This window comes from Erpetoichthys calabaricus, chromosome 4, assembly GCF_900747795.2.
Source record: "Erpetoichthys calabaricus chromosome 4, fErpCal1.3, whole genome shotgun sequence".
Classification (NCBI taxonomy): Eukaryota; Metazoa; Chordata; class Cladistia; order Polypteriformes; family Polypteridae; genus Erpetoichthys; species Erpetoichthys calabaricus.
In genome coordinates, this window is record NC_041397.2 from 101,160,322 (window position 1) to 101,232,410 (window position 72,089).

The 72,089-nt window shown below is 37.2% G+C and overlaps 1 pseudogene; it reads right to left on the reverse strand.

Annotated features, from left to right (window-relative positions):
- Positions 1 to 19,170: 19,170 nt before the first annotated feature.
- Positions 19,171 to 22,319, reverse strand: LOC114651114 (uncharacterized; annotated as a pseudogene).
- Between the last annotated feature and the right edge of the window lie 49,770 nt (positions 22,320 to 72,089).

A 72,089-nucleotide genomic window follows, 5' to 3' on the forward strand; every position in this document is an offset into this window, starting at 1 on the left:
AGTAGTAAACACATTCTCTTTGTAATGTGAGTTTCATCTAATAATGCAGAAATACACTAACATTTGTTAAAAATGATACAAACCTGATTGATTTTTTAATAAATATTAAGAAAAATTGATTGGTACATGTCTCAAATTCAGTAAAATATTCAGCACTGAAATTCCAGAATTTTGGGAAGAATCAGTACCATATTAGTATCCCATATACACACTTCTTGCAGGAAGGAGCACTACAATAAAATACATAAGAGAATAAATGGTGGCAAATTTTCAGATCTTCTAAAACAGTGAAAAAACAGTCTGGAAGAATAACATTCATAAAGAAAAACCACATTCATAAAAAATGTAATTTTTAATTAATCCAAAATGGGAAATGTCCACATAATTAAATCTTTTTCTAAAAATTAAGAGAAAAGGAACATAGGCATAATTGATCAGACCATACTGTATGTAGCAGTAATTACAGTATGGAAACATACTCAAATATGCATCTAACTAAAAATTGTCAGAATATCTACATTATTAGGCAAAACTGTTCATTACATACAGTATATTTGACTGGACAGCTTGAGAGGTAGAGACACAGCTAAAATAACTAGATTGGCAGGTCTTAAAAATGTGAAGGAATGTGAAATTGCAGTAAAGATTACACATATTTAAACATCACTAACTCTAAAACTGGATGAAGAAGCTCATAAAACAAATAGATATATGGTAACGATTATGATAATAATAATAATTAATGACAGTAGCTTACGTAAATAACATGAATAAGCTGACAGTGGATGGAGTTGTTGTTCTTGTTTTTAATATATATAGTCACATTGTTAGAAAGCTCTTTGATGAAAATATTTGTGCCATCAATTGTGCTGCTGCTGCTTGGTATACCGTTCCTTCATTCACTTCATAAACCGCACTTATCCTAATGTGGAAGTATAGGTTGTGTGCCACTTAAAAATGTTTAACAGTAAAGATACTTTAACGTTAACTATAATTGATACTGTGCATTATTGAAATTTGACTTGATCACAAAATGTTTTCTAAAAATAATGTTAGAACGGATACTATGATACAGCAGAACAAACTCTGCATTCCTATTTCCGTTTCTGTGTATGAGATATATGTGATCTGGGGCATTCATAAAAATCTGTATCTGATTTGAAACAAATTCAAATACAAAAAAGGTAATAAATTCTGACATATTATCGAAATAATCTTAAATCAAATTCACGTACAAATCCATTAGGCACATTAATGACAGAGAGATTATTATTGGCCATAATTCATCAGTTAATTAATGGACAGATATTGTTCATTTTGATTTATGTTTAAATCATGTCTACCTTGTTCATTGTATGTTTTAACAAATCTGCATTTGTATGTGTACATAGATAGATAGATAGATAGATAGATAGATAGATAGATAGATAGATAGATAGATAGATAGATAGATAGATAGATAGATAGATAGATAGATAGATAGATAGATAGATAGATAGATAGATAGATAGAACTTTGTTTGTTCCATAGGGGAAACTTGACTTTTAAGAGCTCTTTAAATAAATAATACATAAATATGTAGATAAGTAAATAAATTAATAAATAAATAAATACACACACACACACTTTGGTCTGAACACACACCAGAATGACTATAAATCAAGATAATTACAAAGAAAGAAAATTTCTGACTTGAGAGTCATAGTCCCAGTGAGGCATTATGTAGACATAGTGTATTGCTGTTGGTATAAAGCAGCCCCAGTAGTGTTTCTTGACACACTTTTGCTGAATAATTGGCATACCCTTTTAATTAGTCTGTTGATTTGGTGGACCTCTCTTGAAGTGATGTCACCAGTCCAGCACACCACATGGTAGAAAATCTCGCTGGCCATCACAGAGTTAGAGAAGATGTGAAGGATGTCACAACCAACATTAAAGGAACGCAGTCTCCTAATGAAAACGTAAAGTTCCTCTGTGTTCCGAGACCAGTCCAACCAGTTGTTAATGTGGACCCCAAAGAACTTATAGTAGTGGACCACCTCTACATCATATTTTCTAAACAGAATTAAAAACACAAATATCACAAATAGAAAGTAACAAAATTAAGATTAAGTAATAAAATTTCAAAAACCCATCACATTATTCAAATAAAACATAGCAAATTACGCCAAACTGCAAAGGCAATATAATTAACAAAAATAAAAGAATAAAAAAAGAAAGTTTTTACTCCATCCATTTTTTTGCTCTCCTTTATAAGTTTCACTTTCACTACTTTCAAATTACAGTAATTATTTATTTCAGAGGTTTGATGATAAAAGGGCAGTGTTGCCAATTGAGCTTCTTTTTTCCATTTCAGTTTCCTTCAGGTGGCTCTCATTTTCTCTAACTAATGCCTAAAGGCATTTTTTCAGGTTAACTGTGAGTATGTTACTTGAAGTATACAGTGCCACCACTAGTGGAATCTTAAATAGTATTTAATACCAATGATATAGCAATTGATTTGTTTCATTTATAAATGAAGGCTTAATTATTATTATTAATAATAATAATAATGCACCAGGGTTTCATTGTGCTATTATTGTTACTTGATTTTGCCTGAAGTATTACTTGTCATGTGATGCAACAAAAACAACAACAAATGCAACAATTTTCATACTACCACTACTGCCATCACAAATACTAATAATAATCTTTATACATAAAATAAGCTACCGTGGCTGTTCGTTTGTCTGTCCAGGATTTTAAATCACCTGTATTGGTATTGTAACATCAGATAATAACTGTTAAATACTCAATATCAAATCTATTACATATAATGCTACTCCATTACTCCATAAAACCACTTGGTTTAGTGTAGTGGCAATTAATGTAATGTTATCTATCTTACTGGAAGTTGGACAAATTTAGTTTTATAAACATACCTGCAAGTGCAGCATGAGCTGCTTCTTCATGCTCTTCTCTGCTCAATAATGAATAATTATCATGACCAGATGACTGTCATCAAATTTTAATTTGACAGATTATAAAACAGGTATAACCCCAACAAAGTCAAGTGATGTTATGTGATACACTCGATTTTAGGGTTGTGAAAGGAATTATCTGACTCAAGTCAATTAAACCAAACGACAAAAACATGTAATCCAATTGGCTGATCAGCCAGCCTCCTGAATCGTGGAGGTTTGTGAACCCATAATGCACCCCCCACAACCACCCAGATTGGTCTTCTGATCCTGGGCACCACACACAGTGTGTGATCTGCGAATAGGAAGTGCCAACACTGGATGTACAGTATTATGTGTGTTTGTGCTTTACATTCATTCAATTCTACTAGGAAATGCTGTGCTTCCTTAAAACCACTTGAAAGCTTATCAGGTTTACGGGAAAAATAGTTGAAAAACTAAGCCAGATTACCTAAAGGTATATGCATTGTTGTATGATTATGTCAATTTATTAAACTTATTTCATTTAATGCAAAAAATGTGTGGGCTAAGAGTTGTAAAATAATCTGAAATGCCCAAGCCCCACAGGCTACCCTTTAATTTTGGCCTCTTTGATTTTTTTTTCTTTCTGTTATTTTCTAATATTCTTTCTTGTAAACCTGTGCAGCAATATTTAGACATGCAAGACTGGAAAATGTTCAGTTGAGGCCTATAAATCCTGTCCTTAGAGGGTGGTGTTTTATGTTTATACACTTCTCATCCTACGTTCATCAAAACATACATATGAAGACTTTTAAATTTCATCTTGAGTTAAGTAAATCCAATGAGAGTTGTTTGTATAGGAAGAAACATAAACATCTATAAACTTTTGATAAATGTGGTCCAACCTTTCAATTCTGCTAGAGTATTCCTTGGACACCATTTGCATTTAAGCACAAGCTGGCTGTAAATTTAAATATGCACTGTTACGGCTATTAATTTGTACATTCTTACCTTTCTGATTTTATTTTTCATTATCAAAATTCAGACTCTGAAAAGAAGGAAACCAAAATGTACTGTGAGATGCAATTCCACTACCCGGGATGGTATTTCATTGCAGAGGACAGAGGTCATGGCTGAAGACATCTGTCCTGCAATTAATGCCAAAAATGAAAGCTTTTATGCAGTCAGTTAAGCAGACAAACTGTGACTGGATCAAAATACAAAGTATAGTGCCAGCTTAAGTGGCCACAGATGATCTAATTGGAAAATATCAGATTTCAAGCAAATAAAATTATAATAATCTAATACTGCACGTCAAGAAGAAATGAAAAACAACACATGATGTGAAATGAAACTTTACAATTTTATGAAGTAAAACTAACCTATCTCTAATTTAAACTTTCACTGAGATTGCCATATATTAAAAAAGACATATTACTCGTAAAGCAGAAAACCATGGATTTGTTTATTTTTCTTCGTACAATGTGCACTGAATGCATAACAGAGTGTGCACTTACATATATTGGAGATCCATCCATGTGTCCAATACGTGAAACCACATATTCAATATCCCAAGGAAACAAACCCTATCGCAGCAGTTCTGAGCACACGACTGGAACCAACCCTGCACCAGAATCTTGTTCATGAGCACTGTTATTACTGATTAAAACATTGATGATAAACCTTCTGCTGGAATGTTTTGGGAACTTTCCTATAGGACTGTAATATCATTCAAAGAAGTGACAGCAGTCTTTCCAGATGAATCTAGTGGTTCAGAAGTCCTTTTGTTTTCATTCCTATCAATTTCTTAAACAGTCAAAAATTAGCTTTCTATGCAATTTCATATACAAATGGGTTTATTTTGTAGTAAATCATATGCTGTAGTAAGCATTACCCAAAAGTTGACTGTTGTCATACAAGTGCGAGTAGGAGGAGGCAGCTTAAGGGCTTGAGTAGTGGAAATACCATATCAAACCAGGGGGCGGCAGGGTGTACTGACTATCTTTCTCAGTTCCTTGCAGACCATTCCCAGGAAATCCCACCAGGTTCCAGTGCCACTGATGACATCACTTCCGGATCTGGCCCCTTTGATGACATCACTTCAGGTTCCGGCCCTTTTGATAACGTCACTTCTGGTCATGACGATGCCACTTCCGGTCCCGGCCCCGATGACTTCACTTCTTCTCTGGGCCTTTAAAGCAGCCATCTTACCTCCACATCATCAGTTCGGTTTTGGACTCAGTCTTGTGAACATCTCTGTTCAATAATTTTCAAAATTTTGCAGCCAGGATATAATATACGGGTGGCTGCCCCAAACCAGTAATTCTCACACTGTTTTAGTTTGTGTTCAGAGTCGATCAGCATTGTTAAGGATTTTCCAGAGGGACTTCATTAGATCAAATGGTCCATACTGAGAACAAAAGGATATCAATGAAAAGATACAGACGGTTCACAAGCTGGTGGACTAAGTCAGCAGTTATGGTAGTGGAATCTACTGTGCATCCCAATCTCTGGCTCTGTGTGTCTGGCTCTCTGACTTAGTGTGGGTGTTTTTTCTAGGGGGTACCAAGAATCAGAGAGTTTATACACCCATCCTCTTTCTTCTGTATGGAACACTGCAGGAATGCAGTGTGGAAATGTACACCAAGGAAACAATGTTGCAGGCACTTGCAATTATGGGTGACCTCTCACTTGGTAAGCAAGTTTAAGCTACATCCTGCCCAGAATACTTAAGGTCAGAGATAGGAGGATTGTGTGACAGCTCCTTTAGCACAGAAGGGTGGCTGAAGAAAAATAAATAAAAAGTAGAGTTAATGTGAATATGGGAAAGAGCTGTCCCCATGGCTAGAGGGGAATCCAATGTACAGTATGTGTTTTGTCACACAGTGGATAATATGAGTTAGGAGTTACCTTTTTGGTTTACTTAATTTTTCCCCAACCATATTAGTCTAGGCATGTGAAAGTATGGTTATCATATGCATATCTAAAAAAGATGTCTACCTTAAGAGTATCACAATGTACTCAGAAATTTCAAATCATTTAAGATATTGAAACAGTACTACCTAAAGAATAAAGTATAGTTAAATGTAAGTAAGCCCTTTCCAAGCCTAAAACAGACTTTAATTTTAAAGTAAAAAATGAATATAAAATAATAAAAAACATAAATTAGAACAGAGGACTAAGCTAATGTTATGCCAGTTCCTACATCCAAAGGTGATCTGCTGGACTGCAACTTAGACACCTCCAAATAGCTTTTTAAGTATCAAGCAGACCTTCTTAATTTACCTGCTGGCAACAGGGAATGCAGCTCACTGCTAGGATGGGTTAAACCAAACCTGAAGCTATGCATATGTTCAGGAGTGTCAATATAAAAAATCAGAGAAACTGTTGCCAAAACTGAACTGCTAAACCATCCACACTGTAAAAAGGAAAATAGCCAAAAGTCGATGACCAAAAAAAAAAAAGACATGCTATCACTAAAATCTACACGCAAAACAGTTCACAATGTTAGAAGGAGAATTCCTCACAGTCATTAAGCAAATAATTTTCATTGATGACAGCAATTAAATTGTTCAAGGTTAGAACTCTTAATCTGAGACGCTGCTGTAAATGTGGTGCGGGGTTAAAAGTGAAGCTTCGGTGACATGTTACTGGGAGTCAAGTCCCAATGTTGCTCTGCATCCTGATAACAAAAGTACATCTGGTCAGATCCCACAGGAAGCCCACCTGAACAGCTACTGTAGCACAAATTGTGCATTGCAGCTTGTTGTGTATGGGGCTGTGTAGCCACAGACTGGTGAGAGTGCCCTTGCTGACCCCTGTCCATTACCGAAACTGCCTGCAATCTACATGTGAGCTTCGGAAATGGACAATGGAGCAATGGAAGAACTCAGCCTGGTTTGATGAATCATGATTTCTTTAAGATCATGTGGATGTCCGGCTGTGTGTGTGTCATTACCAAGAGAAGAGATGGCAGCAGGTTGTACTATGGGAAGAAGGCAAGCTGGCTAAGGCAATGTGATGCTCTGGAAAATGTTGTGCTGGGAAACCTTGGGTCTGGGCATTCATTTGGATATTACTTTAACACATACCACCTACATAAAGATTGTTGCTGACCACGTTTACCCCTTCATTACAATAGTATTTCCTGATTTCAGTGGCCTCTTTCAAGCAGGATAATGTGCCTTAGTGCACTGCAAAAATTTTTCAGGAATGATTTGAGGAGCATGAACAGGAGTTCAACGACTTGATTTGACCTCCAAATTCTCCAGTCTCCAATCGAGCATATGTGGGATGTGCTGGATAAATAAATCCAATCCATGGAGGCCCGACCTTGTAACTTATAGGACTTACAGGATCTGCTACTAATGCATTGGTAACATATTTTTAATATGCAAGCAAACGCTGAAAATAACAACGTACGTGTAGGCAAAATGATCATATTACCGTCCACATTTCCAGGAAGTCCAAGATACATGCAACAAAACTATTAGGATGCCATGGCCATAGTACGTAAATTTGGAAAGCCTGATTTATTTTTCAGATGTAATCCTGCTTGGCCAGTAATTCTACATGCGCACTGCGTCTTTCAAGAAGTAATTAATTCTTCTTGATTTCTGAATTCCTTTCTCACCGTTTTCCGTTTCTATTCTTACACAGCCGTATGCTACGGCAGGCGTCGGCTAGTATAAAATAAAATGAACGCTTGGTGGCACTATTGCCTACATTTTCCCCAACAGCCAGACACACTGACACAGGATAAAAGCACTAAGAAGAAATTTAATCTCTTTCTTCTTTAAATCGTGCTCCCCGAAAGCACCACAGCCACAATAAACACAACAGTAAAGTAATATTAATTCCTAATTTCTCCTCCACACCTCCCAGCAAGCTCTGTCCTACTACCTCCCAACTCCGGCTTACTTGCTGGGTTTCCACCAGTCCTTTATATAGGCTTTGACCTGAAAGTGCTTCTATTCTTCCTGTTACGTGACTTGCCAGCACTTCCGGGTCAGCTGGAGAATTTAGGTTTTAATCAGCCCAGAAGTACTTTGGGGCTTCTGTTGTCATAGTCTATTAGTACTTCCGGGCTAGGTGAGAATTTGTTCTCCCACCAACTTCTCACAGTGTCCCCTGGCGGCACCCACAGAACCCAGCAGAACTGTGCTGCCGAACTCCAAGTCCCATAGTGCCCTGGCAGCATCCGGGGCACTGCTGCAGTCCAGGAAAGCTGCCATTTATCGTCTTGGGGGAGGCAGTGTCTTTGATAAGCTGCCTTTCCCCATCCTTCCATTACTGGGGTGTCCCGGCTGGGATAAACTGCAGGGTGTCCCTTACAATAGATATATATATATATATATATATATATATATATATATATATATATATATATATATATATATATATATATATATATATATATATATATATACATTGTGGAAAGACAGCCCCCGGACACAGACAGACAGACAGACAGACAGACATCAGGATGTCCAAAACACACACGTTTATTGTATATAAGCACCACAATGCCTTAGTCTTCAACAACTGTCTCTTTCTTTTTCTCTCTTTCTCTTTCTCTGACCTCCACTCCCCTCCTCACAAGCTCTGTCTCCTTCCTCCCGACTCCGGCTCGTCTACTGGAGGGAGGCGGCCCCTTATATAATAACCTGGACGGGCTATAGGTGCTCCGTCCAATGACACTTAATGGTGTGGCGGAAGTGTCAGATGAACACCTGGAAGCACTCCTGGTGCCCCTGGGGTTTCTTCCGGCAGCACTTCCTGGTGTGGCAGTAGTGCTGCCATCCAGGGTTCCATAACCATCTGGGCGCACCCAGCTTCCCAGCTCTGTTCCAGTGGCCCCCAAGCAGACCAGGGTGGCTGGGTAGGCTGGACTGTCCAGGCATCCCGGCTGGGTAGGGTCCCCAGCCATCTGTCACACTGCCCCATCACCAACTGAAGCCTGTAGGGCAAAGTGGCCAGTCCCACGAGGGCTAGGTGTCTCCCACAGTGGGGTGCTGACATACTTTCGTCCATGATCCGGTCCTGTAAAATAACAAGAATAAGGTGCGGAGACATCGTCCTGACGACGCCTACTGGCGTCTTCTGCCATGGCGTACAGACAACATCTCCACAGATGACTGGAAAACAGGATGGGAATGCCTGTGCCTGTGTCTCCCCAGCCAGGTTTGGGGATTCTCTCCATCCCTGTGGAGAACGCTCTCTCACCGTATGTGAGTTCTCTGGCTCATGTTTCTTTCTGTCAGGAGACCCTCCCTTCTTACTCCGGGGCCTCACTTTACTCCGGGGTGCTACAACAACCTGGATCCCCTTATGGGACAAAGAGGGACCCCATGCTGTTTGCACTCCTCTCGATCGGGTTACAAGCGCTGCGGCTTGTTGGAGCGGGGCGGTCTGTGTGCCGACACACACAATCCGGCACTTCCCCCATGCCCCATCTCCCACTGCTTGCTTGGTACTCTTCCCCCGATCTACTGTAGGATGCCCTGCTACTTGAGTCCGGTCACCCATGTCTTGGCTCCCTGCGCTAGGGCTTCCTCTTTCCTTTACGGTACCTGTAGTACTCACCTGTACCGCATCAACGCTTTGGCTGGAGAATCCCCCACCCCCCAACTCCTTTATGGTCATCAGGGAAGTCTCTGTTTTCTTCTCCAACCCTTCGATCACTTCTTGCATTAACCACAGGACCTTAAAAAGCAACTGTACGGGCTGAAAGGCTTCCTCCAGCTCCCGTACAGCCACCAGCAAAACCAAAACATCAGCCAGTGGTGGACTTACAGTTCGTTCAGTCCTCTCATCTGGCTTTGAGATGTGGAGCTCCTGTGCATGCTCAGTTGGGTCATTGTCCGTCTCAGGATTGACGTTCATTGGTCCTGCCCTCGACCAATCACCGGCAGGCACACAACACACCCTGTCCAATCCTGTGCCTGTCTCTGGGAGGGACTTCCGGTCCTCCAGCGCTCTCTCCACCCTATGAGTGGACTCGATCGGGGAAGAATCTTTCAGGTGCTTTCCGCCCTGCGACCCTTCTACGGTCTGTAGCGACTCCTCCTTTTTTCCCGCTGTCATCTCGTCATCACTCCATGGGTCGGCATGCTTTGGCCACAGACGTGGAATCGGGCAGTCCCCATCTAAAAAGAAAGACCAGGAGACAGCAGGGTAAGCCCTGCCAGGTATATCGCCATCATGCGCGAGACTTACCTCCCAGATCCCATCTTCCCAAGCGTGCTGCGGCCGGGTGGGCTCTTCCACTGCTCCGCCGACCCATGCGTCCACGAAGACGACGCTTGGTACAGGCGCTGCTACCTTCAGAGTGTGTCTGCCCTTCTTCTTCCCCACCGAACTAACCGTCCGTTACATGTGGACCTTGGCAAGCATCTTAGATCGAGCTGCTGGCCTAGGTATGCGTGCTGCTGTGGGTGTGTGCCTTCGTCTGCTGTGCGGGCTGCTTCCACAAAATTATCTTTAACGTGGGGTCCCCACCTTTTAGCAGGTGCAGAGAGCCATCTGGAATACCATTTTGGAAAGACAGCCCCCGAACACAGACAGACAGACACCAGGATGTCCAAAACACACACATTTATTGTATATAAGCACCACAATGCCTTAGTCCTCAACAACTGTCTCTTTTCTCTTTCTCTTTCTCTTTCTCTGACCTCCACTAAACGAGTGAGGTTGTCCCTTTTGTAATAACTTGGATGGGCTCCAGGTGCTCCGTCCGACGACACTTCCTTGTGTAGCGGAAGTGCCAGATGAGCACCCAGAAGCACTCTGGATGCCCCTGAGATTTCTTCCGGCAGCACTTCCTGGTGTGGCAGAAGTGCTGCCATCCAGGGTTCCATAACCATCCGGGTACCCCCTGGTGCTGGCCACGTCCTCCCATAGGGTTGAGCTTCCCAGCTCTGTTCCAGTGGCCCCCAAGCAGACCAGGGTGGCTGCCCTCTCGTGGCCCAGGGAAGGTATCCTCTCTCTCGTGGACCTTCCAGGCGTCTCAGCTGGGTAGGGTCCCCAGTCATCTGCCACAACATATATACTATATGTTTTGTTTGTATGTACATTTCAAAAAATTTTTAAATTACAAATAAAATCCAATTCAAATAATAATCTTAAGGAATTAGTAGACACTCTTAAAAAGTGAACACAGAATTAGGTGGAATCCTCAAAGAGGAGCAGCCTTTTGAGTTTCCTCATATGCACCCATTTGAATTCTCTGGCTTAATAAAATCCCTACCATTATCTGTCACCTCATCAAACCCATCCTCCTCCAGCACACACACACACACACACATGCACACATACTTTCCCTTATGTCTAAATGTTGCTTTGCCTGAAACCTGAGACAGGGCAATTTTGTTAAATCCCAAAGGTCAGGAAAAAGAAATGGATAGTCCAACTACTGAAATACATATTGGTTCCAGAAAATCTTTTAAAAGCATTAAAATGCAAATGAATAGAAAATAGGTATGGATTAGTTACACCTTTTTTGCTACATTGTGAAACATCTTCAAAGAAAGCTGAAATGATCCCAGTTACACTCTGGCATTTACCCTTGTCTGGCATGCAAGGAAAAGGGACAAAGAGCAAGATTAATGAATGCAGAATAAAAACAAATTAATGGAAAAGAATTTACAGATTTCTCTTACCTTTGTCTTTACTGAAGTACTTGCCATTATCAAAGAAAAGAAACCTTTAAACCTATGGATTTACAAGCTTAACCTTTTGTAATAAGTATTTGGCTCTTTGTATAAACTTTGCCATTCAATACCTTAATTTTTTTTATGTTGGTTCATTTAAATAAAAAATTTATATTTTTACAATCCACAGATGAAAAGAATCGTTTTTAAAAAAATTAAGGTAAATCTTAAATTTGTCAAAATTTCAGTTATCATAGTCTAATTTATTGAAAGGCACAGTGGCTCAGTGATTTGTGCTGCTTCTTTATCATCTCATCTCTTTCTATGTCGAGTCTCTGCCTTCTCCCTTTACATATGTTGATTTTCTTCTGACTTTCTACCCATTCTCCTAAAGCCTTATAGAGTAGCTTAATTGCTGACAAAAGAATTGCCACATTGTGAGTGATCTGAGGGAGAACACATTTCTGTCGTTTGGCTGTTACTGTCAGATTTTGTATCTGAAATGCAGATTCTGTTCAGGAGAACAGAAATCAGTAGTGATGGGCAATTCTCTTTCAAAATTCTCTTTAGTACTAGGGTGTTGTACCGTGTTAGTCATTATGAATGTAGAGAAAAGCCAAGCAAAATGACACCTTTTATTGGCTAACTAAAAAGATTACAATATGCCAGCTTTCGAGGCAACTCAGGCCTCTTCTTCAGGCAAGATGGAAAGATGGATTACATAAAACGTAATACATAAAACATTTTTTTCCACCCAGTGTCAACCTTACCAGCCTTGAATGTGAACTGTCTTTTTAAGAATATTAAAAAGTATTCTTCATAATAACTCATGCAAGTCCTGTAGAACTGTTTGCTGCCCAAAATTACTTTGTGCATCAGCAAGTTTACATGACACTATAGAACTACAGCAGATTTGCGAAATGAGCCCATTTAATGATGATTCATATGCTCTATGACCCTCACCTTGATGTTTTCTGCCTTATCAGTACTTTCTTTCCTGCATGTTAACCACTTATCGATGAGTCTGCATAAGGATATTCAAAAAAATTATATTATATGGATTTTGTGAAAAAATTCTTTGCTTCTTTCATAGTGAAGGAGGATTTTTAGAACAAAGAAGCTCCCTATATGACTTTTAGATGTAAGATAACATTTGCGTTAAAATAATTATAATAAGAATTTTAAAAAGACAAATGTCTTGCCACAATTTTTTTTATTTACCTCCCATTTGGAAAAACCCATAACTAAGAAAGGGAAAAACAAAAATTGAAAATATTTTTAATTAGCATTTAGATATTTGGGGAAACACTAACTTTTAATTGCCATAACGGCATCTTATTTGGGTAAAACAGTTGTGATGGTCAGTGAAATACTAAGCAAAAACAGGAATAGCAAAACGTTGTTTCAAAATCTTGAGTATGTACAGATGCAGTCTAATTGTTTGACATATACATTTTCATAGTTTATAATGGTGCCAATGCTGCTTTGAAGTCTTCAGAACTTAATTTTCTCCACTAGGTTCAGTCAACATCTATCAATCCATCCATCTTGTCGTCATTCCATTTTCTTGCTCTCTTTTCTTTCACTACTTGTTAATCCACATATTTAATTTATTGTGAGACTTTGTGAGTCTCTGTCTAATGCACAGTGTTTGTTGTTATCCTCCAAGCCAACAAGGAACAAGTTGTTGTAGGTTAATTGCTTGGCTCTCCTGATCTTTTGTGGAACTGCTTTGACCTTTGCAACATTCTTTGCTGAAGATATTTTTGTGCTTGTTTGGCAGCAAGCTGCCAGTTTACTACAACAGCAGACTAACCACTGCCTCCTCCTCATGTTCAGAGACCCTGAGCTCAAAGTGCTAGATCAGTTGGTATCTCCCACAAATGTTGCCCTCCTGGAAGACAACCTGGTCAAAGCCAGCTTTCAATAAGTCGAACATCATATTGAACTTAAATTGTATTGGCTTCATAATTAAAATGAGTATGAGAGACAGTTAAACTCTTTTAAAATTAAATGTAGATGTGTTTTATATCTTACTAGAGTTTTCCTTACACTAGTCTGTTTCCCTTCTCTTTGCCACTTCTGTTCTCTCTAACCCAATGCAACTATCAATATCATAACTGCTTAAATGCCTTCATTTTTTAAATATGAACTTTACCTTCGCCTTACTCCTAGTGCCAATGTTTAGAAGCCCGAACACATCTTATTTTCTATTAATACAATGGTTAATTATTTACTTACCGTCCTTGTGGAAAAGTGAGGTCCATGGCTGTTTGATATTTCTAAATAAATAATCGGCACATTCGCGGCTTAAGAAGGGAGCGTGGTAGTGTGGCCGGAGCTGTTCACGATACGGGCATGGGCGTTGCCACACTGAAGTGCACAGGTGCAGGATCACCCATCTCCGTAATTGATGCCGGAAGCTGCTAATCGCCACACCTGTGCCACATCCCCATTATAAATAGGAGGAGCGCGAGTGCGGAGGGAAAAAAGAAGAAAAGAGAGGATGGAGGTTAAGGGAGAAGCAGGGTGGAGAATAAGAGAGCCGATGTAGGAGCGTGTGAGAGCAGGCCTGTAGTAGTAATGGCAGGCAGCTGGGAAGAAAGCCCTAGCAGGGTGTTTGACTGGCACTTTTGGGTCACTCCTGCTGAGTTTTTCAGAGGAGCAGGAGTGAACAGGATCGAGGAAGGCAGCGGGAGTCGTGGAGGCTTTTGGGAGGGAGAGTTCCAACGTGAGAGCCCTGGTCGTTAGGGACCCTGAGTCTTGGTCTGCCGTGACGGCTGTACGTAGCCAGGGGACAGAAGGCTACTGGACCAGTTTTAAGGCAGCTGCACCTGCGAGTATGGCGACTTCCCTGTTGCAGGGCCCATATGGGAGAAGCAGGGGAGCCACCAGCTAAAGAAAGAAGGCACTGGATTTTTAAAGGGGACTCGCTTCCAGGCCTGCTGTTTTTGTAACCTCATTTTAATGGTTTTATTTATTTTATTTTTTTAACCTCCACTTGTCGATTTATGGATTATTTATTTATTGAACTTTGAATCACTGCACTTTCACTTTGGACACTGTTTTGAATTTTGTTTTAATAAAAGCACTGTTACACCTCTTTGCACCATCCCATTGCTCAGTCTGATTTGTCCCCATCTGTCAGTTCATTCAGTTGCATTACTGACGATGTTAGGTTCAAGGGCTTCCAAATTTGGAAAACGAAGCATGGAGCAAGACCCTCACCGTCACAGTCCTACTGCTAGGTTGCACTACTCCTACCACTTGCATCACTATCCTACTGCCGAGCTCTGTTGTGCTATGCCTGCCTCCACCTCTTCAGTCAAATGTGCTGTCAGTGATGTATATGCTTCCATCACTCACAACATACTGTTACTCCTGTGCAGTTGACAAAAACAGCAAAAAAAAACCTTACTAAAGGGAAAAAAAACTGTAAACATTACTGCCCTTTCTCTTAGTGGCAATCAAAAGTGAAATTTTAGCAGTAAATGCTGTGTTTTAATTAAGTTTCATGCAGAACCAACATGCAGCATCCAATTCTCAGTTAATTCCACCAATATTTATATGCTTAAAACCTGCACATAACACCCTATCACACAAAGCATATAAAGCAATAACACTGCATTTTAGAAGATTTTAATACCACTTAACATGATTAAATTATACAATATCATTCTTAGATGACTATCCCAAATTTTGTGTGATTGAAATGCTCAAATTAAATTAATTTCAGAGCATAAAATTTCTTGAAGGTCAATAAACTGATTGCAAGTATAAAAAAGGGTTTCCTATGAATAAAATGGCACTGACTAAAAGGAGTAATTGCAAAACACTCATTTACCCTATCCAGGAGATGAGAGAATTATGATGGATCACATTATACTATAGAGTATCACTTTAGACAAATTAGTTTATGTATTTGTCAAAAAATACATGCTAATTTCCTTAAATACAGAGGTGCTAAAATTGAACCTAGAAAACTGAAAAAAATGTGCAGCATTTAAAGTTTCAGTTCTGCCTATTTGCTGTGCTTGATGAAGTACTGATGGAAGTCATGCAGTGATCTACAAGAAAATTGCATGCGTACAGAAAAAAAGTCAACTCATACCAAATGCAGCTACAAAGACAGCCCACAACAAAAAGTATACTAACTTAAAGTTACACAGATTGTTACTAAGCTGAGTACTACAGGATGAAAAATAACAGTGCTTCCTTCAGTGTTCGTGAAAATAAAGACAGTAACACCTACAATGAAACATGTTATTGATTATAAACAAGTTTTTTTTTATTTAATTCTTACACAGTGTTTCAAGTTGTAAATCCAATATATACAACTTACAACATTACAAATGAATATTAAATTAAAATTTTTCAAAGTAGAGTTTACCATAAAAAGAAGTTTGAATTAAATGTAGAAAAATAAGTGATCCTTCACTTAGGTCTGTACATAGGCAGTTTACCAGTATTAGAAAATGTCATCACCTGCACCAAGGAAAAATCAAAGTTTAATGGCCATCTAATTTGAGTCACATTTTAGGTCTCTTCTAATACAACAATTATATTGTTAAAATTATTTTCTTTATCTAAATAATGAATCTATATGCCTATTTTTAAAGATAGAAAAAGAGATATATTTAGAAATATATGCATTTCAAGACAAGATAAATTGTGTTTATAATTGTGTAAAGCCTCAGCCTGGCATATTTCAAACAGAATTAACATTTAGAGATAACTTGAAATAAATGACTGCTGCTTTGCAGTAGTATGCATGTTCTCCACGTGTCCATGTGGGATTCCTCCAGATTCTCCGGTTTCTTCCCACAGTCCAAAGATATGCAGGTTAGGTGAAGTGACTATCTTGCATTGGCCTTAGTGTGTGACATGTGTTCATGCATGTGTGAGTGTGTTCATCCTGATATGGATTGACACCCCATCCATGGATTGTTCCTGTCTTCCACCCAATGCTTGCTAGGATATGCTCCAGCTTTCCCATGATCCTGCTCAAGGTAAGTTGGTTTGGACAATGGCTGGCTGGATGGATCAAATAAATTACAGCTATCTGAAATAGAGCTTAAATAGATTATGAGCTGTCTTGAAATGATACACTGTTTATTTTGAGATCTGAAATGTATGACAATATATCTGAAATGTAGTTAAAAAAAACCTTGAAAAAAATTCTCAAATGAATTTCACTTCCTGTAAATTTGACTTTGTTTTCAGTGGGACCTCCTGTATATTTTAGAGTTAGGAGCAGGAAGTTATTCTGGGATATCTTCAAATGTATTATATATATCTATAAATGGATGGAAAGCTATTTTAACCCTTTAACCGCCAACTCCCTAAATATTCCCCAAGCCAGGCGAAATCTGAACAATTTTTGTTTTTTTACTTTTTTACATTTTTTTTTACATTTTTTACATTTATTCAAGCAGTATTGACCACTAAATGTTGTGCAAGTTGCCAGTGTATACATGAAATCTATAAATGTAACCTGAATTCTCAGCTAAGCAAAACATCTTGATACCAAACCGTGCCCTTTTCAATGGTAGATACTGTCGAAACTGTAAGCGGCCCTTCCACGACAATAAACTTTCATCAACTGCAACTGACGGTCCTGGCATGTAGGGCAACTGAAATGCTTCAAATAAATGATCAATCAAAGGACGTAGCTTGAACAAGTGGTCGCGGTTTGGATCTTTCTTATCTGGCTCGTTTCTGTTGTCATTCAAATGAAAGAATTTCAGCAGCAAAGAGAATCGGTTACGTGTTATGACAGCTGCAAAAATAGGTGTTGCATACATAGGATCTGTAGACCAGTACATCTCAATATCTGGTTTTCTGATTATTCCCATCAACATCAAAATCCCAATGAATTTTTTCATTTCGTTTTCATCAGTGTCAAACCAAGCACGAATACGGGAATGTGAAGGTAAATTGGGATTTTTCTCAATAAACTGTGCTGCATACAGATTTGTCTGATGAACAAAATGTCTGATCAAATCAGGTGACACAAACAGCTCATAAAACTGCTCAGCAGTGTAATTGTTTACATCAACAATAAAGCCACACGTTCCCTCAAACGAATGCAGAAAAGGTAGTTCACCACGGGCAGCAGCCCAGCTGAGATGCTGGGGATACACCCACTCAGCGCCGTCATCCGATGCGTCTTCATTCACAATATCATGCAGCGCACGTTGCTGCTCATCACTGTCACTAAAATCTTCTTCAGAACTGCTACAATCATGATCAGAACTGTCCAAAATCGCCTGCAAAGCCTCACTTGAAGTCAGTTTACGTTTCGCCATATTCACAGCTGTTACATGCGAATCACGTCACATGACCGGCCAAAACAACCACAGACTTGTCGAAATACAACGTAGTAATAATACCCACGCCAAACCGTCAGTTATACTACTTGCCAGGCATTCATATAACCACAGGCAAATGTGCCGGATAATTCCGGCAGTATGGCGTTAGCATTAAAACAGCGGTGCCGGATATATCCGGCAGAGGGCGGTGAAGGGGTTAAGATGTAATAAACATATCTTACAAGTTATATTAGATACCTTCATATTGACTAGGTTTCAGATATCTACAATAGATTTCTGCATTTCTGGTATTAGAAGTGTTTTACATTAACTCCAATTTTAATTTTAATAAGAGCAAAAAAAGAAGAAGTTGCACAGTAAAATAAGCTTTATGAAACACATTGTAATACTAATAACACCAGTACTTACCTTATGGCTTATGACAGAAAGAGATATTACGGAAGCTAACAGACTTACTGATTTGGAAATTTAGAGGAAGAAGTGCTGCTTAGATTAAATAGGCTGAAAACAAATCACCAGGACAGGTAATGACTACTCTGGAGTGCTTAAAGTGAGTGAGTACATATATAAATGTTTTAAAATGAGTCTTGGGGGTATTTTGTTGTATTAATTTATTAGTGTTTCAAATGGTTTGTAGCAAAACTCAGCAGCTTAGCTTATGCAGGTGTGAGAAGCACACATGAATTTGTGTTCTCACTTAGAGGGTAATTACTGTTTAAACAGCTGGGGAAAGAAAGAAAGAAAGAAAGAAAGAAAGAAAGAAAGAAAGAAAGAAAGAAAGAAAGAAAGAAAGAAAGAAAGAAAGAAAGAAAGAAAGAAAGAAAGAAAGAAAGAAAGAAAGAAAGAAATTGATCATTTGGACATTTTGGGCATGGTAAGAATTCTACAATGGGTGTACAGGACAAGCAACATTGGCTCTGTTGAGTAATTCAACCAGTAAACCCCCGATTCTCTAAAGAATCGCAAATCCAATGATGGCAATCGCTTTCTGTTCCCTCCGATCTTTGAAGGGATGAAAAATCATGGAGGGTGGAAGCGTCCTGGGAAAGTTTTCATTTAATTAAATAAATATATTTGTACTAACTTTAACCAGTTTATTAAAACTAAAATTGAAATTTAATTGTTATATCATTTAAGTCCAAAATGGGTTTGAGTTGCTGCACTCATAAGTAAAAAAAATATTGGAGTGCAAAGGTTTAAATGAAGTAAATTGGAAACAAAAAATTCATAAAATGGTAAATTCAAAATAGTTAAGCAAAAATTTCCTTATAAACAATATTTTTGGTAAAGATGGTTTCCTGTCCTTGAATCAGCTGTCCCTGGTATAGAGTAGTTAAAACCTTTAACGTCATACGAACGCCGGACTCTTGAAAAGGCAACGTAAAGTTGTCCATGTCCAAATACAGGCTCAGATAGGTGAATCCCTACTTTATCCATGGTTTGTCCTTGGGATTTGTTGATTGTCATGGCAAATGCAGCCTTAAAGGGAAATTAGCGTCGTTTAAGTTTAAAAGGTAATTCCAGGTCAGAACTTGTAAGGTCAATTCTGGGAATTAAAACAGTATAGCCAGTATGGGATCCCGTAAGCACTTGTGCCTCAATAACATTTTGTCTCATGCTGTTCACGACCAACCGTGTACTGTTGCATAAACCTTGTTTAGTATTAAGGTTTCTTAATAGCATGACTATTGTCCCTACTTTAAGGGTAAGATTGTGTTGTGGTAATCCGGCTGGGTTAATAGTGTTTAAATATTCTAATGGGAAATTAAGATGCTCACTTTCGTCTTCAGAATCAACACTGTCAGTACTTAGAAAGACGCGGCTTTCTCCAGGAAGCAATCCAATCACTTGGTTATTTATCCGGTCAACGTCAATATTCTTTGGATGTAATATAGCCCAGTGCGTCAAAGGTGGTATCTGGTCCAATGATATTGCTTTACCAAAAACCTCTGTTACCAAGTCGTTGCAAATAAAGGTGTGAGGGATTTCAGTGAAGTTCAAACATATTGCTAAGGTTTCAATTTCCCAGTTGCAGCAACCAATTGGTATATTCTGGATCTGTACACCGCATGTTCTCTACCAAGCTTAGTTTCTCAAAGTAATGCCAATTTTCTGTGTATTTCAAACTAGACTGAACAATAGGTGAACGCATGGCGTGCGGAAGAACAGCCAAGCACTGTCGAAAATCTCCTCCTAATAAAAGTACTTTTCCTCCAAACTGATCCATTAACACTCTCAGAAGTTTATCAATGGTATTGAGTAAATGACTCATATTTGAAACGGATGTTTCCGTGATTGGAACTGGAAGCTTGAATAAAGAGTGACATGTCTGACCATTTATCAACAAATTAGCCACTACTCCGGTTGTAGCTGACGCCAAAATGAACTTTTCCCTTGCACAAAAAAAATATATAAGTGTTTCATAAAGGTACGTCTTTCCGCTTCTCCCAGGGCTGTCAAGAAAGTAGCATTTGGGTATTGGGCTTTTGTCTTCCATGGCAAGAACAATTTTATTAAAAGCAGAAGATTGTAAGGTATTCAAACTGGAAATCATTATTTGCGCAATCTCTTGCTCTTCCTCAAGATTAATTGGCATTGAATTCAAATCAGGTAATGCTTTTGGAACATTTGGCAAATTGAAGTTCTCCAACGTATATCCAAGGAGTATGAGAGCAAACTGAATTTCTTTAAGTGCATAGGCATCACAGTTGACGCAAGAATCATCCTTTCCATGCAGCTTGTGGCATATGTCTTCTATCATTGCTCCCTTGTTTATATTCCAGAGGTTCAGTGGATCTGATGGGGAGGAAAATGCACAGATCTAAGCAAAAAGCTGGCGAACTTGACCTGGCATTGAATACGATATTGCATCGTCTAGAGTTTTCTGCCAAATTGTATCATCCAATAAATATCCGTTTTCCTTTACTGCTTCCTGGAATGTCTTGCACACTTTGACAGTGTTGCCAACTTGAACAGTTCTAATGTCGTTAAATGACCTAGCTCCGGTTTCATGTTGAAGAAGTAATCTTAGATAAAACCTTTCCGGCTCTTTAATACTTACAGTGTACATTTGGCCTATGACCTTATCACCGCCTTGCTGTCGCTTTTTCCAGAAAGTACCATTGTCACCCCAAACGTAGTGAACAGGAATTTCACAATACTTCCACTGGTGAGCATCTTGATTCTCTTTATTTAGCTTAAACCACGCGGTAAGTTTAGTATCTCTTATAGCTGCTCTCTCTGCTGCTTGGACTTCATTCCCTGCTCGAAAACAGACATTTTGCTCGTGCTCCAACTGAACCAGCAACCAAAAAATTGTGTGGCTCTGATCGTGCATTGGAAAGCAAAATATTCTCCAAATGGCTTCTGGAGCACTGACGTACCGTGAATCCACATACATTCGAGTCTCATCGTGATCATTTGTTTCAGACACAGAAACATTAGCACAATCATGGCCCTTGTAAACGTATTTGAATAATAACGTATTTGATTTCAACATTTATATGGCAGTTGTATCGTAAGCATAAATAAGGATTGTTTGGTACCACCCAGGTATTGTCAATTGGACGACCCGGTACAACTTGCCATTCATTTGTCTGTCTTCTCATATACTTAGGATATCCATTCATGTTTCCAAGTGTAACTTCTTGGAAATCTTTGGGGAAACCCTTAGAACATTTGCCATTCACCATACATGGACTATTTGGATTTGCATTGCCACATGGTGTATGGATCATATTTCTGATTACAATTTGAAAGAGGCGTGGAGAATAGTCATGGTCTGGAATTTCAGCTTTCTCTATTTTATTGATGTTATCTTCTGTGTGAATTTTGGAATCATCATCAACGATTAGTAAAATATGGGTGTGCGGCAAACCTCTCTTCTGAAACTCTATAATGTGGATAATTGCTTTAATGGTCCCAAATAGAGATTTTTTCTTAATATCTTCCAGCAAGTTATTTAGTTTGAGTCTAAAGACTCTTGCAACTAAATCAGGACGATGTTCCACTTTTTGCCATGGCATAAGATTATCTGTAATTTCTTTCAATTTAGGATTTCAAGTCAAAGTGATAAATAGATCAGGTTTGCCAAACTTTCTAACAATAGCCATCGCATCTTAGTAATGCTGCTGCCTATTACGTGGGCTGCATTGAAAGCTAGATGGTAAAATAAACGCTTTTCCAGCAGGTTGATCTACAACGTCTGCATCACGATTTATGTACTCCATCAGCGACTTGTAGTTATCGGCCCTTAGTGCAGGTTGGTTGTTTTTAATCCATTGGAGATCATTTGATTCTGCTTGAACGTAAACGTCAACTATGTATTGCTAAGTTAGCCTTCCTGCATTGATTAATGGATTAAACTCGTCTCTTACTGAGAGTCTGTAGGAAAAATATTCTTTCATTGATACACGTGATCTTTTCTGTGCTTGATTTTTTTATATCTGGAAATTCTAGCTCTCCATCCTTCCTGGCCACTTGGAAACAAAATGGAGTATGTCAAAGTATCAAGTTTAGGAAAACAAATGTCTACACGTTGGAATTTAGGTTGGTTGGTTCCATCAGGACGTAAATGCATGACAATATCGCGGTCAAATGGAGGCTCACCGTCTTTACTTTGAAACACAATTGCCACTTCATTAATGGTGGGAAAATTGTATCGTCTTGGATCCTGTTGTTTGTCCTTTATTAACACAAGGCAATTTTAGTTGGTGCTACACCTTCCGCCTCCGCTTTTGCATTGACTTCTTTTTCAACCTCATGTAGCATTTTTATAGACTTTGCTAATGGGTAATTGTTTATGACTTCAGCTACGTTTCTCATTATCAGCTCTGTACATTGCTTGTTTTCGGGAAGGTTCATTTGTTGATAAACTGCGTCATCTGGATCTAACATGTAAATTTGGGCAAATTTGTGGTTGTGATTTGGCTCAGGGTGCACTGTTCCAATCCGATGCAATATTTGTCCACACACTCGAAAGCAGTATGGGCCATTCCCAGGTGGTGGCATGATATTCACCCCGGTAGATGCAAAAGCAAATGAACTATTGTAGGATCTAATGCATTTCATAAAGCTTTTACTTTTCGGTACATCGTTAGTCAAAAGCTTCCGTAAATATTCTTGATATTCATCCAAAGGAGGCAGCTTAACATGATCCTTTTGACAACAACGTGTAAACTCATCAGCTGTATTGCCAGTTTTTCTTGAAGAAAGTTAAGTGAATGACAATGACTGCAAATGACACTCATTAATCCCAATGAATTTTCATGAACAGTGGACTCATTATAGAATGCGTTCTCAGCTAACTGGCGGAATTGTTCAGCGGCTGTCTGTCGTTCCTCTCTTTGGCTTTTTCTTTGTTGTAATACTGAACGTCTTAAACCTTCTAAACGACTTTCTAGCCTTTTTGCAGTTTCCTCTGATATTCTTTGTGATGAACAATTGCGCAAGCTTTCCAAACGCTTCTCCCATTGTTCTGTTGTCTCGTTTGCACGCCTATCCGATACGTGAGCTGTTTCTTTTTGGAGCCATGCCACTTTTGCTTCTGGTGTTTCAGAGGTGTGTTGTAGGTGCCTTCGTTCATTGTTTTTATCCATGCAGGCTCGTTTTTGTATATCCGATCGTTGAGCTCTTTCTTTTTGGAGCCGTGACTCCTTTGCTTCTGGTGTTTCAGAAGCGCGTTGCAGGCGCCTTCATGCATTGTTTTTATCCATGCGGTCTCGTTTTTGTTTTTCTGTGTCTGTGTCGTTAGCTAGAAGTCATTTGCTGTTAGGAATCAAAATTGAACTTACTTTTAACACTGAATTACCGTAATGTGATTCAAATAAGCCACACTGACAGCTGTAACACTGACTGCTGGCAAAGTGGATTAGAGCACACCGACTGCTGGCACTGTGTAGTGGAGTAGCTGCTGGCACTATGCAGTGGAGTACTGCTGGCACTGTGGAGTGGAGCACTGCTGGCACTGTTGAGGCACACTGACTGCTGGCACTGTGTTGGTTTGACTCTGGGAACCTGCTGAGTTTGACTCTGGGGTACTGAGGCGCTGTGCGCATGCGCTTTCGGCATGGCTTGCTTCTGGCGTCTGGCATCCGTGCATATATACAACCTTTGGTTTGTTGTGTTGTTTGGACGTCACCTACTGACTCTGGGAAGCCACCGTCTGGTGTCAGTGCATATATACAACCTTCGTTTTACCTTAAGTTTAGTTTACAGGTTGTGTTGTGTTGTTTGGGCGCCACCTAGTGACTCTGGGAAGCCACTGGCTTTGACTCTGGGAAGCCGCCGAGTTTGACTCTGGGGCGCTGAGGCGCTGTGCATGTGCGCTTTCGGCACCGGGTGCTGAGGCGCTATGCGCATGCACTTTCGGCACAGCTTGCTTCTGGTGTCTTGACTCTGGGGAGCTGAGGCTCTGTGTGCGTGCGCTTTCGGCACCCTCCGCTGAGTTTGACTCTGGGGCGCTGAGGCGCTGTGCGCTTTCGGTACGGCTTGTTTCTGGCGTCTGGCATTCGTGCATATGTACAACCGTCGTTTAGTAATATAGATGGGAGCAGGAGGTTCCAGTGTGTGGCAGAGTCTGTGTCTGCTGAGCAAAGGAGCAGTTACAGATGGAGAATAAGTGTTGGAACAGAGGTAGATCCACAACATGGAGGCATCCTGAGAAGGGCAAGGCACACTGCAAGACAGCTCTGGTCTGCATGGTGGACCAGGATCTGGTGGGGTGTGTGTATGGATTTATATGGATATCCTGAAAAGGGAATAATGTCACACAGGAGTGCTGTGATTTTTAAAAGAATGTATTTATTTATTTATTGGAACACCCAATGGCAATGATTATTTTATGGCCCAGATTTTGAAGAACAACCGTTTGTTGAAATGCACTGTTTTGTACTTATTCAATGTTTTAATTGTTATTGTTTAATAAGTTCTTCTTTGCTTTCGAACAAAAACTCTTTGTTGTCTGCTCACTCATCCTGGTTCATCTTGGTTATGACTACATATGTTCCACAACTGACTGTGTTATCCAATGGCTGCAGGCATGAGATATCACATAATCCCCCATATTTTCCATAACTTTCTCTACATTGGGAAAAGTTCCTAAGGACTGGAAGTCTGCAAATATCACCCCATTATATAAAAAGGTGAATGGGCTGAACCAAATAACTATAGGCCAATAAGCTTAACATGTATCACAGGTAAATTAATGGGAGCAATTATTAAGGAAAAGAAAATGTATTAAATGTCAAGAATATGTATAATAAAGTATCTATCTATCTATCTATCTATCTATCTATCTATCTATCTATCTATCTATCTATCTATCTATCTATCTATCTATCTATCTATCTATCTATCTATCTATCTATCTATCTATCTATCTATCTATTAGCAAATAGCATGGATTTAGAAGGGAAGTAATATACTTGAATTCTATTAAGAAACAATAAAGGCATATGATATTATTTATCTTGATTTTCAGAAGGCTTTTGATAAGGTACCACATGAGCAGTAATAAAACTTTTGAGAATCGGTTAGTCAAGAGAGGCCTGACTTGGAGTACAGTGTTTAGTTTTGCTCTCCATATTATAAAGAAGACATAGCAGTGCTAGAGAACATTCAGAGAAGAATGACTAGGCTGACTGTGGATCTAAAAGGTATGAGTTAGAAGAAGAGACTGAAGAAGTTGAACCTTTTCAATTTAAGAAAACAGATTAAGAGGTGGCATAATAGAAATGTTTAAAATTATGAAATGAATTAGTACAATAGATCCCAGTTGTTCCTTAAAGAATTCTAAAACAAGACCATGGGGACATGATTGGAAACTGGTTAAAGACAGATTTTGTACAAATGTTAGAAAGTTCTACTTCATGCAAAGAACCATAGATTTCTTTTTCTTCTTCTTCTTCTTTGGGTTGCTCCTGTTAGGGGTTGCCACAGCGGTTCATCTTCTTTCATATCGTCCTGTCTTCTACATCTTGCTCTGTTACACCCACCACCTGCATGTCCTCTCTCACCACATCCATAAACCTTCTGTTAGGCCTTCCTCTTTTCCTCTTGCCTGGCAGCTCTATCGTTAACATCCTTTTCTCTCCTCTGCTCATGTCCAAACCAGCGCAATCTCACCTGTCTGTCTTTGTTGCCCAACCTTCCAACCTGAGCCGACCCTCTAATGTAATCATTTGTAATCCTGTCCATCCTCCTTTAACTCTGTCACCTCCAGCTCTGACTCGGCATGGAACAATGCAAAGAACCATAGACACATGGAATAAATTACAAAGTAGTGTGGTGGAGAACAGGACTTGTGGGACCTGCAAATCTTAACTTAATCTTGGACAGTGTAGGTGAATATAATAGATGAGCCTGTTAGGTTTAATGGGCTGTTCACCTTCTTAATGCAGGTTTTTTCAGTTTATTAAATAAGACTTGCAATATTTCATTTGAGTGTTTTATTAATGTAAGATGTAGCTTTAAGTGAATAAGCTGTGCAACCAAGACTGAGTATATTATAGAGCTCATGAGGAAAAATTATTAGTCATTATTGTGTCCATTTAAATATGACTTTAGCAAAACGTTTTGGATAAAAGCTGATGGGCAGGCAATGACATCATGCTTCTGGGTTGATGGGGAGAAGCTGCAGACAAGTATTTGATAGGATTACAAGGGTTTAGGCAAAATGAAGGGAATAACAATGTGTTTGACCAAAGTGTTGAATTCTGGAATGCAAACGAGATGTGAGATATGGAAGGATATGTAAATATAAAGCAAATAATAAGAGAAAGTGTTATTATCTATAAGAATGCTTATTTTTAAGCTTTGATAAGATAACCAGGCTGCATATGCTTGTAAGAAGATGTGAAATAGGGGCTTATGAGGACTTTGTTGTTTAACTTGTATCTCATTATTAGCTTAAATTCATTTCAGGTTACCAGGTAAGGAGACCAAAGGTAAATTCTCAACCAGTTTTGACTGATATAATTTACTAAAAACCAGGGTACAAAAGACATCACCTCTATTGGTGTTATGCAGATGATATTCAGCTTTTGAGAGAGGCAGCTTCTATGTGCCTTTTGAGGGATGCAGATGTGAACTTAATGAAATGGAGGGATGCCATACAACTTTGAATATAAGAACTCGTTTAGGCATTTCTAGTATTAACTTGTCCACCAATATAAAAATAATCTTAGAGATTAAAGTACCTTTTGTGAACACTTCGCAACAAAACTGACAATTTGAAGAAAATGTTCACAGTCCTATGACTCCTATGATATACTGATGTTTCCTTGTAATTTGATGTTGAAATGTATATGCCCATCCTCGGGGTAGGAGCAATACAGACAAGTTACTTCCTTGTGCCTATTACTTAAAAAATAGACACCAAAAGAACAGAACCATGATGCAGTGAATCAAGAGTTATTGGTAATGAAATTACCATTGGTGAAGTGAATGGGTGCTGAAAATCATTTTATCATTTATATAGACCGCAAAAAACTTTTTTAGTCCTATCATGGCCAAATGTTGATTTTGACACAAGCCAGATAGTCTGTTTGCTGCAGATGATGTTTAATGTACTGTAAATAAATATAAAGTATTACATGGAGGAGGTAAAATGATAGATTTGAATACTCAATTAAAGGTTTGACACTTGAAAATACAGAAGAGGCTGGGGATCATGGTAGACTTATCATTATTTACATCTAGACAGTGTGCCAAAGGGATCAAAAAGGCTGAAAGGATGTTAGGTTATATACCGCAATGTTTAGAGCAGAGGTCAACAGAGGTTCTACTTAAATTATACAACTCACTAGTTATCCTAATCGGGAGTACATATAACAGTTTTGGTGTCCATATTACAAAAGAAATATAATAGTGCTCAAAAAAATCCTAAATAGAATACTAAATAGATTGAATATACTGATTGCAGGACTGTGAGGCTTGAGCTATGAAGAAAAACTCAAAGGGTTAAGCCTTTCCACTTTAAGCAAACAGAGATTAACAGGTGATATGATTGAATTGTTTAAAATTACTTTATGAAGGGAATTAGTACAGTGGATCCCAACTGTTAACTTTAAAATAAACTCTTCAACATGAATACAGGGACACAGTTGGAAACTTGCTAAGGGCAAATTTTGAACACATATTAGAAAGTTTTTCTTCAAACATACAAAGAACCCTAGACACATGGAATAAGTTACCAAGTACTGAAGTAGACAGTAGGACTTTAGGGACCTTCAAATCTCTTCTCAGTGTTTTTTGGAGAATCTAGGAGAATATTATTAGAGAGCTTGTTGGGTTGAATGGCCTGTTCTTGTCAAAACTGTTTAAATTTTAGTAAAATGTGTTTGAAATGAGTAGGTTGTGGGGCACATATTATTATTGATCTTTAAAAACTTACATAAGTGTTTCATCTTTATGTATATTTTATGCATAATAAAACATCTGTTGGATGAAAATGTTTTTCTACTTTTTGTTCGTTCGAGTGCTCTGGCCACCTTCCTGATATCTTGTAGATATTATGGTGGATTTACTTTAAGAGTATCAGAGAGAAAGCATCAATGATTTTAAAAGTTTCCAGAAGAAAATTCATTAAACAGGAAGAACACTGAATCCACTGAATAATCTTATCAATACCAAATCATTCCTCAAAACTATTATTTGGATTGTTCTGGAGTAATCTACAGCAAGTTTGTTCTTGCTGTGATCTAAAAGTTTGAATGCTAATATGTACACTACAGTTTGGAGGTGAACTTGACATTGCACTTTGGGTTGCTGTTGACTCTCTAGAATAGCAAAAGTAGCCATTGCTATCAACAGTGAACAATGAAAATAACCATAGCAATAACACCAAAAATTTCACAAAACAGATGAAAAGGTATTCTAATGAGATCCTACAAATAACAAAAAAAAGTGACAATTGTATTAATTATATAATACTTTACATTAGGTTAAAAATAATCAAAATGATTCTGACAGGAAATTAAATGAACATTTTCTTTTTGATGGGAATTCAAATTAAGCAGCTGATGTTTTGCAAAAATTTAGAGCTACTGCAATAATTTTAACAAAATAAATTGCTAATACATTTAAGTAAGGTCTTGTACTCAAGGTGACATTCATTTTAAATGCGGCAAAGAACGCACTCCAAAAGCCTCACAAAGAGACAGGGCATGTACTTTCCTTCAGTCAAAAAAAAAAAAACGCTTAGTGCTCTTGCAGACCTCTTTTATGCTATTTAATTTGGATATTAGTATTATTAATTTTTTTCCTTTTTAACAGAGAGGCGGGGCATGTGCTTCTCCTCAGTTAATGGATTAATGCGCTCACAGGAATCACTTATTACCATTTATTAAATTGGAAGGTATTAAAAATAGGATGTTAATGTGTTCTGTTATCTGACGTGTCTGCTTTCCCAGTTTACACAGTGGAAGGATTCATAGAAAAAAATATCTAAAAAACGGAAACCTATTTTTGCAACTGTTTCATTACTTTGCTTTATTCATTGATGCATCAGAAATTGGCACAATGAAAAAGCAAACATCAGAAACAATACATTTTTCCAAATTATACTCTTTACAATACCTTATCACTATTACCTTTCACACAGCCTTTTAAACATGTTTCGATGTTTTTTTTAAGTGTGTCATTTTTTCTAATGTCTGAGTGTATTCAATTTTTAGTCTGCAAATATAAGAATACAGAAATTCAACTGTGCGTAGGAGGCACACTTCTCTCCAAAAAGAGGAGACATACAGATTTTCACTCAACAAAGCTTGTCTACCAAATTTACAAGTAAACTTGTTGACATTTCCCACAGGTATGTCCTATAAAAAGCCTACAAAAGGGCTTATAAAAATTTTTTATTATTAATTTTGATTTCAGGACATAGAATATAACTTGTCTCTGCAGAGTTTAAAATTAAAAATAGACCCTATGCAGATAAATTAATCAATTCCCGTTAGACATCGATAATAGAATTTTTTTCTCTCTAAATGATCACCCTCTAAAATACTTTTCACTGTTTTCAAAGCCGCAGCTTTATTGTCTTAGTGATTGAAATTATGAAACTACATTCTTTGTAAAACAATTTATGAAATACAGTATTTTCATTTCTTTTTGAAAATGGGCAAAAGACTTCTCACACAGAATGGAGGAGAAAATGCAGATTCTACATATACAATTACCAGGGTGGGCATTTGAACCTAGATCTCTAGAGATTTGCCAGCAACTTTGCCATCTTGTGGCCCTCAGGCAGCGCTGAATAGACTGTTGCATATTAGCTTAATTAACCTTAGCTATTCACTGTAAAATAAGCAATCTAGTATCCATTAAGGAAAAAAAGAAAAAGTATTATTTTACATAGCCAATTAGATCATGACAGCTGAAACACCAATAGCAAATCATTCTCTTGTCTGATTTAGATCTAGACATAAATAACTTGTGTGCTGTGCCTTTTTTTCCAGCTAGTATCTTAAAGTACAATATTGCATTAATTTTTTTAATTTTCACCTTAAAGAAATTTATTTTCATTTACATGCAGAAGCTTGCATGATAATAAGCTACTCCTTTTATTTTTGACCCTGTGTGGCCAAATGCTATTTTATTTTTAAAGAAGCAGCTCAAGTCATTCCCTGGTGGTGTTATACATTAATAACTTGCAAAGAAAATAAAAATGCTCTAATTCACTTTAATCTTTTTTCATTCCTGCATCATTTAATACTTTATTTCTTTTGTGCTGCTTGTTATGATCTGTGCAAAAAAAAAAAAGAGCAATTAGTATAATTTGCACTGTTGTCAGTGTTTATACGCAATCAAGGACAGACTAGGTGGCACAAATTACATTCTGATGGATCACTAAAATCTACATCTTTCCTGTAGGAACATCAATAAACACTGCTTGCCACACATATTTAATATTACTTAGAAGGGAAACTACAATGACTATAGACTGTAAAGCGCACTTTGCGCATTTGGTAAATTAAAAAGGAATGTTTGCATCCATATCCCAGTGAATAATGCATTTCATAACATAAATTAAAAAGAATGTTTGTGTGCTTATTTTGTGTTTTATCTAACAATACCTTTTAAAATGTATTAAATTATGCTTCCTTCTTCTTATGCCAAGTATACACTTTATGAATTACGGAAAAATCAACTACCGGTAATTATTTTCTGTCATGCTAAAGCTCAAATGCTAATTCACTAGTTTGTAATGAGTTCATTATTATATTTTTATTTACATTGTGCAGGATCATAAGAGTCTGCTATAGCCCACGCAAATCGAAGCAAAAAAGTTCACACTAGTTGGAGTTATCAGATTACAATATGTTTTTTAACACCAGTGAAGAAAAACATTAACTGTCGTAGACCAGAATAGATTATTGGTCATAATTCATCAGTTAATTAATGGACAGATATTGTTCATTTCGATTTATGTTTAAATCATATCTACCTTGTTCATTGTATGTTTTAACAAATCTGCATTTGTATGTGTACCTAGATAGATAGATAGATAGATAGATAGATAGATAGATAGATAGATAGATAGATAGATAGATAGATAGATAGATAGATAGATAGATAGATAGATAGATAGATAGATAGATAGATAGATAGATAGATAGATACTTTATTAATCCCAAGGGGAAATTCACAAATACACAATACACACCTGTTCTGTATTTAGTAGTTAGAATAGTCTAAACTTGTATTTTAACTGAGACTTTTTCCACATTCAGTGAAGAGCGCAATGCAAAAATAAGTTGTATTGTATTCTAACATTTTTTGGGGCCATCCATAATCAGGACTTTCATGGAGATGATTCATGAAGTCATAGGGAGAGGGCAGGAGGCCAATGCAATGTCTCCAGTGTGTCAGGAGGCAGCAATTGGTTCCTAAAGAGAACACTGGAGTTGCTTTGATATTCTAAGAAGGAAAATCATCAAAGATCTTTTTTAATTGTCAATGACCTTTTAAGTTATAACAAAAGTCATGGGGGAAGTGATATCTGGGAAACTGGTTTGAGTCCTTAGCATTTATAGACCCACTACTAGAACAGGGCCTATAAAAAGTCTTGTGTGAGGAATAGCAACATTTCATTAGGACTAGGGTTGGGACACAAATAGGTTTAAAGTCTTACTGACAAGGAAAAATGATGTTTAGAGAAGAAAAGAGACAAATAGGAGGTAAAGGTTGTTATAATATTAAAGAAACTAAAGCAAAACTTATTTTTCTTTTCTAATTTTATTACTATCTATCACTGTTCCCAAATATATATATATATATATATATATATATATATATATATATATATATATATATATATATATATATATATATATATATATATATATATATATATATAGTATGTGTTCTCAGCATATTCAGCATCTGTAAAATAATTGTATGAATTTTTCCAGAGCTGTCTTAACGCATGGGCACGCTGGGCAGTTGCCCGGGGGCCCCATGAGCATAGGGGCCCCATGCTATTCTATGTATGTTGTGACTTGCTGAGTGGTTGTGTAGGTAGGGGCTCCAGGTCACTGCTTTGCCCGGGGACCTATAATGCTGTTAAGATGGCCCTAGATCTTTCTAATATGGACTCCAGCCACATCATAACACTGAAACTGTTCTCACCTGAACGGTAAATGTTCTTCTCATCCTCAATGCTAATAGCAGTGTCTCTAAGATCCTACTTCTTGCTCTTACTGCTGCTTTTGAAAATGTTGAAAAAAGAATCCTGAAAAATAGTAAACAAAAATAATACAGGAATGTCAGGAAACTGCAAATTCTGGATATTGTCTTAGTATGACTTTTATATTCAGTGCCATTGCTCAAGGTTCTGAATATAGTTCAATTATTTTTACATGTGCATAATTTAACTAAGTTAGTTAATCTTTAGCATGAACACTCATGTAAGATGACTACATCCAACTCTGCTTGAATATCTCTATTGCAAACTTATCCATCATGGAAAGGAGAACTACTTCATACAGGGTCAGCTGGACAACGCAAGAAGCCTGATATTTTCTCAGTAAAATGATCACATTTTATAATGCCAGTAGACTTGGGCTTCTACTTAGCAGTTGCCTGATCCTTCAATGTCAAATCTCTCCTAGAGTACAATCAAAACTTTATTTTATTATCTTCCAAATATCACCAGGTAGTATTTTGCTGTGCTCTTCTCACTTATCAGTTGAACTACTGTAATTTTCCTTTAAATAGATTTTGTCTACAAAATATGATAAGCTTACAACATTTTCCAATTGCTGCTTCTTAACAAAAGGATGTGGTCTCATTACCCTTTGGTTGGGTTAGCTACAGTGGCATTATGTGAATTAATGAAACCTCTTCAGAACTCTTCTGTTTGTTACATTTCAGAATACTTAACTATGCTGTTTGCACCGTATTAAATTTACCATTAATTGACAGCATATACGGTAACATTTTATTCTAATATTTTAATTCATTTTCTCTTTGCAGAATTAATTGCGTAGACAGATTGAGTTGGTTGATAAAGTCGGCATGTTGAATTTTAACATTTGTTTTGTTCAATTTTTTTTCCATTAAAATGTTACTTAACACTTCTTCTGTTCTGGTGTCCAACCAGGTTTTAACATTCTCCCATTGCCATCCTTATCTGGAATAAGGACATGTTGAAATGATGTGCAGTATACTATAGATGGAGAAATTTCTACAATCTCATTCACTAAGATTTCAGTTTCTCACTTATTCTGGGCCCTTTCTCAGATGGGGCTGCTTGAATCGCTTGAAATTACTCTTTGAGAGAAACTTATCATTGCTGAGTGTAACTTTTATAATCTATTATATTTCAGATAGAGAAGATTCGCATATCTTATCAGCTGGAGTACCACCATTTCCAGAAGGATACAGCTCTCGATCATGTTAACATTTTCTTCTCCTCTACATTGGCTACTGTTCACAGCTTGTGTATGGTGCAAAACCTTGGTGTTGGATTACTGATCCAACAGAAGATTTGTCTGTATGTCCCTCTAGACTGCAATTCCACCATATGTTCCAGCCAAATGTCTTAATTTGGCACATGCTAGTCAGGAATACAGTAAACATAATCAGAACTGATAAAAGGCAAGAAACTGATCAAGATGGGATGTCAATATAGAGATGGGAGTCAACCTTACAACATAGATTTGGACGTGAACATGGGGAAAGCTAGCCTCCCATCCAGAATGCTGCAATTCTGGTCTTGGATCTAGTTAATTTTGCATTGGGTGCATTAGAATTAATATACTTGGGTGTTTATAAAATTAATTTCACTTACACCTGTCATTTATTGGGCGTTATTCCTAACTGTGGTCGGTCAGGATGTTTACACATGTGTGTGTTTGCGCTTCTATGCACCAATTAAAAAAAATGCTTGGAAAGACTGAAATATTTTTCTCCAACCAGTTCCAAATAAAGGAGATTTTGTCCTTTAATCAAACAGTTAATATGAATTACTGTGAAATTTTAGCTTTATTTGCTTGATTCTCCAATCCATATTTGTGCCTTGACTGAAGATTTTCTGCATCCAAATTGCTATGGGATTTGATATTTTTCTTAAAATAAATCTATATAGTTAGGGTAGAATGAATTTTTAGCACAGCCAGAAAGTTCTATAATCTGGTATTCATTAATTACAGAAAATGTCCTGTCAATGAATGAGAACAATATTAATTAGAAAAATCAAAAAACATTTAAATACATCACGCCTTTTTAAAATATCACAGACTCATTAGTAAACTGTTGTTCACACTATTTATGAGTGATTATATGTGGAGTCAATATTGCCCAAATGATGCTAGACCACCATGTGCAATAACAATATTTGGTAATTTGACAACACTGCTGAAAAAAATTATATCTATCTTTCTAAACCTTTTTAACTCAATTCAGGTTTTCAGACAACAAAACCTTAGGAGAAATGTAGGAATCCGCATATGTGCCGTTTAGAGTCACTGATCTGTCTAATCTGCATGCTTTGAGACAAAGAAGAAATCTGTCAGCTATGGGGAGAACGCACAGGCTTCATATAGACGATGTCAGGCCTGGGACTCCTTAACCGGTGAGGCAGTAGTGATGACCACCATGCCACTTATCTGTAAAAATGACAGAATGAATGATACAGTTTATTTATACAGCAGAGCTAGGGCTTTACAACTTATTTAAAAAAGTTATCTAAACATACCAGTATTTCTGAAACAGTTTTTAGATGGCAATGGCCACTTAATGATTCTGAGATTATTGGTAACTGAATTTGTCCAAATAAGTCTTCTGCAGACAAAAAAAGGCAAAACCTTCATTTAATATAGCGTTAACTTCTGAAAAGTAATACCAATGATGATCAATATACTTGGATTTCTTTGGAAGTGCTACATTTTTATTTTGGTGTGGTACCAGTAAAAGAACAGTGTAAGCCAGTATGGAGTGTGGAGTAGAACAGAAAATACAATGCAGAGAAGTTTACCTTAGTTCTTTTTTCTTTGTCTTGTGTACATGCGTTTGTTTTGTGGAATGAGTGATGATAGAAAATACAAATGCCTTGAATCTAAACATACAAAAATATCTTTTGAAGTAGCACTGGGAATGTATTATACTTTGTATTTTCAGTTAGAACCGCTGTTACAGAGGAGCCATATTGTATTGTATTATTCACAAGGGCTTTTGAAGGACTTTAAACATTTATAAAAGTCACATGATTTTTTTTATCTCTGCTGTGCTCAGATAACATTATTTTATCTAAGTTATTCATTCCTCACATACATCTCCATTATGCTGTTTTTTTATTTAAATTATTTGAAATTTATATCAATCTTAGTCTATATTTTGAATTCCTGCTATAGATTTTATTGGCACAGATTCAATTTAAGCTGACCTAATCCTTTGTGAAGAAATATATATGTAATCTTTGAAAGAGAGTACATTTAGCACTAAAGGGCTCAGCTGCAGAGAGAAGTTTTATTTTATATATCAAGTTTTACCACAGTGATAAATCACTTCACAGTCCTGTTCCAAATACATGTTTCCTTTGGGAAGTATTTGATTCAAAATGATATGTATTTTTCCCAAAATGAAATCTGCCTAAGGACCTTTATACAAAAGATGTATTTTCAAAATTGAATAGTCTTGATGCCATATGTGTTATCCCCATGTCATTCCACCCAGAGTTGTGCCCAAAGCTGCCATAGTAGACACAGGCAACCTGCACCCTCAACTGGATAAGTGGGTTTGAATTGGATGGATGTTGTAAATCCCATATCAGATACTGTATTTTGAACTGAGCTTCTTATGGAGGCATATCACACATGCAAAAATAGGACTGGCTTATTTTGTAAAATAAAAATGTTTAATCAATAGCAAGTCACCAACATGTCTTTTAATTTTCTTTGTAATTTAATAATTTGTTGTGTGGTTTGTTAAAATGTTTTTTATTAAAATTATTATTATTATTATTTATTAAAATGTTCAACTTTGACAAATACTCCACTGATTTTTTTTGTGTTAGAAATTGTTTGTGGCCCTGGCAAATGTGGTTGCGCACTGGGACACACAGCTGATACAAGTATCCAGTCTCCTAGCTCCAGATCCTGTATAAGGTCATTCATTGTGCAGAGTTTCCATCCATCCATTTTCCAACCCGCTGAATCCAAACATAGGGTCACGGGGGTCTGCCGGAGCCAATCCCAGCCAACACAGGGCACAAGGCAGGAAACAATCCTGGGCAGGGTGCCAACCCACCGCAGGACACACACAAACACACCCACACACCAAGCACACACTAGGGCCAATTTAGAATCGCCAATGTGCAGAGTTTGCACATGCATATACAGTATGTGTGGAATTGTCTCTGGGTATTCCAGTTTTTCTCTCATAATCCAAAAGATATATGTGTTAAGTGGGCCTTCAGCCTCAAGTGAATGTGTATGTATGCTGACAGACCCTCTCTGTAATTGGCTGGCTTTACATTTTAGGGTTGGTTCCTGCCAGGCTGGACTACTAATCCAATGACGTTGAATTGAATTAAGCATGTATAAGAATGTATTATTAAGTGGTCTTCCCTGGATATTTAAATGAAAATGTGTGTTAATTAGAGCAGCTTCGGTTTTCTTTATCAGCATTTTTAAATCATTATACTGACATTATGATGCTAGGGTAATTTATTTGTTGTCTTACAGTTTTTCAAATAATTTTATTAGTTTCTGTTAATTTCAAATGTGTCTAACTTACTTCTTCCTTCTTAAGCTGTTGGTTCATAATATGATGGAAAAAGTAATGTATTCAATGGGAGAAACACAAGCTGTACAGAACAGACAACAGTAAGTTAACATAACATGACAAAAACATAACATGACATAACATAACGTTCTGGATCATTGTAAATCTTATACCTGTAATGGATTTACATGATAAGGTTATGGGCTATGATTATGATTAAGCTTTTTCTGTAAATTTTTCCCATCATAATGTAACCTTGCCATGTTTTCTCTGCACGTGTTTTATAACCTAGTACTACATCTTGGTTTAGATACATGAGTTTTTCTTCTTGCGTTAAATATCTAGAAAATGGTTTACTTTGAAAAATGTACTGTTACAGCACAAGAATTCACATTAAAAATACTAATGGATAAATATGCGTAGAAACCTTTTGTCAAGCAGAAAATGATGTTGACTTTCAAGGGGATTGTATGATTTTGCATGCCCTGTGTATATATATTTATCTTTAGAGACACTGCTATTATCAGCATTGAGGATGAGGAGCACATTTACAGTTCAGGTGAGAACAGTTTCAGTGTTATGATGTGGCTGGAGTCCACATTAGAAAGATCCAGGGCTGTCTTAACAACATTATAGGTCCCGGGGCAAAGCAGTGCACTAGGGACCCTATCTACACAACCACTCAGCAAGTCACAACATACGTAGAATAGCATGGGGCCCCTGGGCAACTGCCCAGAGTGCCATGCGTTAAGACAGCCCTGGAAAAATCCATACAATTAATCTACAGATGCTGTATATGCTGAGGAAACATATATACACATATATATATATATATATATATATATATATATATATATATATACACAAGGGGGCTTTGCTCCCTTCTTGCTTTGCGAGCCCACCCCCGGGGCACGCCACACACCAGCCACTTCGCATCTATGCCACTCGCGTTGTGAAGGAGGTGGCTGAACGCACGCTTTGGAGATGCAGACGGATCACCTGCTTGCTTACTGCTCCTCCTGCCGTGCTGCGTGTTCTGAGCGTCGATCATTTCAAAGCCTGTGCAGCACCTGTCCTTTTGTCTCACTGCTTTGTCTTGCGGGATGTTAAAGTGTTTCTTGCTGGATGTCCAGACTGATTATTACTTTCCCTTATTTTCTGAATTTGCACATAGATGATTATTTTTCTCTTGTGCATTCTTTTTTGCCTTCTTTTCTCTCCAACACTTTCTTTTGTGTCTCTTTTCGACAAGCTGCTCTTTCTTCTTCGGTTAGTCGTTCATTTCATGTGCCATCTAAAACATATAACATTTTTAAGAGCTGGGAGCACATGAAGTGTGTCTTCCAAAAGCATTCCAACAACTGAGTGGTTAGATGTCCGTGAATTTGTTTTAAATTGTTTGTAAGTAGGGTGTGACATGCAAAGTCACCGTCTCACAGGTCTTGTTTCCTAAGGTTGTAATATCTAGTCTCGCATGACGTCAAAGTGTCTCTCCGAGATGATCACATCTCGACCCAAGATTTTATATATATATATATATATATACTGTATATATATATATATATATATATATATATATATATATATATATATATATATATACAGTAATCCCTCCTCCATCGCGGGGGTTGCGTTCCAGAGCCACCCGCGAAATAAGAAAATCCGCGAAGTAGAAACCATATGTTTATATGGTTATTTTTATATTGTCATGCTTGGGTCACAGATTTGCGCAGAAACACAGGAGGTTGTAGAGAGACAGGAACGTTATTCAAACACTGCAAACAAACATTTATCTCTTTTTCAAAAGTTTAAACTGTGCTCCATGACAAGACAGAGATGACAGTTCTGTCTCACAGTTAAAAGAATGCAAACATATCTTCCTCTTCAAAGGAGTCAGGAGCAGAGACTGTCATAAAGGCAGAGGAAAAACAATAGGGCTGTTTGGCGTTTAAGTATGCGAAGCACCGCGGCACAAAGCTGTTGAAGGCGGCAGCTCACACCCCCTCCGTCAAGAGCAGACAAAGTGAGACAGAGTTTGTTTTTCAATCAAAAATCAATACGTGCCCTTCGAGCTTTTAAGCATGCGAAGCTCCGTGCAGCATGTCGTTTCAGGAAGCAGCTGCACAAAAGATCACAACGTGAAGATAATCTTTCAGCATTTTTAGACGAGTGTCCCTATCATCTAGGTGTGCAAACAGCCCCCCTGCTCACACCCCCTACGTCAGGATCAGAGAAAGTCAGCGCAAAAGAAAGAGAAAAGTAAGTTGGGTAGCTTCTCAGCCTTCTGCCAATAGCGTCCCTTGTATGAAATCAACTGGGCAAACCAACTGAGGAAGCATGTACCAGAAATTAAAAGACCCATTGTCCGCAGAAACCCGCGAAGCAGCGAAAAATCCGCGATATATATTTAAATATGCTTACATATAAAATCCGCGATGGAGTGAAGCCGCGAAAGGCGAAGCGCGATATAGCGAGGGATTACTGTATATATATATATATATATATATATACATATACAGTATATATATATATGAATACTTATTGTAAGTGCCCAGGAGGACGGACAGGCATGGAGGAAGATTTCCTGTCTGGTCAGGAAGCCATAATGGAATGATGGCCAGATTGTGGACACTGCTTGGCTGGGACACCTTATAATTCCTATCCTGGCCCGGATGATGGAAGGATGAATGGAATGTTGAGAGCTGGATGCCGGGAGCAGTACATCCCCTGGTGATCTTAAACAGTAAAGCTGTTGCTGTGCCCTTTTAACCAGAGCACTGGTATTACTTATCCATTTCAAGTATTCTGTGATTTGTGTTTCCAGAAATTTAAAGCTGGAGAGCTCTTTCCATGATATTGAGACAAAAAATCACACGATGCATTCTGAAATCAATAATGAGCTCTTCAGTTTAATTAATATTCAATGTCAAGTTATTTTCCATGCACCATATGCCAATTTGCAGACTTCATCCCTGTAGTCTGCCTTATCCCCATTTGAAAACAACCTGATAGACTGTTGAGTCATTTGCAGATTTAGTGGTTGTGTTTGTAGGGTGTACAGGTGTGTAATTATAAGTATACATAGAGTAAAGGAGAGGAATAAGTGTACAGCCTTGAGTGGCCCCAGTGCTGAGTGTCAGGCTAAAAGACAAATGACAGCCCAGTCTGTTTATTGGCAGTTTGTCAGAAAGTCCTTGATCTACATACATATGGGAGGGCTGAGATCCAGGTCAAGCAATTTAGTGATCAATCTGCTGGGGACAAATGCATTGAATGCAAAGTTGTAATCATTGAAGAGCATCCTCTCATATATCCCCCTCTGGTCTAAATGGGTCATCACAGTGTGGAGAATAGTACCAACGGCATTCTCTGTAGATCTATTTACTTTACAGGCACACTGGTGTCAGTCCAATATGGGTGGGAGAACAGACTCTGTATTAGTCTTTCAAAGCACTTCATATTAATGGAGGTATGTGCCACAGGTCTGAAGTTACAGGTGATAGCAGACCGCTTTCTCACTGGAATAATTTTGGTTGCCTTCATACAAGAAGGAACATTAGACAGGGAGAGAGAAAGATTGAAAATAATAGTGTAGACCTCCACTAGCTGGTCAGCACAGTTTCTGAGCACCCCCCCAGATATTCCACTAGGGCCTTCATGGAACTGAATACAGTACTTGTCTAATCTCCTTTGTTTCCACAGTGAGCATATGGTTGTTGGTTCTCATTTGGATTGCCTTATCAATCTCTGACCCACATTTCCCAAAGAGTTAAAAAAAACAGTTGAGCTCTTCCACCAATTTGACATTGTTATGTATGAATGGGTACTTGTTGCCCTTGTAGTTAGAAATGTGATGAATACCTTGCCCCACTCGACGTGAATCTTTATTGGAGAGGCGATTCTCAACCATGTGTTTATAAGCCATGTTAGCTCTTTTAACATACTTTCTTAAGGTTGTGTCTGGCGGCATTATATAGTGCCCCATCTCCAAGAACTGAAGGTTGTGTTGTGGTTGCTCAGAAGAGTTGGCACCTCTCTTGTCATCCAAAGTTTCCTGTTTGTGTAAACCTTGATATGCTTATTGATAGTGATCGTTCCATCACAGGTTTTGTTGTAGAAGAGAATAGTTGAAGTGTACTCCTCCAAATCCTATAGTGCAAACAAGTCCCAATATATGTTCCAATAAGTGTTCTTAAAGCAATCCTGAAGGTGAAAAGATGCTCCATTAGGAGCAAGTGTTAACAGTGGGATTTTGCTTGCTTTATGAGAGGACTATAAGCAAGGATCAAAAGCAAAGAAATGTGGTTAGACTTTCTCAAGTGTGTTAATGGTGACACTCTGTAATCTTTCCAAATATCTGAAAAATCATGAGCTAGTGTGTTATCTCCTCTGGTAGCACTTTTCACTTGTTGCACAAATTTAGGTAGCACAGTTTTGACATTAGCATGATTAAAGTCTCCAGCTATGATAAAGATCCCCTTGGGAAAGATACTTTGCTGTTTGCCTACTGCAGTTAACAACAGGTCTATTGCTATAGATGAGTTAACATCCGGTGGTATATACACTGCTGTGACAATAACAACAGAGAGCTCTCATGGAAGATAGAAGGGTGTACTTATTAATACCAGAAACTCCAAATCAGGTGAGCAATGTTTTCCAGTAGCAGCTGTATTTGTGCACCAGTTATTATTTACATAAATGCATATGCCGCCTCCGTAGCTCTTACCCGAGTCTCTGTTCCTGTCACAATGGTGGAATAAGCGACCTGCTAGGGATCCTCTAATGCAACCAGCTTTCACTTCTAATCATTATACAGCACTCCCAAATAGAGTGTAGATTGTAAACTAAGTGTTAGCTCATTGATTTTGTTTGATAGTCACCTTACATTGGTGATGAAAATGCTGGAGAGTGGCAGTTTGTTGAGAGCTTTCTTTAGCTTTGTTAACACACCAGTTCTACGTCTGTGTCTTTGCTTCCTGTCTCTCCACTGTCACTGGCGCCTTCCACTAAGTATAATAATCCATGTTGGTGTTCTAGCTGTCTCTGCTGGGATCTGATCATAGTACTGAAAGGCACTCGTACTAGGTTGTTGTGCCATACCAATGTTTAATAATTCTTGTAGGCTATATATAGTGTTCACTGCTTCTGCAGTTGCGTTAAGTAGTGAATGCATTAAGTAACATTAAGAAAAAGAAAAAGTGTCAACACCACAAAAACAAAGCACCATTTTATGAAGCGCTGAACCACAGTGACTGTCCATGCCACCATTTTTTTATTTCATTAAATGTGAAAGAAACAAGCTGACAGAGATTAGCAATGAATTAAAAAAGATTTATAAATAAAAAAAAAAAAAAAAAGGTATGTACATGACTGTTATAGCTACAGTAGATTACAATGTCATAGAAAATTACAGAATTACTTTCTATATTGTCCCCAAGTACTATTTAAGGACTGGTCACATTGACACATTTCGTTGAAGAAAATTAAGTAAACATTTGCCTTATATAAACTACAAAGGTGCTGTATAATAAAATACTTCTAAGTATATTTTTATGTGTTAGAGCACAAGCAGGGAATTTTCTTGTACAGAGAGTATCACAATGAGTTACTACTGGAATCTCTTGATTGTGTGACATTTGAAAAAGGTGTTAAGTATTCTTATTGTTATATCTGTGAATGGCTTAATAATAATAGTAATAATGCATTTATGTACTGATACTCAAATTGTTCATTTTATCAATTAATATGTGAGGCTACAGTAGGTTGTGCTGAACGCTGAAGAAAAAATTCAGAAACAGTTCTTTAACATAGGAACCATGCTTATTAAGAAAATAATAGATATTTGGTAACATAACTAACAGTATGTAAGTTACGTGTTTGGTGCAAATGTATCAGCTTACATCTTCATGACATCTTTATCCCTAAAACAGTGGTGACACAAGCCTGATATAGGAACACTCTTTGCATCAGGGACCAAAGAACCACACACATAGAATGCAAAACGGGTGTGGTGAAATACACATAAACTATTGAAAAAGAACAAGATGTGTGAAAGTTGGGAGGACATTCATCATCAATTCATATAGCATAAATCAAAAGGCACACTGGATAGCCTTAAAAACTACTTCATTACTCTGAACTGGCCAAGTCAAAGCCCGGACTTCAATTAAATTGAGAATTTACAGCAGTCAAAAGTGGGTCGCAAGTTGTTATTGTTTATAATGGTAGTGGGATGTGAAGTGGGTCGCAGTGGGTTGTTTCAATGATTGCACTTGACAACCCCCCCAGCTCTGATGATAGCGCTCAGTTTAGCAAAGCAGCCGGCTATGACAATCATGCTTGTTTCCACAAGGGAGACACTCCTCCCCACTCTGACAAACATGCTTGATTCACTCCAAGGGGGGGGGGGGGGCACCCCTCCCCCGATGGATTGTGAAGCAACTTACATAAGAAAATGTGGGTTCCCATGAAACAAGCAGGAGCTTTATCAGTTTCGGCCTTGTATTACTCTGTCTGCTTATGAGGTTTAGTGAATAATAACAGCTTATGGTTTACAAAGTCTTAAATAATCTCGCTCCATCCTATATTTCGGAATGCCTCTCACCTTACACTCCAAATCGTAACCTTAGATCTTCAAATGAGTGTCTGCTTATAATTCCAAGAGCTAAACTTAAAAGAAGTGGTGAGGCAGCCTTCTGCTGTTATGCAACTAAAATCTGGAATAGCTTACTGATAGAAATTTGCCAGGCTAATACAGTGGAGCACTTTAAAAAATGCTAAAAACCCATTACTTTTACATGGCTTTTCCATAGCTGCATTTTAGTGTAACCCTGATATTCTGTATATGCATTTAATTATCATTTTTATCATGGCTCCACGATCCTTACTAACCCCTACTTTCTGTGGTGGTGATCTGCACTGCCACCACCTAATCAAGGCACCATGCAGACCCTATGTTGATGGATTGAAGGCTAGAGGTCCACATGAACATCATCATCTAATTCTTCCATGTGAAGCATGAAAACCATGGGGAGTGATTTAGATCATTTATGTTAGGTAGAATGCTCAGTGGTGGCTTGTGGCCTCAGTACCCCTGCAGATTTTGTTCTGGTTTTTCTCCAGCCCTCTGGATTTTTTTTTCTGTCCTCCTGGCCATTGGACCTTACTTTATTCTTTGTTACTTAATATTACCTGATCTTATTTTTATATTTTTCTTTTTTCTTTCTTCATCTTGTAAAGCAGTTTGAGCTACATAATTTGTATGAAAACGTGATATATAAATAAATGTTGCTGTTGTTGCTCTTAGCTTCTGTCAAATTTAATTTTCATTGTGAAAGCATGGCTGATCAGCACCACAATAAAATTTAAGGTAGATATTGGTTCATTTCTTTGGACATTAAAGGTCATTAAAGCATATGTGGGCAAATTGTGAGTGGTTTCTCGTGTTAAACATGAAGTAGTCAATTGTTTTTAATCAAATTAACATGAAAAAACCTGTTACACTAAAAGTTTTAGGAACGGCAAAATGGTACTGCTGATTCTGTATACCAGGGGTTTCATTGTTGGTCCTGGGGACCCCCTGTGGCTGCAATCTTTTTGTTCCATCCAGCTTCTGTTTTTAATTGGAATCCTGGGCTAGTTAAGTGAACTGTTATTGCCCAGATTCTGTGTTTTGGGAACAATATAGCAATAAGAAAACTAAGTTTGGAATAAATAAATAAATAAATAAATAAATAAATAAATAAATAAATAAATGTACTAAGCAGTTATATGGGAATACCGTAATCCCTCCTCCATCGCGGGGGTTGCGTTCCAGAGCCACCCGCGAAATAAGAAAATCCGCGAAGTAGAAACCATATGTTTATATGGTTATTTTTATATTGTCATGCTTGGGTCACAGATTTGCGCAGAAACACAGGAGGTTGTAGAGAGACAGGAACATTATTCAAACACTGCAAACAAACATTTGTCTCTTTTTCAAAAGTTTAAACTGTGCTCCATGACAAGACAGAGATGACAGTTCTGTCTCACAGTTAAAAGAATGCAAACATATCTTCCTCTTCAAAGGAGTCAGGAGCAGAGACTGTCATAAAGGCAGAGGAAAAACAATAGGGCTGTTTGGCGTTTAAGTATGCGAAGCACCGCGGCACAAAGCTGTTGAAGGCGGCAGCTCACACCCCCTCCGTCAAGAGCACAGAAAGAGAGAGAGAGACAGAGTTTGTTTTTCAGTCAAAAATCAATACGTGCCCTTCGAGCTTTTAAGTATACGAAGCACGGTGCAGCATGTCGTTTCAGGAAGCAGCTGCACAAAAGATAGCAACGTGAAGATAATCTTTCAGCATTTTTAGACTAGCGTCCGTATCGTCTAGGTGTGCGAACAGCCCCCCTGCTCAATCCCCCTACGTCAGGATCAGAGAAAGTCAGCGCAAGAGAAAGAGAAATGTAAGCTGGGTAGCTTCTCAGCCATCTGCCAATAGCGTCCCTTGTATGAAATCAACTGGACAAACCAACTGAGGAAGCATGTACCAGAAATTAAAAGACCCATTGTCCGCAGAAACCCGCGAAGCAGCGAAAAATCAGCGATATATATTTAAATATGCTTACATATAAAATCCGCGATGGAGTGAAGCCGCGAAAGGCGAAGCGCGATATAGCGAGGGTTTACTGTAATGTTTTTTTTTTTGTTTTGTTTTTAACACAATATTTTCATCTTGATGTTCATTCTATTTTTCTGGGTGTTCTAATTGTTTAAATAATCCATTGTTGTCTAATTAGAGGGTCTGACGCTAAAATAGTTGCAGCCTTTCATGGTTCAGTGTTGTTTGCCTGGGTGTCTGTTCTGCTCATTTTTAATTAAGATACAATGATGGGAGCAAACTGCACAGAGAAAGGGCAAAATATAATGAAAAAATCAAAAGTGAGTTAAGCATTTAAATATATAGGAAAAATGGAAATATTTCTTATGAAAATATGTCTTATAATAAATGTAAAAATCATGCCACTGTGCTTTCTTAATGTAGAATAAGAGATGAGAAACAAAAAAACATCTAATTAATTGAGATCAGTGTTAGCAGTTGTTGTCACTGATTATGAATATGATTGAAGCAAAAACCTGAAGCCACAGTGGGCCCCCAGGACCGACTTTGAGAACCCCTGCTGTATACTATTGCCTGTGTGCCCCACAGTGTGCCATTGTCCTTAAAGACAAGAAAATAAGCCTAAAGACAGCAGAACTGAACACAAAAACTTTAAATTATACATGCATAATTAGTTGGATCCTGCCTATTTTAAACTTTAGCACATAAAAATCTGATTAAGAGCTATTGGGATGAATAAAGTGACAAAGTTAGTACAATGGAAATGGCACTATAGCATGATTACACATTTTAAAATGAAATTTAAAGAAAATATAATAAAAACAGAGACAATTGATTTCTGCCACGATTACTACTAAACAATGTTCTAGTGCAAAGGCAGCAAACATATCCACCAATTACCTCGAGGAGTTTCTCTAATTTCCCTATGTAAAGTTGTGAAAAATGTTGCATCCAAACTTACTGGTCATGGACTTCCAATGTGCCAATAGGCTTCTGAGACCACAGCTACAAGTACCTGGGGGTTCACAAGAACAACAAACTGGACTGGTTTGGCAACACAGTGGCACTATACAAGAAGAGTCAGAGCAGACTGTGCTTGCTAAGGAGACTCCGGTCTTTTGATGTATGCAGCAAGCTGCTGTTAATGTTCTATCAGTACATAGTAGCCAGTGTGTTATTCTACACTGCAGTTGCCTGGGGATGCAACCTGAGCACAAAAGAAGCACAAAGCCTGACCAAACTTCTCAAGAAAGCCTACTGCATCACAGGGTGAACCCTGGACACACTGGAAGCTATAGTGGAGAAGAGGATGGTAGCAAAATTGAATGCCATCATGAAAAATCCCCTCCATCCCCTCCAGGAGACGCTCTCTTGAAGAACTTTTAGCCACAGGTTTATTCCACCATGGTATGGTAAAAAGCTCCTCTAAAGGTCTTTTCCACCCACTGCTATCAGGCAATTCAATGCTTCCACCCAATGTTCTCGTTAAGTTTATCATTATTCATTTATTTATTTATCTATTATCTGTCCTGTGACTCTATATTCTTGTTTTTTATGTTTCTGCTGCTGTATCCATTTGAATTTTCCCATGGTATTAATAAAGTTTATCTAATCTAATGTTATCTAATCTATTCATCATTATCCTTGTAGTGAAATTCTGCTGGAGCCATTTTGCTTATGCTCAGTAGGATTCTAGCAATATGACAATGCTAAGAACTCTACCACATTGTTTTCACATTGACCAATTCATTTTTGAATTTGAATCACATTCTGATATACAGGCACACAAACACAGAAACACAGTGTCAAAAGTCATTCAATTGTTTTAAAGAATGCCTAAACACATAAATCTGTTGAAACTTGATGTGGAAAATCTTAACCTATAGTATACGGTATGTAGAAGAACTACAGTGGCGGTCAACAGCTAACCAAATGCCATTTGTGTTTGTGTTTGGCATGAAGAAATCATTCAGTGAAAATATCTAGAGGGAAACATAACTGAAAATGTACAGATATGTCATTTAAACATTTTACTGATTTTCCCAGAAACATGTAATACTGATAAGAGTTTTTATTGCATCAAAACAAATGAAGATTATTTGATTTTAATACATTTTTCTACTAGCAGCAAGAATGGGCTCCAGGAGCGTGTTGTCAGCAGCTGTTCTAGCAGCACTTAAATGGAATCCATTAACCGAATACATAGAGGTACAGGAAGTAACAAGAGGAGTAAAGCTATGGCTTTTAGTGAAGTTTTATGATAAAAGAGACAGAAACCTTCATTTCTGGATTGCCCTTTCTAAATGTATTGTAAGAAGGATCAATTCTAGTCACTTTTAATACTGGAAGGCTAAGGAAGGTAATCATTTTTTTATATATTACAGATTATATTGCAGTATATGATTGAAATATATTGTATATTGAAATAAATTATATTGTATATCTAATTCAGGACTGCAACCAAGACAGCACACACCCCTGGATATGGCACAAGGTTCAGTCATGCAGATACCCACCCTCATAACACGTCAGCTTAGAGTAGCTAATTAACCTGACAAACATGACTTAGTGACATGGGAGGAAAACATATCAAGATGTGGAGAGAGTGTGCAAACTCCACTGTGCCATGATAGTAGCCAAATGTAAAACTAGTGAAAAAACAGTCAGGAAAGATGAGGAGGGAAAAATGTCAGTACCCTCCACCTGTTAAACCATTCCTTTTTGGGAGTCGTCTCATTGTTGCCCCACTAGTGCACCTGTTGTTAATTTCATTAACACCAAAGCAGCTGCAACTGATTAACAACCCTGTCTGCTACTTGACCAGATAAATATCCCAGATGTTTCACTGACTTGATGCTATACTCTGATTAAAAAGTGTTCCTTTAATTTTTTTGAGCACTATATATAACCAAAGGCGGCATGATGGTGCAGTTGTATACCTGCTGCCTTGCAGTAATTAGACCAGGGCTCGCACCCTGGGATCTCCCTGTGTGGAGTTCGCATGTTCTCACTGTGACTGCATGGGTTTCCTCCCACTGTCCAAGGACATGCTGGTTAGGTGAATTGGTGATGCTAAATTGTGTTTTCACCTTTTGATGGACTGGCGCCCTGTCCAGAGTATGGTCCTGCCTTTCACCCAATGCTATCTGGGATAGGCTCCAGAACTTCCCGTGACCATGGTCTGGATTAAGCAGGTTAGACATGACATGACATGACAATGACATGACATATGCAACTAGTGATGCAATACTGGTTGAATTGTTCTAGTTAATAAATAGACTGATGAATATATAAAATGTAACAAAGTTTAGACAAATTGATTTAAATCTGATTGTGAAATATAAACACAATTTATCTTATTTGGCAGTTGCAGAACCAGGGTCTATCCCAGGAATTTTAGGCACAAGGCAGAAAACAAGCCCGGATAATATGCCAGTCCATTGCAGTGAATTCAATTATAAAAATTTAAATAAATATACAAATGCAGAACAAAAACATCAGAGCAAGTTCACAGAAATGATCTGGTATGTATAGTGTGTATTGGAAATAAGAATATTTGAATGAACTCATAACTCCATGCTGTTTGAGTTCTCATGAAACATTACACTAAATATGATGTTAAAAATCTGAAATGCTCATTTTTTTTGTCTTTGATTTTAAGAATGCACACACTTCTTATCAAATGTCTGCCATCAGCTAAAATACAGTACTTCATTTTGGACATCACTCTTAATGTTAATGTGATACCTTTTAAAGCAGTTGCAGTTATGAACAAGGTCTTAAAATATAACATATACAGTATTTATCCATTAAACTGAGTACTGAATAAGATTTGTATTATTAACTTAAGTAATGCATGGGTGTTTCATTCACGTTGCTTTAAGACTGCCACAACACACCTCAGTTTAATTTCACATACAGTATTTGATTTCATGAAATGGAGTTAATTGCCTAAATTTTCATAAACATTGGGTACCTTAGTATGAATTCTTCTTTCTTGTTAATCATCTTAAGACATCTTGTTTAAAAAAGATCTAAAGGGAGAAGAGATAATATTAATGTGGAAGCAAGCACATACCTACTGTTGCCTTTTTTCATCATTATCCATTTGTATGCTTTACCATTATTGTGATTCTGATTAGCTCAGTTGCAGTAAGTTTGCACTGCCTACAAGAAACCACATGCATTAATGACTCCCTACAGAGGTTGTGAAAAGTTCAACCATTTTATGCCACAGAATATTTAAGTCACAGATTGGGCTAATTATGTGATTTTCATTAAATCGCAATACCGCTGACTTGCAGTCGGAAATGCTACAATCCTGCACTATTCTGCAAGTGCTGGGCACTAAGATTCCCCTTTCCAACTATTAAATCTGAAACATCATTGCATTTTTCTGTGTTTTTTCACCATAAAACTAACTTTTTGGTGATGTTAAAGTTTTGTGGACCTAAGGACTATTAGATTCATCCATTAGTGATTTTTATTTGCCTTAGGTTATCTGTAAATACCCAAAACATTTTTGCCAGTCAGTGAATCAGGCGAGGGACATGTAGAGAATTCTTAGGCACCATACATTTTTATTAACTTTTTTCTTATAACTTTATTTTTTGTCTTTTGTTTTAGTAGAAAATAGTAAATTTCAGATTTCCAATCATCCGTCTAGCAAAAAATTTAATATCACAAAGAAGTTTTTGTATTTTCTTAAAGTATCATTTAAAATGATAGATCACTTTTTCAGATAAGAAAAACCTGATTTGTAGGTGTATTTGTCAGTACATGATTAAACAAAGATAACACATAGGTGCTAATGATTAATCTCAGAATGACTTGATTGAAACAAACTAAAACATAGATTGGTATAGAAGAATTCAAACTCAGTGAGGGACAACCAAACTGACAGGTGAGAGTCTAGCTGTTTTCAAAGTTTAACCAACAAATTATCAGTTCTAATGCCATGGCAGGACTGAGCATAGCAACAAGACAGTAATGCAGCAAGATCTTTCCCAAACACAAATTCCATGACAGAAACGTGTTCCAAGATGTGCTGCCCAAGCTCTTCTGAAATACAACAAAAGAAGAAAGGTTATTTACCAAAAATGCAGTGGTTGTTTGGGATGCCGTAAAACTGACTGCAGTAGACAATAGATCCAACAAACTTCGACATCACCAGAGGTCTGTCATACCAGTCACAAAAAAACACAAGATGGTCTGAAAGACACACACCTCAGATGTCCACCACCTGTCTTCTTTTCCAAACTGGTGGCCAGCTTTCTCGGCCAAGTTTCCCACCTCTAGTTTATCAGTGATGCAGTGTTTTATGAAACTGATCAAGAGATGTGTGTTTACGTCAATAAACTCAATAACAAAAGGTAAACTTTTCACAGTGCAAAAAACTACCAGTCAAAATAGATTTGTAAAAATCATTCATCAAAATAAATCCTATTTGATAACCACAGTCAAAACATTAAGCCAAAAAGTGAGTCAGGACCTAAGAGTCGAACTCAGAATATTGAGTACTAAACCTTTCGTGAGTGTCGGTTCACTGGTTCAAATCATATCTCGGACAAAACAGCTAATGTCTCTGCTTCGTAATTTATCAGTTTATTTTAGGAGGGTCGTTTCCAGGAACAGGTAAGGTCCCCTTGCAACTCATTCTCTGCTTGCAGTGACTTTCAATGTGAGGATGTGACACACAGAAATAAAATGAAAATGAATGACAAATTTTCTCAATGAAATATAATTCAAACTATGAAATTAAAGTTCATAAAGTTAAACTTCCGAAACCTAAAACTCCTGTGACCCAAAAAATATTTTGAGCTCTAAAAAATGTAAACAGACTGGACTATTTTTACAATTCTCAACCAAGATGAACACTACTATCAGCTCTAAACTGACAGAAACCATCAAGACCCAATGGCATTGCTGCATAAAGGCCATTCCTGAGAGCGTGGACAAAAAGACAAGAGACTCGCCTATGTACCAAAACACTGGGATTCTGAACAATGGCAGCAAGTGCAAATAAAAGGTTTGACATTTTTGGCGCCAAAGCGAGGCAGTTTCTCCATACAACAGATGGAAACGAGTACATGGAGGAGTATCTGCAGCCAACAGTGAAGCACATGAAGGATCACTGCAGGTTTTTGGGCTGCATTTTTACAAATGGATTTTGCAATCTGGTCAGAAATAATGGGATTGTTAACGGAAAACTCCATTACTTACTCCACAAACTTTGTAGCGATGGCTGATAAAACATTTTAATCCTGAGAAGTACAAGCAGATTCTCATCCACCTCCCAATATCATCAAAGAGATGTCTGATCATTCAGAATTTCATTTTTCAGTTCTGTGACTAATGATACGGCTCCATTTAGAACTCAACACCATTAAGTTTGGTTGGGATAACTAGGGGAGGCAGAAGCAACAGAGACAGCCAAATTCCACAGGTTCTTCAAGATGCAAAAAAAAAACAGTCAAATTTCTTATGAAACGGAATGGCAGTGGACTTAAGAGAACTGATATCATTTTAAAGGTAAAGTAGTCACACCGACTCTTGATGATTAAAGATTTTTTACTGTTTACTGCTCTTTATAGTGATGATTTTTGACACTTAGGAACTTTTAATTTCATTATTTTTAAAGTAATTTTAATTTTAAGTTCTGCATATATAATATATTCGTTCATTAAAAAACTGGTTCAGGATTGTGGGGAGTCACAGGTTTTCCTAACAACATTTGCAACAAGACAGGAAATAACCTAGGAGGGGATGCCAGCCGATCATGGGACACTCTCACTCTTACAGAACCAATTTAGAGTGTTTAAGTAGTATTTTTAGTTAGTTTAGTTTTTTTTTGTATAGGATACAAATAACTCTGTGCAGCCTTAACAATTTGTCCTTATTTGTTCTGATTGTCAGCATCCTTTCTCTACACATATTCTGTATGTGCCTTAAATATTATTTCCACCTAATCTATAAACTGTTTTTCATGACTTTGGGCAGACTTTTTTAATGGTATCAAAAGTACCATAGGCCTGAAGGCAGTATCTTGGATAAATTAGACACTATGGGAACTCACACATTATCATTTGAGAGAACTGTTAAAGAACAAGTATCTTAAAGGGACTCTAGGTGGCAACAATCCAATTTTTCTTAGTGAGGGAATGCTAACAGAATGGAAAAACACTTTAATATGAGGACAGCAGACCCTAAAAGAATTGCTCAAGGTTGAGATACCTTGTATTATTCATCCTTGTTGCTAAATCTAAAAATTTCTAACATTTCATAGAGAAGAATCCTGCTGACCTCAGAGCTGCTGTGCAAACAGGTGAGAGTGTTCCCTGAGTGCCTGGCATCTTTAATGACCATTATGTGAGGGAAGATATCCTAATAACAGGCATAGATATGTGTAGGCAACCAAAGGTAGGCTCAGACCAACCTAGTTCTCTGACAATAATATAATTGTACGCTAATGCAAGGGTACAGTGTAAAATTGAAAGCAACTGGAGTTTTCAGTTTAGTCTAGAATAAACTGGGACAAAGTCACCTTGAAAAGTATGACATGCCCTGAACATGACATGAGAAATAAGAAAAGTACTTATTTGGTAACAAAGCAGAGAAGTTAATGAAGCAGGTAGAAAGGGACAACGGTGTAAAGGTTCTATAAAGAAAACAGAATGTATTTTGACACTTCTTACACTTACATTTATTCATTCCTAAACAATGAAAATAATTTTAACATTTCAATTAAGTGTGGAACAGAAACAAGGAGCATGTGGCAAGAGCTGAAGTAATTCTATACTTTAGTTACAATTGTTTTTGTGCATCTTGGACTGACTAAAAGTTAAATATAGTACAATTAAGATTTAAAATATGGGGTATGTGAGGGTATTGTATTACATTTATAAACTAACAGAGTTTAGCTCATGTACCTCATGGCTACATAGTACCTACTTGACCCCATTGTCTACCTACATATGCTATCATTTTTTAAATCAGAAAGTTGGGATTAAACCATTTGATGATTAAAATTTAAAAATAAGAGACCAGTTTTCATGCTGGAAACAAACTATTGTAATAAGTATGATCAGGGACTAAATTAAATAGCAGAAATGGAACCTAATGTGCCTATGTGGTCTCTCATCAGAGGAAAACAATACACTCTAAACTTCAGAAACAATATATTTCCATTAGATAGGCTCATGGCCAATAAGCAATGGTTAGTTATTAAGAGAAAGAGTCTCTTCAAATGGCAGAGAGTGGCAGAGAGAAGAATTCTTAAGAGAAAACATCAACACATTAGAAAATTATGTAGAGAACAGTCCATTCAGCCCAAGAGGACCATTCATCCTATTCATGTAGATTGTCCAAAATAACATCAAGTTGAGATTTGAAGTCCTACTCTCCACCACACTATTTACAGTAGTAGTTTATTTCATGTGTCTATAGTTCTTTGTGAAACTGTCTAACAGTTGAACGAAATCTGCTTTTTACAAGTTTCCAACCATGTCCCTGTGTTCTTGTTGCAGAGTTTATTTTAAAGTAAAAGTCGTGATCTTCCTTTCATACTTGTAAACACTTCAATCATGCCATCTTTTAATCTCCACTTCCTTAAACTAAAAAGTTTCAGTTCCTTCAACCTTTCATCGTAGCTCACACCTCTTAGTCACAGAATCAGCCTAGTTACTCTCCTCTGGACTTTCTCTAGTGCTGCTATGCCTTTTTGATAATGTGGAGACCAAAACTGATACAGTATTCTAGGTGACTCCTGACTAGTGCTTTACACAGTTTAAACATAACCTACATTAACTTATACTCCACACATGGTGGTATACTGTATAACCTAACATCCTATTAGCTTTCTTGATTGCTTCTGTACACTGTCTAAGAGTGCCTGCACAAGTAAGGTTTACACGGCTGTTAAAGAAAAACAAATGAGGACCTTGCTGATTGTGCAACCCTTTACACATGTTTGTGTTTCACATTTGCCTTACTGAAACCCTTTTATGCACACAAATAAAGATTTGTTCATTTCCTGAATCCAATTTCAATCACATAGTTATTGGACATAACCAACCCAGCCACAGGGGATACACAAACCAGTGTGTTTCTTCGTGCTGGTCCCAAGCCCGGATAAATGGGGAGGGTTATGTCAGGAAGGGCATCCGGTGTAAAATTTTGCCAAATCAATATGCAGACAACAATACAAATTTCCATACCGGATCGGTTGAGCCCCGGGTTAACAACGATCGCCACCAGTACTGTTAGCCAAAAGGGTGCTGGCAGAAATTGGGCTACTGTTGGCCGAAGAAGAGGGGGAGACGTGTCCGGAGGCAGGAGGAGAGGAGGAAAGTAAAGAGAGTGGAACCGAGGGTAGGAACTTTGAATGTTGACAGTATGACTGATAAGGGGAGAGAGTTAGCAGATATGATGGAGAGAAGGAAGGTTGATATATTGTGTGTGCAAGAGACTAAATGGAAGGGGAGTAAGGCCAGGTGGATTGGAGGTGGATTCAAATTGTTCTATCATGGTGTGGATGGGAGGAGAAATGGGGTAGGAGTTATTCTGAAGGAACAGTATTTCAAAGGTGTTTTGGAGGTGAAAAGAGTAATGATTATGAAGCTGGAAATTGGAGGTGTGATGATGAATGTTAGTGCATATGTACCGCAAGTTGGGTGTGCAATGGGTGAGAAAGAAGATTTTTGGAGTGAGTTAGATGAAGTGATGAACAGTGTACCCAAGGGACAGAAAGTGGTGATTGGAGAGGATTTCAATGGGCATGTTGGTGAAGGGAACAGTGGAGACGAGGAGGTGATGAGTAGGTATGGTGTCAAGGAGAGGAATGAAGAAGGTCAGAGGATAGTGGATCTTGCCAAAAGGATGGACATGGCTGTGGTGAATACGTATTTTAAGAAGAGGGAGGAACATAGGGTTACGTACAAGAGTGGAGGAAGATGCACACAGATAGATTACATCCTATGTAGAAGAGTTGATCTGAAGGAGATTGAAGACTGCAAAGTGGTGACAGGATAGGATGGTGGTCTGTAGGATGATGTTGGAGATCAAGAAGAGGAAGAGAGTGAGGGCAGAGCCAATGGATGTGTGCAGACTACAAATCCGGTTAAGTAACTGCAAGGGTTTACATGACCAAGTTACTCTACATGTGTTAACCAGGTTTCTCAGAGACCAATAACCTGGCTTCTTTAACCAAAATAAGGGTTTACATGACATTTTAGAAACCAGGTTTCTGTGAATAAATATATTATCAAAGAACGTGTAAATGCACTGATTGTCTGTTGTATTCTTTGTTTGTTGTTTGTATATTTGTAGTACATGTGACAATACATTTTGCTTTACTTGAACCTTGAACATATTAGAGATGTGGAAAGAATATGTAATACCCAGAAACAAATCATATAAAAGGCACCCACGTAGTGATTAGCACAGGAATCTATCTCAGCTCTCTGGAGCTGTAAGGCAGCAGTACTTCCAGCTAAACCACCATGCAGCCTCATATTAATGCCTTAAAGCACAAACTGCTTTAATTTTATTGCCTTTAAATATAATAAACTCTCTTCCCAAAAGATAATTTCATACTATAAAGTGTTTTTGTAGATTATTTTACCATTACAAAAGATTAATTAACATATTGTATTAGTGTATTATATTGTAACTTTAAAACAATTCTTCCAGTAGCTCATAAGGGATATTTTATGCTTAGTAAAATAACCACATCTTTCCATCAGAACAGAGCTTTTTCATTTGACTACTTAATATTGATTTCAAAAAAATAACATAAAATAAGTCTGCCAGTGCAGCAGAACATACTGTAACATTAAAGTAAAAGTTGTATGGCTATTCAGCAGAAAGCAATTATGAGAAAGGATGGATGAATATTATTGTTCCCGAAGCATTGATTGATGGAATAAGGTAGATGACTTCTCTTTATTGCTTGTTAAATCTATAAAGGAGTGACTTCTAGTGTCTCCTGACTGGAAAGTTTTGCAATACCTTTTTCAGGAAATTAAGTGATTGGGTTGCCTGGCAATAGCATACAAAATTAAACCTATTCTTGTCTTATCCTCTTCTGTTTAGAAAAGTGTCACATTGTAGTGTTCTGTAAGCCACTGTATTCTGTGTAGTTGGGTGTGAAAGTCGAAATACAGAAAGTGAGGGTAAGGCAAGAAGATTTATTAGCAGTTTAATTTTGCTTCATATTTATATATGAACATGGGATTAAACATTAATCTTTCCTTACATATCATAATACTATATCCTGCTTGTGTAAAATCAATACAGACTGACAATCTTCAGTGAATGCTTACATAAAAGAAATGTGTAGATGTTTCAATGAAAGACAAAATTTTAAGGTCCATATTCTTTATGCTTTTGGAAAACAGACTACCTATCAAGTTCTGCAAATAGTTTGCATGTAAACTATAAATATAAGGTAGGGATTAAACAGGAATGAAAAAAGTGCACCTTGATGACAAATATAAAGAAATATGTATATATATAAATCACAGATTCATAAACTTCAAATAAAGTGTCTACATTCTATAGAAAACATTATATAACAATATACATGTATACATGAAAAGATTTGGGATGCCAGGAGGCTGGCCTGTCAAAGTACTTGCTTCTTCTTTCATGGAACAGATTTAGTCATGTGTGTGTCTTGCTCGTGTGCCATTGTATATGGACAGCATCTTCTTGTAAATGTGCTGTTTATACAGTCAGTGTCCTTGATGAAGTGAGCCTTGGGTGCCATCATGAGTCCTCCAGTTAATTGATTGCAAAAATGGAGACCAATTGGGCTATGGTTTACCACTCAGATCCTTCTCCCATGTACTCTTCATGTTGGACTTGAGAAGAGACAAACAAATGACAATATATAATATAACGTAAGTGAAAGTAATATATAAAGAGATATTTAAATAAAAACTCAAATTTCAAACAAAAATTTCACATGTAACAATCAGATGAAAAGTATTATAAGATAATAATGACCCAAAGCAAGTATGGTCAAATACACTCAAAAAGAAGAGATACACAAATAAAATAAAAATTGTAGCAAATTGTAGACAATATTTTGTTGAATGAATATCACATTTAAAAATATATATCAATATGACAACGAATAAATATAGATATGACCAAAATATAAAGATAACAGACAACAATTGTAGATATAAACTTAGATTAACAGCATTTCCACTATAAAAATGAATATACAGTAGTTCAATTCAAAATCGAAAATGGAAATACACCATGTATGAAGAAATTGGGAATAATCAAATAAATGGCAAAATGGGTATATAACACAAATGAAGAAAAACACAATGAGTACACATATGAATATTCTGCATATATGAATGTGATGAGAAGTTAAGCAAAATTACACCTTTTATTGGCTAACTCGAAAGATTACAATATGTAAGCTTTCGAGGCAACTCAGCCCCTTTTTTCAGGCAAGATGTAAAGAAGGGGTCTGAGTTGCCTCGAAAGCTTGCATATTGTAATCGTTTGAGTTAGCCAATCAAAGGTGTCATTTTGCTTAACTTTTCTCCACATCCATAATGGCTAACACAGTACAACACCCTAGTACTACTTGCATATATGAAAAATAAGTCAAGTTTTACCCTCTACACTTGCCAGTAACGACTGACACTAAAAGAGGGAAGAAAGATAGGCAAGTCATAGGTGGACTCACTATTTCTCTTCTGAATTGTAGTCCTTCTCACTGTAGAGGAAAAATAAGTAAGTCTCAGTGTAATCTTAATATCATTCCCTTCTATCCTTGGTTACTTCGTCTGTAACAGTCGTGACATTCTTGTGATAATGATACCATCCAAACTAACATGCTATAAGCATCTAAGGAGTGTAACAAGAATAAAATAAGAGTGCTTGAAGAATGCGCATGTGGATACAGGGGAAACAAACAGATGTCACACTGACAATCACCACGGTGATGTATATTTTTCAGATCCCTGGATTTGTGGAGCAATAGAATTAACACAGAAATACAAGTTTTACAGGCTTAATCAGTTAGATACTACCACTTTTTGCATACAAAGTTTTATGCATAAGCAATATCATTGGTTCTATGCTGAACAGAGATGAAAGCTTTATGGATTTAAAAGACATGGCAAGAGATGGGGATCAGCTCACCTCCCTGGATACTTGTTGTCTACTGGTAGAGGTTGTTAGTTGTTGAGGTTTTAAATCCCCGCACTATCTTTTCCATCTGTGATAACAGTTAGCTTTGAAAAGAAAATAAATAAATGTGCATGCGGTGTACACCTTTTCAACAAATAAAGATATAAAAAAAACACATAATATTAAACTACTAAATTCAGGTTTGAAACATAAGGCTGAAAAAAGTTTAGTAGTCTGGAATAGCTGACTTCACAACCTGCAGTTTATCCCTTAAATATAAGAGTAGACACGTGTATGATTAACATACATTTATTTTTAATAGCATTTTATCATTACATAAGAAATAGCAATGTTATTGAAAAAAGTTTAAATAAAAATAATGTTTGCTTTCTTATAAGAAACATAAAAACAAATGTACACAATATCTCTTATTGTACATAGGTCAAGGAAATCAATTACTATAAAACTGGAATTAAAAATTTGCAAATAAATTTCATATGCTTAAAAGTAAATATCATACAGAAATAAAACATTTCTCATTGAGAAATAAATGAAAATCAGAGACTGAATTAATGGTTCTTGTTGGCTTATTCCACCTAATATAGAAAGTTCAGTTCTGCAGCTTTAGATGTTAACATTGCTCTGAAAACTTGATCAGTAAGATTGTCCTTGGCTTTTCTAAGAATGTCATATTTTTACTGTGGCTTAAGAAATTGGTTTTGTATTTTAATGGAATTTAATGACTCATAATGTCATTCAGCATTCAAAAATTAATTTTAGTTTATTTAGAACCTTTGTATGTACATGTCTGACAGTCAAAGTTCCCTCCTGTGTATCAACACTTTCATGAATGTCAGGGCCTTTCCGAAACAGCCTTTACAAGAGTGATGTTGTTATTACCCATTGTTCTTTAAAGAGATAAATCAGATTTTGTTTTAATAAAAAAATACAGTTTAAGCTTGCCTTTATTTCTAAATACTTTCAGAGCAACACTTGCATTTTGAGCATGGCCTTGGGGGTCTTCTTGTACTGAGTCATTTACACTATACCTAATCAACCTGAACCCCTGAACATGCCAGTAGACAGATTGTTATTGTTACTACTTCTTAATTAGACTGGTGTAAAACTGTGCCATTCAATGAATCAATGAGAATGGCATACTAATCAGAATATCTTTGATGGTAATGAAATATGCACTGCCACCAAAGTATAAAAAGGTGGGCAAAATACAGTTACAGTTGTGAATGTCAATATGAAATGTATTCTTACAAATCATCATGAGATCGGTATTCATAAATGGTTAATATAAATTATTCTTACATAATACAAATACAAAAAGAATTGGCAATGTTAAATCAATGCTTTATTTACAATAGTACTGCCATTAAAATTATGCCCTGATCCAGTACAAAGAAAGTGTGGAGGGGGCACACTGCTGGCATGAAGAGACAGTAATGTTATTCTTAAAACACATACTATAGTAAGTCTGTGGTTATGCAGTTTACATTTTAAGAAAGACAAGAGGCTTGGAAGGTTTCTGACTTTCATATAGAAGGCTGACAATACAGTAAGTTGTTTGTTGGATTTGTGTAAGTTAGTGTTTATAATGCATTAACATATGCTTTGTCTGAATGCTATTCACTTTATTTATTTATTTATTTCTGCATGAAGCGCACTTGTAAAGTATGTAACATGTCCAAATTTCCACCTTAAAAGAAGAATGTGCACGCCTTCTTTTAGGAATTGATAAAAACAGATTTGGCTCATTATATATATTTTTTTGTTTGTTTTAGATGATTTTGTTTAAGTTCATGAGACTTTACTATTCTGAAAGCTGAATTTTCAAACTTTATTTCCATGAATGTGTTTTCATTTTGTTTCTTTGCTTGAGATTTTTGTTTTGTTTAATATTAAGTGTGTCACACTGCTATTTCAGAATCTCTACAGGTGAACAATGAGTTTGCTAAAAGACTTTGCCTGGATGCTAAACCACCTCCCAAGAGGCACTATGACTCACATCATGAAGATTTGCTTATAAATTCCATGACAGCACCAGTAGCCCTTTGTCCAAGATTACGGATTTGACCTGTAAGCTAGTGTGGTTTAGTAATTGAGATTCTGCCATTCTGGCTAACAATTCACAGTTTTCCTGTGTTGACTCAATTCTCTGTTTATGTGTTTAGACTCTGGTTGAATAATTGCATTATAGTTAATGGCTTGTCTGCCTATGGTTTAGACTTCAGGATTTCATTGCAAATCACTGACTTTTGAGAAATATGTTTTGTTTTCAGTTTCCTTGATAAAAAATGTGTGTCTCCTTGTTTATTGCTAATTATATCTTAGCAGTCTCTCTCTCTCTCTCTCTCTCTCTCTCTCTCATTGTCAGCAGACAGTTCAAAAAGGATGGCTGTAGATAAAAGGCAGGCAGTTAGAGTCCATTCTGAAGTCCAGCCTAGCCAATTCAAGTTTTCTTGGATGGTATAACACTTTCTTTTTTTTATTTTTTTTTTTTAATTAATTTTATTGTAATCATTCCATACATATAGATTAATTTTTACAAAAAATAGGATTTAAAGCAAATCAAACCCCACCCCTGAGAAGGAAAGCATGGCCAAAGGAGTAATACTTAAGGCTTGTAAACATGCCTAAATTATTGAGTTTAATAGGGCAAAAAAAGATAAATGGAGAAGGAAAAGAAATGCGGAAATAATTATTTCTTCTTATTGTAAAATATTATTGATTAAATCCTGCCAGGTTTTGAAAAATTCTGTACAGATCCCCTAACTGAGAATTTGATTTTTTCCAATTTCAAATAATATAAAACATCGGTTTCCCACTGACTTATTAGAGGAGAGTTAGGATTCTTCCAATTTAACAAAATCAGTCTGCGTGCCAAAAGTGTAGTGAATGCAATTGCCTTTTGCTTGTCCTTATCCATTTCAAATCCATCTGGAAGAACACCAAACACAGCTATTAGTGGGTTAGGAGGAATTGTGACACCAAGGCTGTCTGAAAGACATTTAAAGATTTTGGTCCAAAATGATGTTAATTTGGTGCATGCCCAAAACATGTGACCCAGTGAGGCAGGAGCTTGGTTGCAGCGTTTGCAGGTTCGATCTTGCCCTGGAAACATTTTGGACAGTTTTAAGCGAGACAGATGAGCTCGATATATAATTTTGAGTTGAATAATTCTATGCTTTGCGCATATGGAGCTCGAGTGAATTCTCTGCATTGCTACCTTCCACTCCTTTTCTGATATATTAATTATATATTATATTATACTGTATATATAACACTTTCAACCTGTGAATTATTTAAAAAAAAAAAAAAAACTTGTTAGGGAAATAATGGTTTTGATTTGTGTTTAATTTTCTGACTTCAGTTCTCTTTGTGTGTTTCCCCGTAAACAAATGATATAATGGACGTCATGTTTATAGACCTCAGCTTGTTTTCTGACTATTCCTTTTGCCATTTTTTTAATCAAACCCCAGTAATCTCTACTGCAATATGTGACATTGGTCCATTGCAGGAAACACTTACCTATTGACCAATTTATCAATTATCCTATTTTTGCAAGCTTTTAGGATATGTGAGGGAAAAACACAGAACCTGTAAAAAAAACCCACACAGGCACAGGAAGAGTGTGCAAACTCTCCACAGGCAATTTCATGAGTGAGAAGCAGCTGTTTTGAGTACTCTGTCACTGCATCAACCTAATATTAAACAATTAACTCAAAATATTAAAAATGGTAACTGGTTAACATAAAATCAACTCTACAATTTAGTTCGGATTGTCATGTTCTAAATTATTTCTAAAATGAATAGAAATATTTAGAAAATAAAAAGTACCAAGAGGATAACCACTGAAATCAGACATTTGGAGTCTAAATAAATGAATTCTTCATAATGAGAAACATCTCAGCTAGGATATTATGTACACCATCTCTACATTGTGCTGATAAGTGTAGGTAAAGACTTGGCGACAGATGTTTAAGTTGTCAGTCTATGCAAATGTATCTTGTTTTTACAAATTTTGTGAGATGACATAGTCTGTATATATATGATAATGAATGTATGCTTTCATTATGTGAAACAACAATTTTTTGATTTGTTTTAAACTCATTTTAACTAAGCAGACAAAATCATAGTCCATTTCAGTATAAAGATGTAATAAAATAGGCTGTGCATTCCATGTGGTGTTCGCTGCTTTGTTTTGTTTCTTTTGAAATACATTTTAAAAGGCAACCTTGTTTCTTTGTATGTGCTATATAGTACTGCATTCATTTACCAAACTTGTTCATTTGTTACAAGTGCACATCTATAGTTTTAAAGTATAATAAACTATCTAAAGAATATTCCATCCTACTCATAAATAAAAATCATTGCAATCTGTCTACTCCTCATATGCTTTAAATAATTTAAATGGGATTTTCCATCATGCAACGTTATTTGCTGCTCTGATCTTTGATGTGTCAAGTCAGTATGTGTACAATATGACTGCCAAAGACTTGCTGGCCTCTGATGGATGAAATTCCTTTGCTCTCAAATATGAAAAGAAACTGCTGGTTGGTGTCTAGCCATTTCAAATAACTCAAAGTGGTGTCCACACTTATGATCATGATTACATCTGTACTGACTAACTCCATGCCTTGCTGCTAGGCATATTTAGTTATGCACTGCTGGTAATTACTAGGGTGGTGTGATGTAAATCATCTTACAGACTGATAAGTCATGCTTTGCTGATAACAGTGCTGCCATTCTGTCTAAGCAAGTCTTTTACTCACAGCTCAGTTATTTTCTGATGTAGACCTAGAATTTATAGTGCATTCAGCAGTTCAATTTAAGTAAAGCTAAAAAGTAGGAATGAAATATCACATAACCACAATCTCTGAAGAAATATGAGATATAGTTTTTTAAGAATAATTGCAAAAAGTAAAGAAAAATATTTATATTTATATTTAAAGAATCAGCTTATTAGCTCGTACGATCTTTAGATGTAGCAAGAGCCTTTTTTTTTCAGAAAAAATAGAGCGCTGTAAACCTGTGGTATTGGGCATGGCTGGGGGCAGTCAAAATTACTTAATAATCTTTGTAGGAACATATGTTGTGTTATTTTGTTACAGTTTTGTAAGTCAGTGCTCATTGGAGGTGGGTGGTGTGGCTCTGGTTTCATAGGTTCATTTTTTTTTGTTCTGTTTTTTTTTTCAACATTATTTGTTATGTTTTGAAAATCACTTTCTATATTTTATTAATTTTATATTTTATTTTATTCAGTTTGCGTTTAATTTATTTAATACAGTGTTAATTAATTATTTGTTTCTAACTTGTATTACTTTAAGATTATATGTATTACCTTTCTGTGTTATGTGTCCGGGCAGCACGGTGGCGCAGTGGTAGCGCTGCTGCCTCGCACTAAGGTGACCTGGGTTCGCTTCCTGGGTCCTCCCTGCGTGGAATTTGCATGTTCTCCCTGTGTCTGCGTGGGTTTCCTCCGGGTGCTCCGGTTTCCTCCTACAGTCCAAAGACATGCAGGTTAGGTGCATTGGCGATCCTAAATTGTCCCTAGTGTGTGCCCTGCAGTGGGCTGGTGCCCTGCCTGAGGATTTGTTCCTACCTTGCGCCCTGGGATTGGCTCCAGCAGACCCTCGTGACCCTGTGTTTGGATATATTTGAATGACTGACTGACTATTATATGTTCTGTTTCCTGTATGTGCAGCCAAGGAAGTGTGGCCACCTGATGATGGAGAAAACTACACCCTCACGGTTTTGGTATTGTATCCTTTATCTAGATTCCTGTTCTTGGTGATCTTTTGTGCTTATTTGGATTTTCTGGTTTTGACCTTCCTCTTGAATAATGTACTGTTTTCTAGTTTGCACCTTGGATTTCTTTGTTTTATATTTTACCTTTTACGTAAATCCTGCTTTTGTCATTTTTGTTCTTATCTTGCTTTTCTTTATTCTATTAAATGAAAAAATTGCTCTGTATTCAGATTTTGCCCCATAGCAATTAACATCTCACCCTGTCTCAATTAATGACTTGCAGCTGCAAATTCCTATTGATTTAAAGGTGCAGAGCATAGGGAAAATGTATGTCCCCATGTAAAATTAATAAAAATAAGTACAATTGCTAAACTCATTTTTGAAATGAGAGATACTGTTGTTGGTGGCGCAGTGGGTAGTGCTGCTGCCTCGCAGTTGGGAGACCTGGGGACCTGGGTTCGCTTCCCGGGTCCTCCCTGCGTGGAGTTTGTTTGTTCTCCCCGTGTCTGCGTGGGTTTCCTCCGGGCACTCCGGTTTCCTCCCACAGTCCAAAGACATGCAGGTTAGGTGGATTGGCGATTCTAAATTGGCCCTAGTGTGTGCATGGTGTGTGGGTGTGTTTGTGTGTGTCCTGCGGTGGGTTGGCACCCTGCCCGGGATTGGTTCCTGCCTTGTGCTCTGTGTTGGCTGGGATTGGCTCCAGCAGACCCCCGTGACCCTGTGTTCGGATTCAGCGGGTTGGAAAATTGATGGATGGATGGATGGCTACTGTTGTTATTGTAAAAGTTATTCATGTTACGCGTCTGAAAAGGTTATTAAATCTATAGAAGGTATGTAGAACATTATTATGACACAAGGTAAACGTTAGTAGAATTGAATGTGAAGCACAATTCTCTCTCTGTGGATGGATGATGACCTTGGCGTGTGCCCTGGCATTTGTGAGAAAAAAATAATGCCCTTCATGTGCATGAGCATCACCAGAGCCAACAGATATTATTTTATCTTTCTTAAAGTAAATATCTAAGTGCTATTGATTAATTCTGTCATACTATTAGAAGAGCCTATAGTGATCGTAACATTTATATTTTGCATGTTAGTGCTTCAAGCATTTGGCAATATTATTTAATTTTAGCTGCAACAGGCTTTTAAGATGTTGATATCACCCCTGCCAAAATAACCACTTATCTCCAGACTGGAAGCTTACAATCACTTCAAATATTATCTGCTGTCACCAAATGACCTGTAGATTATTCCCTAAAAATTTTACTCCTTCCCAAAAGTAACTGTATTGTGGCTACAGTCATGAAATTTCTACCATCTCGCCCTTTCTCAATAGCACCAGCACTTTTCTGTTTTTGCGGTACTTCACACTCCGCCATGCAATACTTGTGGTTACTTGAGAATTACAAACTACCCCTTGATCTAATGTCCGAGTGACTTCTGGCTTAAACCTCTGAGCAAGACCACACCCCCAGCTCATTTTATTTTTATATGTGATGTTCATAGTGTAAATTATGCGTGTGACACCCTGAAGCATGTAGGGGCTGTAATCTGCATGCTATAACTCATTTTTCTCAATTATGTAGATAATACAGAAGCATTCATTATGCACCTACCTGTTCCTACTAACCAAATCATTCTAGTACTCATCAAAGCTAATAAATATAGTAAGAGGATGAACAATATTCATAAAGAATTCCTCATCGCAGTGAAAACTTCACAACAGTGCACAGACGCTATATAATAGATAGTGTGAGAGATCTCATATCATATTTGGAGAACACTTACAAACATACTCCAAAGGTACACAGTATGGAGGCAACTAGCAGCATCTTTAAATGTGCACTGTTCAAACTGTTGGACAAGAGGTTTTAACTTAGAGGCAGTGACTGTGAGTCTTTTTACTGACGGTTAATAACAGCTAAATGTACAGAATGTTGATCCATATTTTTTTATTTCTTATATTGCGTAATGTAAATATTTACATGCATTACTTGTCTTCTGCTGTGCCATAGAGGTAAATATATTCAGTATCACACTGTACTTCACTCCAAATATAAATATAAAATATGGTATCAATATATTTTAATGGCATATTTGTTCTTTTTATGTCAAGGAAAAATATGCTATTTATTGGCTTAAGCAGTGGTATAAGCAAAAGGAAGTTGATGGAGTGATATAGAATGGTGGAGACATTCAAAAGTTCAAGTTCTGAAAGTCATACAGTACCCAAAATAAAAAGTGGTCAGATATCAAAGTTGATGTGAAAGGCAAGTCGCAGCCCACCATCTGTATCTTTTGTTTCAGACAATATTACAAAAGATAACCCCCATTCCAAGAATGCAACTCCAGGCGGTGATAGTGCTTCTGTGCCCAGCATGTCTTCAGGCACTGGCTAAACACACACCTCTGCCTCGGAAACTGCTGGGCAACTATCTGGCTGTGTGCTGACAGATATTGTTCTGGAGTCACAAAATGCAATAGTGGATTCGATAAGAGATGTGGCCAATGAACTAAGGAATATAAGGTCTGTAGTATGTGATATTGACTGCAAATTAAATGAACTGGTTATATAATAAATGCTGCATCTGATTACCTGTTTTTACATTATGCTAATTACATTCAAAACAAAGTTGTAACGCTGTCTGATTCAGCTGAACATTTGGTGGGTCATCATACCACATCTCTTCAGGTACGGACAAGCCACAATTGTGTGCCACATTATGCAGCATGCTACAAGCTTGCACAATGTGACACACTTTCTGTGGACTGTAGAGCAGCACATTAATAGAGTGGAAATGCTTTCAATTTACATAAGCAAATTCATTTGCTGAAGGCACCTTTATAGTGTAGTGTTGGTGACGAGCACCACAACAGATAGATTCTCTTCTCTTTACATGGCTCTTTGAGGTGACTTGCTATCCTTAAAAGGCCTGCTTGTCTTTTGCTGCACTAGTTGGAAAAAGCACCTGCGACTGTGTGGAGTTGCCGTTTTTATAAGCTCTCCTGCTATAGATGTAATGCCAGCTCATTCTTTTGGTAATTCATCCCTGGCTGATGTAACTTATCCAGTGCCCTTGCAATAGCAATGTTCATGCAGTTGATTGCTCCGATTACATTTGGAAAACCATGCACTTTGATGTTTGCCAGTTCAACCACAATGTAAGGAAATCTCTGTCTAGAGCTGGCATGGTGCAACTCAAATTAGTATTAAATTAATATTTTGCCAAGAGTAGAACATGCAGTCAGTAAGGTTGAGAAATATCTGAATGAGCTACAATGTCTCCACTTTAATGAAATGCCTGAGGACATTACTTTGTTCAATATTTAACAGATAATTTGTTCACTTTACTCTATGTCTTGTCCTGTAATTTGAATCTTAACGGCTTTACACAAGTAAGATGCACTGAAATGGAAATTTCAATATGCACATTTAATTGACTGCAGAGACTCCTTTTTTCCTTTCTTCTTTCACTGAGCCAAGTCTGCTTAGACAACTTTCAAACAAGGTAAGATGCAATGGGTCCATGTACACTTGCACCGCTGTGACCTTTTCTAAATCTCTTTTTTCCTCTTGCTTGTTAAATAAACTGATACTTTACATTTTATAGTAAATACAGATCTATTGATTTTGGATCTGTCTTGCCCAGTATTTTATCACAACATTTCATGCTATTCAGTGAATCATCCCTGGGGCATATTGTAGAAATTTTTGAAACATCTGCCAGTATGGGTCCACAACAGGCTTCTTGACCAGTAAAGTTATAACACATTCTTAAATGGCCATTTTTCAAATATTCTACAGTTATAATTCAAATACATACAGAAAATCATTTGGACAATGAAATACATTTACTGAACACAATTAATCTCCAAAGCTGAATGTGTTGGTGTAGGGCCAACTCATCTTTCTACTGACTTGATCTGTTTTAAAGGCCCTTCACTTCCTTTGTGAAAAAAGTAGCATGTACTTCCCCTTAGCTTTGTTAAGTGATTTATGTTAAAAACATTTTTCCTCCATTGCTTAACACCTTGAAGTGAGAATTACACTTGTACAAGACTGTCTCTGTTCAAATCTTTATGTATGTATGTATGCTCAGATTACAAAGTACCAGATATACATTTTAAAAGTCACTCCTGAAACATAAATCTGTTTCCCATGTCTCCTACTTTTAAAAAGCATTAAACAATAAGTTATAATTACATGATATGCATGCTGCTGCCATATTACATACAGTAATTCAGGCATAACAGCTGGCCTATGCCCCCCCCAACCACTGGAGTGCTCTAATTGTGACTCAGTGATGGATGAATGAATAATAAATGAATTAATGATGAGTATCAAGAGGCAAAGCCCTCCCCCAAAAGACATGACTAGTTTAACCTCAACAACTTAACAGAATTAATGATAGTCTTTCTTACTCTTTGTTCATGCTGAATGTCTAAATCTGCAGACATAAGTTTGAACCAAAACTGAAAAGTTGCCCTTTTCTCCAGTAAGAGTACAGCTGCTTGAATTAGCAGCTTAGTTGTTAACAGCAGAATTAAATTTGTCCAATAGAATAGTATTTGTTTGCTGATATAATTTAACATTTTTCATCTTTGTGCGCCTGGGTGTATGGGCAATTCAATAGACTACCAGCTACAAAGGATGTACATGTACTCACCAGATTTGGTTGTTTAGATGAGTTTTATTAAATAAAATAGGCTAAGAAGAAACTTTCTAAACCTAGAAATGTCCTATTAAGTCTATCAGAATCAAAATAACACAGCTTCCTATATGTTCTGAAACTGCCCATCTGATTTGAACTTTCTTTCTAAATTACAGCATCTAGAAGCATCGTCGTCTAGAAGCATTAAGTACAAGTTGCAAATCAACCTGAGGCTTCCCAATCAATTTAACATTCAAATCTTTTGGACTGTGGTGAACTGGCGCTCTGGCCAGGGGTTTTCCTGCCTTGAACTCTTTGCCTACTGGGTTAGGCTCCATCACCACTGACAACCCTGGCCTGGATTAAGCAGGTTGGAAGATGATATGACGTGACATGACATCTTTTGGAATTAAAGTGTAGCATTCAGATAGAATTCCTTTAAACACAAAATTAAGGAGTAAATAAATTAAAAAACATAAACACAATTTTGGTGACCCCAAGACATTTTAAGAAAAAGGATTTTGATTTAATACACCAAAAACTGTACAATCTGACCACCCATATTCAGTCATATTATAAGCCACATGAAGCAAAATCTTAAATGCCCTGAGGTTTATAAAGATGACAGTATGAGTATCACAAAAACAGCCACCCTGAGATATATTGATTAATCTGTCAGAGTTGTTGTGAGAAGAGTAAATCAATATTAGTTTGCTTTGAGATGTATAGCACCAAATCCAAACACAAAATCATCTATCTATCTATCTATCTATCTATCTATCTATCTATCTATCTATCTATCTATCTATCTATCTATCTATCTATCTATCTATCTATCTATCTATCTATCTATCTATCTATCTATCTATCTATCTATTTTATACATATGCTGAAAAAACTTCCCTGTGTCTCAAAGCATAACTTGTGTGAAAAACTGGAACATATTTTGGAATGGTCTGAACTTTTTTTAAAAAAAGATGGTCTACACCCTAAGTGGAGGGCATGTTTTATTTTTCACAAAATACAGCAAAAAAACTGTCGAGCTGAGTTTAGAGCACAATCCATTTCAGAAATAAAACACACAGGTACCATAACTTGACTTCTTTCATTAAGGTTACCCATTTAAGCAATTCATATTAAAGACACCAATACAATTATTATTTTTTTTTTTTATAATTTTATTGATTTTATTGTAATCATTCCATACGAATAGATCAATTTTTACAAAAAAAATAGGATTGAAAACAAATCAACCCCCACCCCTGAGAAAGAGAGCATGGCCAACTGACTAAAACCTAAAAATAGTAAAAATAAATAAATTGAAGAGTTTAATAGGTGGATACAAATAAATGGAGAAGAAAAAGAAATGGGGAGAGAATCTACTTCCTCAGTGCTTTAAGAGGTTATTCTAAAATATTATTGATTAGATCCTGCCAGGTTTTGAAAAAGTTCCTGTACAGATCCTCTAAGTGAGAATTAGATTTTTTCCAAATTCAAGTAATATAAAACATCAGTTACCCACTGACTTAAAAGAGGAGAGTTAGGATTCTTCCAGTTTAGCAAAATAAGTCTGCGTGCCAATAGTGTAGTGAATGCAATCACAGTTTGTTTGTCCTTCTCCACTTTAAGCCCATCTGGAAGAACACCAAACACAGCTGTTAGTGGATTAGGAGGGATTGTGACACCAAGGTTGTCTGAAAGGCAATGAAAAATTTTTGTCCAGAATGATTTTAATTTGGTGCAGGCCAAAAACATGTGACACAGTGAGGCTGGAACTTGATTTCAGCGTTCACAGGTTGGATCTTGCCCTGGAAATATTTTGGACAATTTCAAGCAAGACAGATGTGCTCGATTATATAATTTTGAGTTGAATAACTGTTTGCTTTGCTCATATGGAGCTCGAATGAATTATCTGCATTGCTACCTTCCAGCTCTTTTCTGATATATTGAGTGAGAGATCCTTTTCCCATTGTCCTCTTGGATATTTGAAAGGGAGGGACTGTAAAATATTTTTATATTTTATATCCTTGTCTGGTACCACGTTCTAGTTTACATCTTGTTGACGTAATCTGAGATAGTTGAGACGCGCGCCCTCTGTTTTAAGATACGCATCTACGACGTACTGTTGGAATAGTTTGTCACTAGAGTGCAAAATACTAAATGTATTCCTCATTGCTAATCTGTACGCGTAAAATTGGCATTGAGTAAGCCTTATTCGCTTGGTGGTTCTTTTGTCGGGAACATGTTGTAAATCTTTGTGCCAGCCAATGTCTCCGTAAGGGAATAAAAGTGGGTAAACCAAAGGATCACAATAAATATTGAGCGTGGAAATCTGTTTACAGGAGTTACCTATGGGATAGATGCAAATGTCCCTTTCGGCAGGCGGTTCGCCATCTTCTCCGACGAAAATCGCTGCAACATCGGTGTGACATGTCGGGGCATTGTATCATCATAAATCCTGCCTAGGGTTTTCCTTGAAAACCATTTGTGCAGATGCTGTTGGATTGGACTGAGCGATTTCATGCATGTGTTTGTATGGTTTAGCGAAGGGGTTAACACTTGGCACACAATTGTGGCTTGTCCGTACCTGAAGAGATGTGGTATGATGACCCACCAAATGTTCAGCCAAATCAGACAGTGTTACAACTTTGTTTGAATGTAATTAGCATAATGTAAAAACAGATAATCAGATGCAGCGCAGCTGGAGAAGCAAATTTTCGCTGCATGCAGAGTTTGCTTTATTTTGTAAGCGTACTTCAGTAGCTTGCGCTGTGTCAAAAGCATACAACTGTCC